Below are 64,170 nucleotides of genomic sequence, written 5' to 3' on the forward strand. Positions count from 1 at the left end.
TTCGAGATACACTTAATCAAATAGACACCCGGCCCAGCTCGGACCAGCCTTTTATACACTTTCAAAATACATACGATCAAATGGACACCTACTCACTGCGACCGGCCCGGGAAGGTGGTTGTACCATTCCTTGAATTATTTGTATGGAATTGAAAAAATAGTTTTTTCAACATTCATCATGAGATAATTGCATAGGAACCAGCTTTTGAAGTTGATTCAAAGACGTTTTAACAATTATTTTCGAAGTCTCACACGATCCTAATATAAAAAAAACTTGTATTAATCCTATCGCATGTGGCGCCATGATGGTGATGACGTAGCAAGGGCGGACCATCACCGGCCCAGGCCGGTCGCAGTGGATGGGTACATCTGAGATTGCACGGAGATAAACCGGAAAAGTCTGAGTGGGTCGGGCCGGAACTCCACGAGCATGTTGGCATACAGGAGCATATCAATTAAAATTCATATCAAACAGTTATCTATACTTCCTCTATTGAACAACAAAGTTCTGTTCGAAACTGCGTTGTATATGTTTATTAAATTTCAGCTTACGATTAATAAGGTTCCAATGATAAATTTTCCAACACAAGTAAATAAAACATTTATATATTAAAATAAAATTAGTAATAAATAAGATACTTGTACATTTTCAGAAAGGCTCAATTCTCTTGTGCGTTCATAACTAACCGCAACAGCCTGAGTTAATCGTATTCTCCAGCCATTATCGTCGTACATATGGGCCAAGGGATCTAAGCGTGCGGCCAAGGTTGTACTAGCCAATCACGTAACATTGACCTCGCCTAGGCGCTGTCATTCTGTGATTGATTTAATTGCACAGGGCTGTCGGAACCCCTTTTATTTCTATATAACCACAAGACAACGAAATAAATCAGTAAATATTCCAGTTCTTGCGTCTTGGGTCACGAGAAATGTCGAAGGATGGGCTCTAAGGGAAAGCTCCATGTTCTTGGAGAAGGCGTCCCTATCCCCCGCCCACCCATCAGGTGGCCTGCCGGCTCGCTTGCTCAGACCGCTTGGCTCATCTGTAAGGTATATTTCGCCTCCATATTTCTTCCCGTGCACCTTTGTCAATCTGTCATCGACCTCCGAGTGGAAAGTCAATCATCATCAAACTCAAAGCTCTTCTTCGACTTCTCGCCTCCCGACTAGAAGTTGACTCCACAATTTCTGTAGGCCTTGGGACAGTACTTGGCAGCCAGTATGCCATACGCCTGCCCCGATCCCACCCTTATCGTCCTTTGGCTACTCATCTTATTCCAGAGGTGAACCACATAGGTGTCGTTCAGCAAGTTGAGCACTCGCTTGGTCTGCTTCTCGTCGAAGAACAGCTGCCACTGGGTGTAGTAGATGGGATAGAACACCGGTATGGGGTAGTCGGTAAACTCGCGACATTTTCTACTGATTCGTTCCTGAAAATGAGAGGAAATTTAAAAGATTAGATTCAATCAATTAAACATATCATGAAGAATATACATAACCGATTACGAACATGTATCATCACACCCAAACTACTCTGGATAATACATTGTTGAAGCGAATAACGGCATCAGCCATGGTCAGTGCAGCTTGCTTCTACATGGCCTTTGAGGTATATGATTGGTGTAAAGTACGTACTTTATCTACGATTGTATACAGAATGTTTACAACCATATCCACCAAAACAAATAATTATTTTCAAGAATTTTGTTGATATGACTATTTTGTGTTAATCGAATGAAAAGGGAAAGATACTGAAATACCTAGTCTGCAACCTTTATAACACAATCTCTAGACGAAATATGCATTAAATACAGAATACCAGCGAAAACAATCGTTAAATATTATTACAATTCTTTAGACCTTGAGGTAATTTTAATACAGTACCTCATTTTTTTTATTCGTAAGGGTATAATAGTTAAATTTTTACTATAAAGACAAATTTGGATAAAAGTATTAGATGTATTTTAGACAAATTAGGGGTCAACCTATGTGATTGAGATTAGAAGCTGAGGAAAAATATTCTTGAAAACCTAACACGGAGAAGAAGTGTTACTCTGCAAACTTGTCTAATATTGCTCACAAAATATTCCTTTTTATTTAGTTTAATTTTAACTTGAATAATTGCAACAAATCTCTAATCTGTACTATTTGTAATTCAGCATATAAACAGATATTAGTTTTTAATTTTATTATATTCGAAGGTTTACATTTTATTTCCTTAATAACTTTAAAAAGAAGGACATTTATTTTGATATTTTAAATTTTTCTATTGCATAGAATATTTTTTTAATAGTCATTTTTCGGCTCATATACAAGCTGACAATTTTTATTATTGACGTTTGCATACACCTATAGCTTTGCTGCCTGAAGCCTATTAGCCTAGAGCTGACAATTAGAGAAGGCTAGGTTTGTTGTAAGAGTAGGTTAAGAAATAAATCTAATTATTGCTTTCGATTAACATCTGTGACTAAGAAACGAAACAAAATGCCTTATTACTCTAATAGTTAATTAAGACTTATTATCATTACATGATATGATTCCACGCTAAGTGATAGAGCTGTACGATAACATGTTTCGTAATGCATTGCAGAACAAAGCCAGTGAGCACTTTTTAGATGGTCCATCGGACCTATCGTAAAATAAAAGCACTAATGAACGAGCGATCTCTGCATTACTTCGCAAAGCATTAATATGATAAACTCGTGTAGGAGAGAGGACTCCATGAGTAAACGACATAAGAACAAATCCTTCGCTCAGGATACTTGATGGAGATGACATACATGTATGTGCGGGTTGGGTGACTAAGACGATGAGATCCTTTCAGATGATTCCAGATCCTGAGCTACTGCATAGACAAGACTTTTATACAGTCATATTCGAACACTTCTGATTGCATCATGAGAACGATATCAATAAGATTTAATTTAGATACAGAACAGCATTTACCTTGCCCATTGCTAGAACACGTAATTGTTTAATTTCTGTAGTACTGTTGGTATGGAATCTTTTTATTTACTTCACCCAAATGAACACCTAAGCTAATCTTAATTTCACGCTCTTAGGCATTTCGAACAATCAAACCTGTCGAGATGCGAAGCTACATTAACTGGAACAGGGAATTGAAGTAATACTTTACGAAATCACCTCTGAGTTATTATTGTCTCAATGTATTAGGGTGACTGATAAAATAGAACCGTAAGATATGGCCTGGTAAGCCACTACTCGAGCACAACCTTCTGCATCAGCCTACGTGGCCTTTAATTACAACGAAAATACTCCACAAACATGTTTACCCATTATTAGCAACCCCCAAAAAGAACCTGTATATGGTACACGCTAGAAAAATATTGTTCCCATCTGAGCCACGGAAACTTATTAATCTCTTGATCATCTAAAGGATTAAAGTCTAGCAGCTACGGAGAAAATGTTACATGAAATGCTATAAGTAGCAGATTATTACAATATTTTTTACTAACCCCTCCATAAGTGATTCCACATAGCCTCATGATTGTCTTGGTGATGAGAAGAGGTCCATTGGTTGACCACTCATGGGGCTCGAAGTTGTCCCGGAGATCGAACAAACATTCGGTCAGGATATGATGCCCGAAGCCGTTTGGTGCGAAGTTGAGGACTCCTGAAGCGATGGTAAACTCGTCCTGCCACCCGGCGTAGTTAGTGCCCAGTTCATCCAATGGCCTGTAGCAGAACTAGGTAAGGTCTCAGATTAAGGATAATTAAGGATTCGACTGGTGAGAAGTTGAGGACTCCTGAGGCGATGGTAAATTTGTCCAGTCAGCCGGCGTAGTTGGTGGCTAGTTCATCCAATGGCCTGTAGCAGAACCAAATAAGGACGCGGATTGAGGAAAGTTAATGGTTCGATTGGTGTGAAGTTGAGGATTCTTAAGCCCATGGTAAACTCGTCCTTCCAGCCGGCGGAGTTAGTGCCTAGTTCATCCAATGGCCTGTACCAGAACCAGATAAGGACGCGGATTAAGGAAAGTTAATGGTTCGATTGGTTTGAAGTTGAGAACTCCTGTGGCGATGGTAAACTCGTCCTGCCAGCCGGCGTGGTTAGTGCCCAGTTCATCCAATGGCCTGTAGCATAACCAGATAAGGACGCGGATTAAGGAAAGTTAATGGTTCGATTGGTTTGAAGTTGAGAACTCCTGAGGCGATGGTAAACTCGTCCTGCCAGTACGCGTAGTTCATGCCTAGTTCATCCAATGGCCTGTAGCAGAACTAGGTAACGTCTCGGATTAAGGAAAGTTAATGGTTCGATTAGTGTGAAGTTGAGGACTCCTGAGGCGTTGGTAAACTCGTTCTGCCAGGCGGCTTAGTTAGTGCCCAGTTCACCCAATGGCCTATAGCAGTACAAGTTAAGGTCATGTTCTGTCTTGGATTAGGGCAAATTAAGATTTGGATTGGTGTGAAGTTGAGCACACCTGATGCAATGTTAGTTCAACTTTTCATGTACACCTATTAATATAGTTGATATCCAGTTCTTCTGCAGTTTATAGCAAACCTAGATACGTCTATAAGCGTACTGTGATTTGGAGATATAACAAGCGCTCGGGTTGTAGATCAGGAGTGGAGAACCGATGTTAGCTGTTGCAAAATTGAAAACACAAGATGATGAACTCATTTTGGTTTATTTGGTTTCCAGTTTCTTCAGCCGCCTATTGCAAAAATAGATAAGGTCATGTTAGTGTTTGGAAATCCCATTGTAGGGTAGTCTCACCTGATGCTGACGACATCGATGTCCATGTAGGTGCCACCGAAACGCCAAAGGACAAGGAGCCTTATCACATCACTGACGTGCTCCACCGGATGTCGACTCTCCTCGAACCTCGAGTTGAAGTACAGTTCTTCCACGATGGACCTCATGAAAAGTTCCGCCAGATCTAGCATCACCACGTGGACGTTGTTGTATGTGAGGAGCTGTCGGACATACTCGGGTGACTTGGAAGGGAAGTTGTCGTCCAGTGGGCAGGTGTGCAGGAGGTATACTGGCCTTGATGGGTTTAGGCGAGCGGTGGATTCGATGGCACAGATTTGCCGAGCATTTAACACAACCTACAGAGAAATGGAAAACGGTTACATGCTTGTTTACAATGACGTACAAAGGGGTGAGACGAGATCTTTCAGAATTGACATGATTAATTGTACTCTAATATGGCTCCTGTCAAGAACATACAAAATAAAAAAAATCGAAATTATTTGCTCTCATAAATTCTAACTGTATTCTCTTCAAACATGTAGTTAAATTACACTGTTTCTTTAAATTTAATGCGTACAACAATTATTTGAATTGGGTTATCTAAGAACCACTATCACATTGGTTTTAAAATATTGTGTTTGAGAATTGTCAACATTAATGTACGTTGTTTGAATAAGTTTAAGAACTTTACAAAGCAACAAACAACTCAAAACACTATAAAAGAAATAATACTCTTAATTCTTAAGCGTACGCGGACAGTGTCATGCATGTGGTTATAACAGTTTTGCGGTTCAAATTACGAAAATTACAAAAAACTCGTACGTCAAAAGTTTCTAGCGTAACTTAAGTCTTAAAGAATTTGGCCTCGCTGTAGTGGTCTTCAACCAACAAGATTATACCAAAATATGTTGCCAAAGATGACTTTCCACAGCGAACCCGAAATTGTTCAAAATTCGTATTTGGTTGGAGGATGTTTCAACGCCGTTCGAGTCGTAAAATGATGTACTGAATACTGTTCCTACCATTAAAAAGACGTCATGAAATGTATCTGTTTGTGATTGTGATAGGTGAATGTTACCCCAGAGTCCACGGTGTATTTTTCCAACTCTTTGGCAGTTCCACAGCGAGTCTCTATGAAGAAGATATTCTCAGTGCTAGGTATAATCTCATCCAGCCTTGTGAGTCTACTCTTACTAGCACTTGGTTCATAGCTGAGCCGTACATCATACCTGTGCCAACAGTTCGGATTCAGCAGTTTCTTCTATAGACCATAATAATGCAAAATCTATTTATAATCACAGTTTGAATACCACTGATCAACGAAATTATTTTGTGCTACGCTTCAAATGTTATAATTTATAGCATCAGTAGCAAACAATAAAATTTAGAACTTTTAAATTAGTAAATTAAAACAATTTTTGAGCATGTTTAGAATTTGCCAAACAATACTTAAATATATTTTATGATTTGTAATTTTAAATTACACACGAGAAAGTTGTTTTCTATGCATAGCCTCTACCCAAATTCAACATTACCAATTTTTGAGCTACAAATTCGCTCAAATTATCGTATTGCCATTAAACAAATACAAAACTATGACATTTGTAATTAAGGTTTAATATTTCAAAAAGGCTCAAGTAACACCTCTTCTTGATTTAAGTTTATTCTATGGGAAACTATTTATTTCTCACTACTTTATAGTTACAGTCAACGGTTGTTCAATCTCTTTCACGTCAAAACACTCTTCTATACGTTCTCCTAACTATTTCTAAATTAGTCCAGATCTACTACTTTCCACTCATCTCAATATTCACTAATCCATTACCTTCCTCCATTTCATATATCACCTTCTTAATTTTCGCTTCTGCCCAGTGCCCACATCACACGTCAAACGTCAGTGCCATCTTGTTTGAAGCATTCATTATAGACCTCAAAAAAATTTATACTTCTCTTCATCCACGGCAGATGTATCTTCATTAATACCAGCATTATTGCCGGCCCACACACATCATATTTCTTACAGTCAATTTAGTTTGTAGCCCAGAACGTTGATTCTTGATTCTTGTTATCCATATCATACTCATCCAACCTCAACCATCAAACCAAATGACGCTCAATTCACAAGTCTTGCTTGTAGTGTGTCACTAGTGATCCTAATTAATCCCTAATTATCTTCACATCGCTCCGGCCAAAAGTCGTGTCTCCCTCCTTTTATCGGACTTAGTCCATCCCAACTCAGACACTCTGTAATATACTTCCTCCTAACATGGACCACAAACCTCCCCTCAATATCCTACTATACTACACCATTCCCTTTACTCTTACACCCTAAAAGATGTTCATTGCCACTTTTCACGCTGTGTTATGCAACATTCTAGTGTATCCCTCAAGTAAACGCTAAAATTTAATGTCTCCTTATATGGCTGCTTTGTTCTCATAAATCCGGTTACCCTTGAAAATCTCTTAAACTCTTCATCAAGATTTGTGTAATTTAAAACATTCCATTTAAATTCTGTCACTTCACTTCCTCTCCTCCTCTAAAACTAGCATTCCCCAAACACACTTTCGGAAGTTGTTATTGTTTAGCGTTTCCTTACACAGTAAACAGATTTGACCAACGATATCTTTATTATCCCTCTTCACACCAATTGAGAATCCTTCCTGCCATCAACATCACTATCCTCATGAAACCGTTTGAAACTACTATCACATCTTGATACCAGCACCAGTAAACCGTCCTTAAACACAAGCAACTCAGCGTCCTCATTTCGCAACTCCACAGAAAGGCACCCCCGATTTTTGCCTTTCCCATCCTGGATTTTATAAATTTTAACTCCACCTCTCGGTCTCTGAAATATGTCTTAACCATTTTGAAGGTGTTTCTGGATCACTGCCATTCCCTTGAATTTCTAACGTGAAAAATCTTAACTGTAGCCTATATGTAGTTTAGGTTATACTACAAGTACAGATGTATTGATTTTTATTATAAAAATTGTACATAGGTGTAACTTATGAATGTATTTATATTTTATACTATATAGACTGTTCCAAACCACAGAAATTTTGTGAACACACAACATACTCGTATATTTCTCCTCCTAGAAAAATACGTTCCTTCCTTTCGTCTACAATGCATTCAATAGCTCTAACAACCCTTTAAATATAAGCCGTTCCATTGTCTGCCAAATCACCGGGTCACGCCACCATCTTTTCCTCCACTGTCTCCATCGCATCCTTAAGGCCGGTATTGACAGTGCGAGGCTGCTCGCTTCGAATGCCTCGTGCCATCTGCCATCAGGGTGAGCTCTTCAGCTAGCAGCTAGTTTGTAACCACGAATGCTCGCTGCGAGCACGCGAACCACCCGCATTTAGTAGTGAAGACAGTCGGGTGGTTTTTTTTTTTAGAAATGCGCAAGTTGCTGCCGCTGCTTTTATTGTGATAGCGACGATTATTAGGAAAAAATCAACAGAAAAAGCGACGTAAACCCCGTTGGTGGGTCAAAAAATTAATCGAAATCGGTTATCATTGACTGCGATATTTCGCGCCACAAGCCTTCTCTCTTGTTTTTATTATAATATTCAGGGTGTTTTGAGTCCCACAGTAAACGTTTGGTTTCATAATACTTCACTAATTGTCTGATCATTTCATGATTATCCATGATGACAGTTTCGTTGTGGAGGTTTGTTGGTTTGCAGTGAAGAATTGTGTCTTGTACGGTGCGAGGCAGACAGCGCAGGTATCCAATTGACGCACAGCTCGGAGCGAGGCACCTTAATTTGAGCACTGCTCTAAAACCGACAAGCATATACTTCACATTGTGCGACGCAAACGCCTCATAGCGAGCAACTCCGTATCCACAGTCCGAGGCAAAGCCGAGCATTCGCCACGAGGCATTCGCAGCGAGCAGCCTCGCACTGTCGATACCGGCCTTTAATCATTTAACAACTCAGTCCCCCTATTAGAAAGGATATCCTGCGCTTGCAACCAACTGTAGCACCTTTATCTTAAAATTGTCCTCTTGAAGCTTTTTAAGAATCTCCCTTCTAACTTTGTACTGCTCCTTCGTGTCCTTATCCACAATATCTTTCGGCATTGAAGTTTTCAAATTCCCCCAAAGTCTCTTTTAATCCTTCCGAATATAACCACCCTCTTCATTCTTACTGATAATCTTTCTGTAAGCCCCAAGAAGCACTCCCAAGAGTTTGATCTTGACTATAGTAACAAGCCTGTCACTGTTGTACTTACATCTTGCAGTAATATCTGATTATCATTAAAGGACTATCCTGACGGCCCTTTTGTTTCTCTTTTGTTACTTCGTACATGCAATCCAAAACATACTATAAAACTGTCTTGTAATTTATTTGTCCATAGACAAGACACTGAGAAATTGCACTTAATCCTAATTGAACCTTTTACGCTGCTTCCGGAAGATGCATATTCTGGATGGGTAAGGTTATGGGTAGGGCCCACTTCCTGTCGAAATCCACGAGAAAGTATTTTGGGCCTGCTCCTGGACATCCATAAGGTTGCCCAGATTTAAATGACACACCGGTTTTTTAAGTACCCAGTCTAGGTTGAACTGGAAGGTATAAACCAGCCAGAAGTGAACCCTACAGGATAATTGGAAACCCTCCGATCGTTTACTTACCTTTCGCCGTCAGAGCGGACTATTCTGACAGGTCCTTTTGTCTTGTTTTCCAAAAGTTCTCTGACGGAGATCTCCACCCTCGTCTTCCCCTGGTCTAGTTCCTGAACCACGTTCATATCCGAGCCAACAGTGAGGCTGTATGGTCCGCTGTTGTCCAGGAATACACTGACATGGCTGGGACTGATTCCTATTGGTGAGTCGTTGTGCAAGCCCCAGTACAATAAGATAACTAGGATGACTATTGCGACCACGAGGACACACAACCGGGTAGGTCTCCAACGCCGGTCGATGGGAGGGCTCTCGTCTATCTGCATGTCCATGTCTTCACCGGGCATCTTCTCCACAGCCGGTAAATCTGTTAGGCATATTTGTGAAAAGTAGTAAAAGGACTCTAAATATTTATTTTAGCATAATTAACTTACTCAATTGATTATAGGTACAGGTTTAATAGAGACTCCTACATCCTCAAGTTCATATTTTAAACCTAATAGTTGGCTAAGTGAGCCGTTATCTCTGTGGTGCAACCTACGATCGCTTATTTCTAAGCAAGCGTTACTATTACAAGGTGCCTAGTTTAGGGGAGTCAGATATCTAAAACTACATCGTTTTAAAGAGTTCCTTTTCACTTCCTTCGACGTCAACTGTTTTGGATATCTTCAGGGGGGTTGTTAATTCGAGATTCCTACAAATAGCTGTTAAAAACTCAAAAATTAAGTACTCTAATATTTTAAACCCTAATTGTCTTTAAAAGTGGAAGTCCTCGTACACTATTCCGACCTTTAGAGTTAAAAATTCTGCTTACTTTCATTTAAGGGCTCTCTTGAAATCAGTATAAGAATACACCTGAAGAAATCGGTTTATTCGATAAAAAAGTATTTTCAAGTTTAAATCTATCTGGTTCTGAAAGTAAACATTGTTAAAGAAAACTTTTTTAACAGTGAATAGAACAGCACCTATACACTTTGATAGATAAAAACTCGCTAAACAAAACAATTCAAATTGAACAAATAATCTTTATCCAAATAAAATAAAACCAAATAATAATGTATTTTGATTACAGCCTCCCTGTATTTGGATAAGGTGTTTCTATACACATACTCATACCTCATAGTAAAACACTGTAATCACAGTAAAATTAAAACAAACTTACGCTATAACTGGAAGAAAAAACAAGCTGATGACTAAAGAAGACATACCCTGTTATAATTAATGTTTTACCTTTTAGAATTTACTTTTTAGAAATATTACAAGTTCTCTGAACCTATTCTATTGCGTCATATTCTGTAAAGCCCCATAACTGAGCACTGTAGCTAATAATAGATCTAGTAGTAGAATTGACACTCAGAGGGGCTATATTACAAACAATTAAATTACGCCAAATTGAATTGATTACAAATTTAGCCATGGTCGATTTTTCTTGAAAATGCAGTCCCCAAGGTAAGGAACTTGTTAAAAGCATACCCAAGTACGTCTCTTAAATTCCCACTTTCCTACTTAATGTAAACTACAATTAGTCAATCTGAACATTTCATATGTTAAAATTTTGTTTAAGTCCAATCTGAGCATTTAAGTCTTTAAAAATAATTAAATTACAAATTAAATGTGCTACTTCTTCTACTGTACGAAACATTGTTTCCTAAGTATTACAATTTAAATAAAGTGGAAGAATGTTTTTCTTAATATTTTTCTACCAGTATTGATTTATGCCAATTTATAGTTTTCTACTTGGATACATCACATCTAAATATCTAAATAAAATAATTAATCCACCATTATAACGACCAACATTAGCTACTCTTGTTACATGAAGAAAGTGAATTATATAATTTGTTAAATGGTTTGAAATAAAATATTTGTCATAAAAGATTCTAAAACATTAATTACATCGTAATTACTAATCATTTTATTAAATATAACGTCACTCACCTTACTTTTTATACCACATACATTAAAAGCCAACATTGTTCATTCTTCTGTCGCTCCACCGAATCCACAGTGGATTCCACCGGATCCTCTTAATGCTAATGTTGGCTTGCTGCTTCATCCGGGGTATGCAATTGCCGTGACCTCCTCACTGACCCCTGCTCACGTCGGTCGCACTCACGCCACCCTCCGGTATCGGCTAATGATTCCCTTGCTCTTTGTATTCCTGTCTCTGCTTCTGGTGCGAGTGTTCCAGCGCGATGCTGTCCCTCTTGCAGTCTTCTAGGAAGTCGGAGAAGTTACGACCCAGCAGTTCCTTGAGTCTTTGGCTACCGTCATCAATCTTCCCAGGCGAAACGCACCCTCTCAATGGTGTGAGTTGGTTAAATGTGAGAGGCATTCTGCGCTGTCCACTGACTCTCTCAATCTCACAGCAACTAACTTCTACCGTTGTTCACGAATTTCATGAGGAAACTCATTGTGAACGACGAATCCCGCGCCCTTTAGTGTCCTCACCTGCGACATTATGTACAGGACATTCTCGTCATTCGTGTATTAGGAATAATAGTGTTGCGGTTTCGGCCGAAATGTCTTCACCCACAATCGGCCACCAACGTCCAACGTGTCTACACCAAACTTCCTGTGTTTACAATCAGAGTACAGATCAAATTTTAGTCCTTTAAAAATTTAATTTTTCGCCTAGAAGTATACCAGCTTGTCCGACATAATCTTAATCTTCAACTTTAAAAAGATCACTTCTCCTCGAAGGGCTTCTCTTGCAGAGCAGTGACCTTAATTGATCAAATTTAAAGGTAATCCTTAATAGCTAGATAGCTTCAAGTAACTGTTTTTTAGTTAGATCACCTACACGACCGTTAGCCATGTCCGTACCTTGTAGACCTACTGTTACTTTCACTGCTCCAGGCGAGAGTTGTCGCTTGAATTAACGGCCAGGGATTTGAGAAAAGGATTCCTTGATTTTTTCCCAGCCGTAGAGCACAAGACGCAGTCATCGCACACAAGAGACTAGTTTACCACGACCTAACCGTTGTCTGCCCGCCCGCAAGGGTAACTGATAAAGGCGAAGTTTGGTTGTCGTTCGGCACTAATTACTACTGCGGTAAACAACAGATAACAGCATATAACTGATTTGGAAAGAATAATTACACTAGGGTTCCTATTAAATTATATAATTGCCAAATTTAACTGACCGATATGAAACTTGTCTAGACTATTGCAGACAGTGCTGTCAGCCCCATAACGGTTGCAATATCATATTTACGTCTGCCTAATGCTGACCATTAAAGTTATTTGGACTTGATAAGTTTAAAGCGATTCAAGTTAAAAAAAATGAAAAATAACACACTCAGTTTTTAATATAACGATTTGCTACATTTGTAACTACATATAATGTAAAACCATAAGGAATATGCTTCTCAATTTGAATGGTTGTTGATTAGGGGTACTTTTGTAAGTTGGAATATTTTCTAAAACATCGTAACTATAGATATTTACAGTCATTTTTGGATAGTTGTATTTTGATTCATACCTTCCTTTTTCAAATACTCATACATCTCAAAATTACATTGGATAGTGAAATCCAGAAAATATCTCATAATTTCCAAATCTATATATAAATGAATGTTTGTGTGTTTGTCCTTTATAGACTCAGAAACTATTTGACCGATCATTATGAAGATTTGTCTACGTCTACGGTCATATATGTATTTTTCTACCTAGAACGTTTATATGCTATGCCCATTGATGTAACTCACCACCAGGAGGCGCTGCAAAATATAATATATCAAAGCGCCTGCACATTGTAAACTACAATTAAGAGATAGTTGTGTATAATAACCACACACTATGTGAAGGCGCTAAGTTTTTATGGATATTTGTCTTTCAAATGAATTTCTGTTTGGCCTTATAGCTTGAATGTTAGACCACTTTATTATTAAGTACATGTACGTGTACAATGGCTATAAACATACACTTTTGGCAGATTTTCTTGATAGTGTCAACAAGGTAAACTCTACATCGGCGTTGACAATATAATTCTCTTGAACCAGAAGTGCTCATACACGAGCAAAGCTTACAAAAAGCGTGCGAAGCCGCGGGGAACAGCTAGTTTTTCATATTGTTTAGATTTGTCAACATAAGACTCGGGTTTTAAATAACACATCTTTATTTTTAACATTAATACAGTTAATACAAGCTTTTAACAATTTAATTTTTTCTAAGTAATTAACTTTATGGTCCACATTTAAAGAGTTGTATTTATGTAAGCTCAAAATAGTTTGATACATAATTTTAGAACCTTTATTTGTTTGAATATATCGTTCACGAATGTCATTTTATAGATTAAATTTGATATAAATTTATCAACATTCAATGTAATATTGGTCGCCTGTGACTAATTATTAATTAGTTTTAGTTCATATTCGCACTCGATTGATATTGAAACTTTAATATTTTTATTGTTTCTCTCAAAGAATATTCTTCGGGTGAACACGGTTTTAATACCTAATTTGTAACGAGTAAAGATAAATCGCATTTAGACCATTTTACAATTTTCTCAAACTGTTTAGGAAAGGTCAGGTTTCCCTGAGTAAACAATAAGTGACAGCTGCTGTTAGGAAACTCACACAGATACTCGCCACTGTGACCGCCTGGACCTCTGCGAGATTGGTGCACCATTATCCCGACCTGTCTGTATCTTCACATAAATCACTGTGATAGTCTACACTATCAGAGTGATTTATGTGGAGATAGTCTGCACTATCACATGAATATTACTGTTAACTGACAATTACTCTACTGATAGCCAACCTTTTATTGTCATTCGTCATAAAAATTACGGAAAACATTAGGTCACAGATCATAATCACAACAACGTTATTTACAACTAATGTCCTATTGTTTGTAAACCTTTTTGTCACACATACTGTTGACAATGCAAAAGTTTTTTTTTATGATTCCGAAGTAATATCCAATTTACGTTGCATAAGCAAACTGGTTTTTTGAGTCGGTAGATCAATTTCCCCTAAGAAAGACATCGTTCGTCAGCTGTGATAGTTCCGGTGGAGGTCGAAATGGGATGGTATCAAAAGGGTTAAAATTATGAAATGATCATTTTTTGTCAGATCATATTTCTCTCAGCTTGATACACTTACAACCAACCGTCAAACGCGTACTTACATGTTAAAACTGTCCCAGCTATCATACACAGAGCCTTATAGTTGAGCTAAACATACTTCATGTGACAATGTATGCATACAATAGAATGTAATTAGGGGTAGAGATCTGAACACACACAACACCCTCTGGGCTGTAGGTTTTATTCTACCTATACACAGAATGGTACTGTATTCAGAGATGTCATCATAGATGAAATCCAAGCTTTATAACGCCCTGTCTGAATGTCTCAAATCTCAGAACAGTTGTGATGCCATGTGAAGAGAGCTAAGAAGATGGTTTCTTCACCATTCTTTCCATACAAGTGATGAATTCTTAAATTGGAAGTATAAATGTAATCTTGACACTCATTACATCTAAATTCTACCACTGTTTTGACGCAATTGTAATTCACAAGAAATGTACTAATAAACCTTATTGTCTATTATCTATAGTCTATAATTGATGTAGCTTTTTTTAAGAATAAACACAGACCAGTGGAATTGTGTGCGCTCTGGAAAATAGAACGCACATGCCAACTTTAAAATTCAATGTTAACTCCAATTAAATCAATACAATGTAAATCCAAGTGTGTAAAAATAAAAGCTCGGTTTAGATATGTTGTAGCAGCAGCATTGAATGAACATGAGGTGAACTCTTGTAAATAGCATAAATAGTCAGGGAGCCTTCTTTTTAAACCTGTTCAACATGAACTGGGGAGCACATATTCCCGATTAACATGGCAGCTTTGTTATGTTCTAATAATTTTAGTTTTCTAGACAATTTTAAATAATTTAGTTTTTCTAGGTCCTCTGTAAAAGAATCTTCCAAAACTAAAGGAGGTATAATACCAAAGTACCACGCTTTTTAATAATGTAGATTGTTTAGGTTCCCTGTTAACAGTGGGCTCCGGAAAATACCAAAGTACCGAAAGATTAAGTGATATTTCTTTTTGAAGTGTGATAAGGTTATCTTAACCTTGATGTCTAAATGAGGTTAGTAAGTATTATCTGTCAACAGAATTCGATAGTGTTGCACTGAGTTCCATCAACGGTAGTACTAGTACTGGCCATCGGAATGCACAGTTCCACAGATTTGGATTTTGATTCTTCTCTCATAATAAACAACTAAAACAAATAAATAACAGTTACAATTAAACATTTAATTGTTACATTATTGTAAGGAAACAGCAAGAATCCAAAATTGTTACATTCGGAATTGTCTTATATAATGTTGACAGTCATTTTTTAAATATACTTACCAACTATAGATTAAAAAAAAAAAATTATGGTTGCCTGTAAAGTCGGTTTTATGGGCGAAGATTTTATGTGAAAACGTCTTTTTCTCGGTAGAATATTTATTGATATGAATATTATTAAATTGCACAATAGGAACAAGGAATTGAATGAAAATAAGAATTGCACAAATTTTAACTATAGAAATATATTTTGTTTACTAAAACATTGTACATAATTTGAAATTAATTAAAATTTGTTATTGTAAATGGTAAAGTTGAATAAAACATTTACTAAAATTGGAATTTGAAATTCTTGCTAAACACAGTTAAATTCTAACTTCGCGCGCGGTGATTGGTCGGTTTAGTTCGTTTGTTTGGTCGCACTGTTATGACAGGTTAGAGGTTATAATTTGTTATTTTAAATTTTTGACTAGCAATACGCGCTGTTTCTTCTCAATCGACTGAATTACGATTGATTGCAGAGTGATTTAAACTAATAATTTACTTAACACTATCAACATTTGTCAATAGTATGACATAACCTATAAACTCAGTTTCTCAACTTTTGTGTCAATCTAACAATTAATCAATCAATCATAGTTTACGATAATGAAATATCAGTGTACAATTATTTACCTTTATTGTTGTAGTTGTTGTAAATGACGAATCTAAGCACTCCACATTTTCACGAATAAACATAGTTATCTGCTTTATCCCGTGCGGCGGACCCACAGTTATCTGCTTTATCCCGTGCGGTGCGGCGGACCCACTGGACGGGCATCGTAACGTTACCGGGCGTTACACTTTTTCATGAGTGACTCCGAGCCGCAACCTAATTTAAGACGTTGTCACGTCAATAATAATAATGGATTGATTTTGGGGACAACATAGTATTATAACGAATGCCAAAGTAAACGTCAAGGTGACATTCATCACTCTAAAGTTGCTTAAGAATCACCTACATTCTTGTTTGATTACACTAATAAGCCATTTAATAAACCGATAGCACCGAAATGGGGCAAAAATCTTCTCTTCTTATTAAGTATACAGTGTATTTCACCATTAACGCATTTTAAAGTAGTTCAAATTTAGTCAGTTTAGGATTTTCTATTATTTCGAACAATAATAAATATAATACAACCTTACCACATATAAGGTTTGTATGGAGTATGTCACTCTTTCTATTGCAGTGTTGTCATTTTTTTATACATTTTATGACGCATGCACAAGCACACACGGACGAAACCTGTAAAACACTGTGATAGTAAGAAGAATATAAAACAATTATTCTAACAGAGAAAAAGTGCCCTTTGTAACAAAACAATATTTCTTTCACCATACCCTTTACTCAGTATAAGTAAAAAAACTGATTTCGTCTAAAATACGCTCTACTAGGGTTGAGCGACCAATACTCAATGTTCATTGACACAATTGAACAATCCGGAATTTAACCTTTAATTTCCGGATTTATATTTAATATTTTTCAGCCATACTACACCAACATTGCACAAGTTTTAGATTCATAAACATTTTGTAACAAAATTAAAATTATTAAATCTTTGATTCAGTTGTATTTTGTACCAGGTTATTTATGTTTGTAGGTAGAGTATTTAAATGGAGGAATGGATGTAATAATGGATCAGTTTGTTAAAAAGAAGCCATTACTTTGAAAACCAATGTCTTAATAACATCTTCAAAGTTCAGTTTTAGAACTCAAATAAAAAATATTGCAGAACAACAGCTGTTACACAAGAGTTAACTCACCCAATGCTATATATTAAGGAATCAAAAAGTGAGCGCTTGGACTGGTCTGCGTAGAGTTAAGAGACTCAAATAGCTTCGGTAGTGAGTATTTAATCGGTAACAACCAAAGTTACGTGCCTCAGCCCTAGCGTCGGACCTCTAACTGAAATTACTCCCCGGACCTCATACAAGTAGACAGTATGGTAAATCCAGCAAGGTGAGGTCCAACTCAAATCGGGTATATCCGTGATACCCGAACCGCCAGGAAAACGAATATACCTTCTTTCACATGAATGAATTGTTCCCTGTGCAATTAAGACAACCAAAGGTCTCACCCAATCAATGTTTAATTAATTATTATTTTCTTATGTTACAGAGTAATCAACCACTGTAGCTTGGAGGATGCTGGTGAAAAGGAACATGAGCAAGACATCCGTGCTGTACGTCGCTGTATTGTCAGTGTGTATTGTTTTCATATTTTGCGAGTTATACATTAGTTATATACTAACCAGTGTAGTACCCTTGCAGAATTTCGGCCATGCTTTGACCACAAAAAAACGAACTGTCAGACTTCAACCGAATCAATGAAAATTTCACTTTTGAGAATGGACGTTTTCAACCTGAGATTGGATCCTTCAATAGTGCAGAAGTAGAGGGACCTAACTTCAGCAACTCTTTTACTGCATACAAACCAAAGAGAATTCTGTTTGTAAACATGGAAGATATAACAAAGACTTTTAGGAACATTTTCTTCGTGGAAACCAGGTGTTCTACAGAGAAGACATTGGAGGGATACGTCCACAATAAGGGATTTGTGTTGTCCGCACGACAGAGCTGCGCCATAGAGTCCACAGCCCTCACCAACCCCGACCGCGACATATATGTCTTCCACTCCTGTCCTCTAGATGACGACTTCCTCCACCACTCCCCTCACTTCGTGGACCAGCTGTTCAGCTACCCTAACGTGCACTTGGTAAAGCTCAACAACACCCAATTGTTCAACGGCTCTCCTGTCCAGCAGCTGTACGAAAAGAAGTTGCTGGAGAGCTCTTCCTACCCTGTAGAACATTCCAGTGATGTTATCAGATTTACTTTGCTCTGGAAATTCGGAGGTACCTACTTTGACCTGGACATTGTTACACTGAGGTAATTTTATTTTATCCTGAATTTAGCTATTTAGCTAGGTTTGGTTCATAGATTTATATTTAACTGTAAGATTGAAAGATTGTAAAATTGTAAGATTAAATAATTATATTTAATTCACTTTATTATCTGTTGTGCAGATAGGCCAAGGGATCTGAGCGCGCGGCGGAGGCTCTACTAGCCATCCACAAAACATTTACGTCACGTACGCACTGCCATTCAGTGATTAGAAAGAACTGAACCATCGGAAAACTTTTTATTTGAATATAACCAGGAGAAAACTGAATAAATCAGTAAATATTCCAGTTCTTGCCTCTTGGATCACGAGAATACCGGAGCAAGGGCTCCTAGAGAAAGCCCAATCTTCTTGGAAAAGGCGCGCAGATCCCTTAGCCGATCTGCAAGATCTTACTGTGACAGAAGAACTGTAAGCTCTCTTCTGGTTGTTTGGAGGTACCAACTGTTATCTGGAAGTTTTAACTTGATCTTTATCTGATATGGTTATTTATTTTGTACGATAATTGACGATATATTTTAAAACAAAATCTTTATGTCACAGTCTGATCAAATATTGCATACAGATTCGTTTATATTTACACCATTACATCATCAGCAATGATTGAAAATACTTTCCTTAAATAAACAGACTTTGCCAAACAAATGACTGCTATTATCACAGGTTTCAGATCTCTCAAGAGACTGAGGAGCAACTGGGTTGGTGCAGAAAGTGAGTGGGTAATTGGTACCGGAGTGATGAACTTCAAGCACGTGGGTTCAGCTCACGGCATGTTGCAGAGAATACTTCACCACATTAACTACCACTACGATAAAGATGGATGGGCCAGCAATGGTCCACTGTTGCTTACATCATTTATCATCAGAGAATGTAAAGTGCTACAGGTAGGTACATTCTCGGGCTCACGAGACGTTGCAGAGAATACTTCACCACATTAACTACCACTACGATAAAGATGGATGGGCCAGCAATGGTCCACTGTTGCTTACATCATTTATCATCAGAGAATGTAAAATGCTACAGGTAGGTACATTCTCGGGCTCACGAGACGTTGCAGAGAATACTTCACCTCATTAACTACCACTACGATAAAAATGGATGGGCCAGCAATGGTCCACTGTTGCTTACATCATTTATCATCAGAGAATGTAAAGTACTACAGGTAGGTACATTCTCGGGCTCACAAGACGTTGCAGATAATACCTCACCACATTAACTACCACTACGAAAAGATGGATGGGCCAGCAATGGTCCACTGTTGCTTACATAATTTATCATCAGAGAATGTAAAGTACTACAGGTACGTGCATTCTCGGGCTCACGAGACGTTGCAGATAATACTTCACCACATTAACTACCACTACGATAAAGATGGATGGGCCAGCAATGGTCCACTGTTGCTTACATCATTTATCATCAGAGAATGTAAAATGCTACAGGTAGGTACATTCTCGGGCTCACGAAACGTTGCAGAGAATACTTCACCTCATTAACTACCACTACGATAAAAATGGATGGGCCAGCAATGGTCCACTGTTGCTTACATCATTTATCATCAGAGAATGTAAAGTACTACAGGTAGGTACATTCTCGGGCTCACAAGACGTTGCAGATAATACCTCACCACATTAACTACCACTACGAAAAGATGGATGGGCCAGCAATGGTCCACTGTTGCTTACATAATTTATCATCAGAGAATGTAAAGTACTACAGGTAGGTGCATTCTCGGGCTCACGAGACGTTGCAGATAATACTTCACCACATTAACTACCACTACGATAAAGATGGATGGGCCAGCAATGGTCCACTGTTGCTTACATCATTTATCATCAGAGAATGTAAAATGCTACAGGTAGGTACATTCTCGGGCTCACGAGACGTTGCAGATAATACCTTCACCACATTAACTACCACTACGAAAAGATGGATGGGCCAGCAATGGTCCACTGTTGCTTACATCATTTATCATCAGAGAATGTAAAATGCTACAGGTAGGTACATTCTCGGGCTCACGAGACGTTGCAGAGAATACTTCACCCCATTAACTACCACTACGAAAAGATGACCGGGCCAGCAATGGTCCGCTGTTGCTTACATCATTTATCATCAGAGAATGTAAAGTACTACAGGTAGGTACATTCTCGGGCTCACGAGACATTGCAGATAATACTTCATCACATTAACTACTACTACGATAAAGATGTATGGGCAAGTAATGGTCCGCTGCTGCTTACACACCATTTATCATCAGAGAATGAAAAGAACTACAGGTAGGTACATTCAAGGCTCACAAGACGTTGCAGACATTACTACACCACATTAATTACTACTACGATAAAGATAGATGGGCCAGTAATGGTCCGCTGCTGCTTACATCATTTATCATCAGAGAATGTAAAGTACTACAGGTAGGTACATTCTCGGGCTCACGAGACATTGCAGATAATACTTCATCACATTAACTACTACTACGATAAAGATGGATGGGCCAGAAATGGTCCGCTGTTGCTTACATCATTTATCATCAGAGAATGTAAAATGCTACAGGTAGGTACATTCTCGGGCTCACGAGACGTTGCAGAGAATACTTCACCACGTTAACTACCACTACGATAAAAATGGATGGGCCTGCAATGGTCCACTGTTGCTTACATCATTTATCATCAGAGAATGTAAAGTACTACTGGTAGGTACATTCTCGTGCTCACAAGACGTTGTAGATAATACTTCACCACATTAACTACCACTACGAAAAGATGGACGGGCCAGCAAATGGTCCACTGTTGCTTACATAATTTATCATCAGAGAATGTAAAGTACTACAGGTAGGTGCATTCTGGGGCTCACGAGACGTTGCAGAGTATACTTCACCACGTTAACTACCACTACGATAAAAATGGATGGGCCTGCAATGGTCCACTGTTGCTTACATCATTTATCATCAGAGAATGTAAAGTACTACTGGTAGGTACATTCTCGTGCTCACAAGACGTTGCAGATAATACTACACCACATTAACTACCACTACGATAAAGATGGATGGGCCAGAAATGGTCCGCTGTTGCTTACATCGTTTATCATCAGAGAATGTAAAGTACTACAGGTAGGTACATTGTTGGGCTCACGACACGTTGTACGCATTTAAGAGAGGGTTGAGCTCATCGACCTACACTACTAGTGAAGAGGTAGTAATGATTCTCAGTTTATAAAATGCTATATCATTTTCATTATGAGATATATTTAGTTAAACGAGGCTACATGCGATTACAGAGTACTAGTTGTTACCCGCGGTTTCGCTCGTAAATTCTTGAAAAACTAGATTACATTGGCACATTTATTGCCTTGCAATTTATTTGTTCAATACTTGATTTTGTCTTGTTCCCGACTTAAAAATATTTATACATAGGTACATAGCTCTGAGAAGCCTAACTTCTGCCAAAAAACAACTAATATGGATTTTATAACAGTCTTTAAATTTATTGAAAAAGTTATACAGTCTTGTCTTGTTTATATATCTTATTCTTCACACACAGCAACAACATTATACTTTTGTATATTAGTATAGATACGAGTATAGGGTTCCGAACTCTGATTACAAGCTCTAGGATATTGTTTCATGGACCATGACGAGCTAAAAACTAAATGCGACTAAATACTGCAGAGTATCGGTCTCTTTTTGTTTGTTTACCATTTGTCTAACTATCTTTTTTTAGTTATTTAAAGCTTTTATTTTTTAAATAATTTAATTACATACGAAATTTAATCGTTGATAACCGCCACATTGCTCCAAATTCAGCGCGGCTCAAGAGCAGTTCCTTTCTTAAAGGGAAATTTATCGTCTTTTCCACGTAAAACTAGGTTGTATCCTTACAAAGCGCAGATTGGATCTCACGTTCCGAGCTATAAAGCCGTGAGTCATAGTACAGGTGAGAGACGAACCTCTAAAATTGGACATTTTCGTTAGGTAAATTGTCAACAATATCGTAACGGGGGTTAGGGTATGACCTTCAATATGTAGTTTTATCAATACCATTATGAATTAGTGGCTATTTGTTAGGTACGATAAACCTATTAAGATGTTCTCAGTATAAAAGAATATAAAATGTTATGTTAATTTTTATGGGTTTTAACGTAACTATAGCTTTGTATATTTTTGTTTAGTTTGAAATATTTCAAACGTATTTGTTATGTTTAGTATAAAATAAACAATGAGGATAAGCACTAGTTTAGTTTATTTAAAACCAACAATTTACCTCACATAAACATTTCCATATACTCCAGACAGGTCGACGGGGATCTTAATCTTCTCTTTGGGCAGTTTCTAGGAAATAATCCCGATGACTGCAGGATAAATAGTGCTCCTACTTGACAGACAAGCTTATGTGCAGGTGAGGATGACTAACTACTCGAACATTTGCTTGGAGAAGGGAGTTCTATACAGAGCGTGGTCAGATAGATGGGCAGTCTTTGAGTCAGTATTACCTAAGTAGTGATGTTGCCTAGTGATGTTGGATTGGGAAACCCAAAGCTTGATTTGGCCCCACTCAGACTGTTCAGCCCCTGAGTAGAGCCCACGAGCTTGATCCTTGACGTAGTTGTGAACCCCGTGGTACGAAGTATCAGTACGTTCCTGTCGTACCATGGCGATCCGGTCAGGAAACGCAGTATGGATTTTTGGAAAGCTTCTAGCCTTTTCCTGGTCGAGGTTGTAGGCTACCAGGCAGGCATGGACGAATGATGACCCTATACAGCAGCAACTTAGTCTTCTCCGATAAAGGAAATGAAGACTTTAGCAGAGAGACCGTTACGGAAGACTTTCCCCAGGTTGATGCGTGCTGCTGTAGCGGCTGGTGTGGTGATTAGGGTGTGGTTTAATACTGTTCTCAAATATTTAGTTTTAGTGGTCCACCGTTGCCTTTCGCCCTGGAGGGCGGAAGGTCCTCACAAAGCACTGGTCCCCACTTCCTCGTAGCAAATAGCTTCACATTTGGCTTGGTTTCTCCACTTCTTGAGCCATTGTTCCAGGAGTTCGATTTGATGCTGCATAAACATATACGTTTAACAAAGATGCTCTGAGCGCATGAAGAATAACGCATTGTCGTGGTACAGTGCGAGGTCCATTCTGGGAGTCAGCTGGATGGCATTGGTGTACCACAAATATAAAATCGGTCTAAGGAATGTTATCTGTGGTACACCACCAAAGACTTTTCGAAGACTTGAGATGGTGGGACCAAACTGACACAGCGAAACGACGGTTTTGTATATATGACGCTAAGTATTTGTAATATACTTCAAGAGAGACGACTGTGTGCGAGCTTGAAGAGGAGTCTCTCGAGCCACACATGATCGATGCTTACGTGTTTTGTCACTGCCTTGGTAACCAAGCCCATGTTCATGTTGTCCGTCAGCTGAGTAACTAGCCTGGTTAGTTTATGGCTGCTGGAATGACCCTGGAGACATCCTCCTCAGTAATGCGGTAATGGGGGGGGCCTTCGCCCTCGTCGTCCACAGTCGGGAACTTCTTCCTGGAATGCCTCAACTCTCGTGGTCAACCACGTCTCGATGTGGTGACAACTGGTCTTGCATGTAGTCAGCGAAAACCTTTTCATTAGCAGAGTACACAAGGCCGTTTGTGTGGATCCCTAACTCTTATTTAGTAGGCATTTTTGAAGATGGGTTTGTTATATTAATATAACAAACCCATCTTCAGGTAATGAAATTTTTTATGCACTTGTTATTTTGTAACTTCTCTTATTACAGCTTTATGGACTGCTATTTCACCCACACAACCGCATTCTTCCGTCATCAATACTCATCTCAGTCAACTTTTCTCATTATTGAAAATTGATCTTATTAATATATTTATCTACTTCGCATTTCCCTAGGTTGAAGACGCTGCAAACCGTTGCTTTACAGATTTCACCGTATACCGAAGGCATGTCCTCTACCCCATCAGAACCTCTCAGCTTCACCTCCTGTTCAACTCCACCCTGGGTCTCCAGACCGTGAGGATGGTGAAGACCGTATCTTACAGCGTCCACGTTTGGAACAAGAAGAGCCGTAACCTGTCGGTGGATGTGGGATCTGCCCAGGGCTACGCCCTCTTGGCGGATCAGTTCTGCCCCAGGGTGTATCGGAATTGTGGTACTCGGTTTTAGAATTGAACGCGAAACTGTTGTGGATTTCCTTACCGATAGTGCAAATTGTATATAATACGAGTAGGAATGTAATTGTTATACTTTAATGACAACAGCATTTATAATCTACTCCAAGAGAGAGGATTGTGTGCAAGTTTGAAGAGGAGTCTCTCGAGCCACACATGATCGATGCTTACGTATTGTCATTGCCTTGGTAACCAAGCCCATGTTCATGTTGTCCATCAGCTGAGTAACTATTATTAAAGAGATGTTTACAGGTGATGAATTGGATGTTCCCGTATAAAAGGTGTCCTTTATAAGTGTTTGAAAGTGGTGAATGTTTAATAATCTTAAGCAACAAGGATTAGTAATTTGTCTTAACTATTGAAGGAGGAGCTCTTCCATATCGGTGATTACTGCTGTAGTGAAAAAAATCCACAAATTTGAAAATAATTTTAAATTTATTACACTATGCCTTTCAATCAGATTATAGACTCTATGACGTTGAAAGGCCTACTGCAATAAATTAAAAAACATTGACAATATGTAAAATCATTCAACTAAAAAATGCTCTATTTATGTTAGTATCAAATTGTAGCACACTTCTGTTTTGGCATATTTTGTATTGAACTTGTTAAACATGGCTAACAAAAAAAGATAAATTACAACTAAAGGTAAAACATTTTTAATGGATCTGAACTTATTAAATACCTCAGAATAGAATATTTTAATGATTGTAAGATTGTTAGTGTTTCTTAGTGGTGGGCATATGAGGTACAAGAGCTCTGGTGTTAAAATAATGATTCAATTGACATACTTGATGGAGGCGAACCATACGAAATATAACTAAGAACAAAACTGAAACAAATTTAAAAATAGTGAAATGTAAATATGAAGTTTGTAAACTCAATAGTTATGCTATAAACATATTACCAGTTATGTTTATTAAGCTAGACATCTTTTTGATAGCTTATCAAAATATTTTTGAACGAAAAATCGTATCATCTTTATGTTTGTTTAGCGTTGTAACAGTTTTTAATGACATTTATGTGTAATATGGAGTTTGTTTCTGACGATGGAAGGATTGTGAAGGAAACATGATTTGTCCGGACATTGCCACCGTTAAGTGATACAAAATAATCAGTAACACTACGTTTCGAGATCTGCAATCTGATCTTTTCTTCGGGTAAATAACGACTGTCGTAGGTGATTGGTCGGCGAATGCCAACCTATTATGACCTGTGTATTCTGTAGTTCAGTTTTAATAATTATTGTTGTGTTTAGTTTTTTTTTTTTTTTTTTTAAGTGCATTAAGTGCATATTCTCTACATTCACTGTTAGTGAAGTTTACACACAACATGGTGGTTCTGATTCCTGATTTACGCGTGTCACAACGCTCTGGTATGATTGGTTTATTTTAACCTAGTTTTTAATTATATGTTAGGTTAGTTATACCTGTATACCTGAGGAAGAGATCAGATAGCAGATCTCGAAACGTAGTGTTATTGATTTTTTTGTATGTCTGAACGGTGGCAAATGTACGGACAACTCCTGTTTCCTTCGTATAAGTGTAAGCTGAGTGGGGCCTGTCATGAAAGGTAGAATTACTAAGCCACTTTTCAAATGTATAAAAACCACTCACTTTTTTGTTTTGAAAAATATTAAAAACCTATTGTTTATGCTTTTTTTGCCTGGTATTTTAAATGAGCAAAATATCCCTTTAACAGTCCACATTCGTCAGAGATTATTGCAATGGCTGAACAAATATTGAATAAGTCTAAGCTCTTTTGATTTTCACCACGTATGTTCTTCACAAGTGTTAATTCGTTGCCTCGCTCAACGAATTAATTCCTTCATTTTTCAGGAATCTTTGAATCAGTTCCTATTATAAGCTGTAAACATTATTATAATTAAACACTGCACATACAGACATAAATTTATGTACATTTAGTTTTCAGTTAAAAATAACAGAAACGTAATCACTAGATATAAGGAACTAGTGATAATACAAAATTATTCCGAAACAGTTGTTACCCGAGGATTTGCACGTAATATCATCGTAGGCTTTGCACGTATATGAGTACTTCTGGTTCGAGTGGATATATTTCGACACCAATTTTACGATTATCTTGTTATCACGTTCAAGAAAATATGTCAAAATAGTATATTTATGGCCATTTTAATTTACTCCGGTCTTAGTATTTTGTGTTCCATAGTTAATTTTTATCTTGGTTTTCGATCAAGAATATATATATTTATATACACACACATACATAAGCAGGTCTGAAAAGCCTATTTATATCAAAAGAGAACTAAGATGGTCTTTAAATTTATAGTAAAATTTAGTGTAACTTTGTATTGTATAGATATACAATTGAGTAACAAGTTGGGTAACAGATGTTACTCAACTTTGTTAAAAATTTACTGTTAAAAGCATTTTTTGTATTAAAACTTTTAAATTGCTCGTCTAGTCATTTACTCTGCGCTCAACAACGGTTGCAGAAAAGTTCGAAATGAGAAATGTTGTTACTATCAAGCTTGCTCTCTGCTTTCACACTTTAAATATAAAAATTCTAAATAATAGCTAAATTAATAAATTATATTGTTGTGCTGTAATAAAACAGTGTTAACACAGAACAGTTGGTAACATTTAACAGGCTCTGTCAATTGATATTTCGCGACTTTAGAGACCCGGAGGGATTATTAAATAAAAATGGGATTATATTCATGCCAGGGACCCTAGTAGAGTCCATGTACAGTAGTACAATCGGTTAAATAGTTTACCGTGAAAGGAAAACAAACAAATAGAGTCACTTTTGCATTTTTAACATTACTAGCTGTTACCCGCGGCTTCGCACGCAATTTTTAGAACCGAAGTCCTTATAAAAAGCAATTATGATGTAATATGATGGGGGTTCTACAAACATTTTAAAACGTAAGTAGGCATACATCAGGTAGATATTATTTAAGTTCGTGGTAAATAGTATCAGAGTTTAACTTAATTATTATATCATGTTTGGCACGTGTAGGAGCATTTCTGGTACTAATTAATTATATACATAACGCCACAGCTGAATCTGCCTTGTAATCCAGATCAAGAAAACATAACTATCGGATCACACAGATCTAGGAAACTTACTTTGGTCAAAAAGCGTATATTTCCAGTCCTTGTCATATATTTAAGGTCTAAGACATTTCCAGTACCATAGTAGAGTTTGCCTTGTTGTTCTGACGAAGAAAAATATATATACTTACATAGGACCGAGATGCCTACTTCGGTTAAAAAGTGCCTACTTAAGACCGTTTATATTCACTTACCTACTATGTCACAGGTTAGCTTGCCATATTGCCTCGATTTAAATACTACATACGTTCGATTATATAGTTCTCGGAACTCTATTTTGGTCAAAATCTTGTTGGCATAGTTGAGTTTGCTAGGACTGAAAAGCCTATTACGACCTAGGGGGAAGTCCTACCTACTTCTTATGTACTTTCGGTATAAGGGGGAAATCCTTATTAAGGTTATGCAACATTCCAAAATAATCGTTATTAAAGTTTTGCGTTACACTTGTTTTTTTGGACTGTAGCCAGGGCAAGAATGAATCGTTAAGGTATGTTAGTATTCATTTCTCTGTTTTTCCGTAAGCCATTGTTAAAATGTAATATCATAATGTCAAGGAAGCCAGTTTAAAGTAACTTATGTGAAAACATTCATAACTTTGTTCATTAAGGTTAGTTTTATAACAGTATTTAATGCATTAGATGATTTTAATACGTCACTGGCGCAATCTGGAGTAAAATTCATATATTAATGTTTTATTTACTATCTGCATTACATTACCGATCAAGCACTGTTTACTATTGTTATTGATAAAATTTAAATGTAAACAGATGTTTCAGAAAGTTTGTTGAATTATAGCTGTCAACAGCTGTTTAGTGCCAGTTTAATTTGAATTAGGAAACTTTATTACGTTTCGTTCTTATCATAACATTCTAATGTAAACAAACTAATTTTTCAATTTGAATTCGACTTTATTTGGTGAAATGAATGTGTTATGAGTGGTAAAAAGCACTCTAAATGTTAATTCACATTTTCATAAATAAAAACAGTTGCTGCTTTTCTTCTCAACAAATTCTGGAAAACAAATTATTCAAAAACTGTACAATAGTAAAGGAATAACTACACACCCATCATGATGAAAAAATTTATTAAGGTGCTTTTCTTCGTTTAGTCTTTTTTATAGAAGGCAGAGATGATTACGCTTACACGGTCGGCAACAACAGACTGTCTAAGAGCGAGCTGGAAGTCATGCTATCTTGAGGTCAAGAATCCACTGATACCGTATCAGCTTGAGGGGTTTCCCTGGTCATAATCAATATGTAGAGCTAGGACCTTTCCAGACGCCCCCCCCCACCCCAATTATTATTTATATTCGTTCAACAGCGACAAACACACCAATTATATACAGTTTTAGTACAAGTAAACTGTTTAAGTGGAAAGTGGAGAAGGGGCTGATATCGTGTGTAGTTACAAACCAGCTTTTGAGTTTAGAAGGACTAAATCCACTAATTTTATGAGGAGGTGGTAGATAATTAACTTTTATAATATTATAATTTAGATATAGAACAACATGTGTGTGGAAAATGTGCATACTTCTAAAAATGGATAAAAATGTGGAGTTCAAAACTATAAAGGAACAAAGTAGCTTTTTCTACCATTATTTGTACTCGTCATCTACTTAATAATCGTCGTGAAGAATCTCTATTCGTATCTACTTTGTAGCGAAGTACAGTGTGAACTAACGAATATATTTAGTTTTCCTTATCAATGAGTCAATTCCGGAAATTAATACGAACTGGATTAAAATGTATACAATTAAATTAGTAAGCTTAACTCATACAACCAATCATACAATAAACGATGGCAGATTTAAAGAGATGTAGAATTTATTTCTACAGATGTCTATGCTATTCTTAAACATGTTCATATTGAAATTTTGGGGTCTATTTGAATAATCTAATGTAAGGTTATAAAACTGCTCAAATTGAGCTTTGAGGTATCATGATACAAAAAACATCGTCTACAGTGTGCGTCAGCGAGCTCGCTCAAGTGTGCTTCAGCGAGTTCGCTCACAGTGTGATTCAGCGAACTCGTCTACAGTGTACGAAAGCGAGCTCGCTCACAGTGTGCTTCAGCGAGTTCGCTCACAGTGTACGTCAGCGAGTTCGCTCACAGTGTACGTCAGCGAGTTCGCTCACAGTGTGCTTCAGCGAGTTCGCTCACAGTGTGCTTCAGCAAGTTCGCTCAACGAGCTGTGCATCTAGCCATTGTCGCACGGAAGAACATAATTTGGAGGAGCTTCATCTTGCTGAAAATAAATAAAATAATGTTTTACTTTCAACAACTCCTGCACATTATGCTCTTCCTGTGCGACAATGGCTATATGCACACTACCCGGATCACTGGATCGGTAAAAGAGGATCAATTGAGTGGCCGGCAAGGTTTATCAGTTTTTAAAACACGTCCCACTGGTGTCCAAGACTTCAAAAACAGGATCACTGCTGAGTGCAGACGCTTAACCAGAGAAACTTTTAGAAAGGTTAGGCAAGAATTTGAAAATAGGTTAATTTTTGCTTGAACAACAATGTCTAGCAATTTGAACGTTGGATTTGAAGTTCGCAAAGGATTTGCAACAGTATTAAGTGAGTAACTTTGTTGTTATTAGCAGTAGTACAGTAGTTTTTTAGACTAATAATTGTTGTGTAAGAAATTACATTATTGGCTTCTGATAGCAAACGTTTTTGCCGATTTCAATTTATTTTACCCAAATATAGCATTATATGAGCTTCAATTTGAGATGTCACAACGTATTAGTTGCCATTTCAAATTTTTGGCTTTGGGTACGAGGGGCATGGGGGTGAGCACCCCCATTTTGAAGCTTTTTTGTTCCCCCAATTAGTACTATACACTCCCGTTTACAGAATTTTTATACTTGGGCTATAAGTATTTTAATACGAGTTTGAAGTTTTCAAATGAATACCCTGTATATCAGTGAGTGACTAAGATACACATTCGGCTATATAAGTATTTAAATATTACAGTCATAGTTTAGTTAGCAACAAGCTGTGTCAACTGGCATGGCCTGTGTCAAAATGACCATTTCTGGTTTCGTTATCAGTAAGAGATAAATGCGTGTTTACATTGTGATAGTCCCTTCTACATATCGGCTGGACTGCGACAGTAGATTGCAGCTCGTACATTCTGGTGCAGTGCAGCCAACTTGGACACAGAGTGACCTCTCTACTCACAGGAGCTACTCTCACATTTCACGTAAGTAAAACGTATATTCACATGGTTTGCTAAACTTTACAATCATATTCTCTTCAACTCTCTACATAACCTTCAGGGACTCGCCTTACAACCTAAAGGCGAACTTTAAATAACGATATGGGATTAAATTAAACAAACATTTATAAAGAGTGTCCCGTAACTCTCTGGACAAAGATGATATACCTTATACGTTATTTCTCAGGTCTTTGACAAACATATTTCAACATAAGAACGTGCGTCTCTGATGCTTAGTTTCCCATCTGTCTGTCTGTATGGGTTTTATAAGAAATTTATTAATATTATATTATATTATTATGTATATTATATTATAATATAGTGTATATATATATATATATATAGAAATTTATTAATATTATATTATATTATTATGTATATTATAATATATTAATAATATTATATAATATTAATATTAATATAATATACTGGAATATAATATTAATAAAAAACCAGTAAATTACTTAAATCATACTAAATTTGGCTCAAATGTTTATGACAACAAAGCCAGTTACTGAAAAAAACATCATGCAATTATCTTTAGTGTTCTCAAAATGGCGGCTATAACAACGTTTAAACCTTGAGTATCTTAAAAACCAGTTGTTTTTTACAATAACTACAAGAATTTTGAGGAACTACAGTTTTTAAAGGATACTATCACAAATATAATGACACAAAAATTATTTAAATCGAATAATAAATCACTGATTTGCGCAAAGTTACTGTGACAAGACATAGCCCACATTGAGAGGTTCCGTTTATTTAGTTTTTGTATTGTTGACTATTCGCTGAGAACCTCAATGGGGGACATGACTTGTCACAGTAACTTTGCATAAATCAGTGATTAATTAATCGATTTAAATAATGTTGGTGGTAATGTGATAATGTCTTATAAAACTGTTATTCGTGCCTTGTTTTTTAAAGGGACCCTAAAAAACTACATTATTAGGAAGAATAAACTTTATTTAACCTACTGTAAAAATTAAATGTCATTATGGCGATGTAGTTTTCTGCCTCCCCGAAGAAAGCGATGTGAGCAAGAAGATGGCCACTCTGTCCCAATCTACTATTTGCCATTAGGCTATATAAGTAGGTAAATACGTACGAACGTGGTATAAATATAAAATGTTAATGAGCACTGCATGATCTGAGCTGGAATGTTCTTCGAGGAATGAACTATCTCGAGGGATGTCCTTTTATGCGTCGTCAGAATTGCAGAGTGGCGCCGAAGACGCTACTGAAGCCCGCACTGATACCAGAGGCAGTTCCGATCGGTACTTTCCTGTCCTCAGATCACATTACAGATCGTCCAATATCAGATCTTGTTGGACGATCTGTAATGTGATCTGAGGACAGGAAAGTACCGATCGGGAATGGCCCTTGCCTTAAGTACGAGCTTCGGGCGGAACATGAAAAACTACCCTTGAGATAGTACCAAATTTCAAGCTCAAATCACATGAGCGTAAGGGTTATCTTTTAACTTACTTTAACTTTTTACATGCGACCTAAAAAGACTATATAATTAGGAAGAACAGACTTTGACTAACTGTGAAAATTACATGTCATTACGACGATCGGTTCTTCTTCTCTGGCTTCCAAAAGGAAGCGATGTCGGCGAGGAGTTTACTCTGTCCTACTACTTGTTATTACACGATGTAATAATAAATGTTATTAATAGTACCAAAGTTAAAGAAACTCTCCCTAAAATAGTGGCTTCCGGAAAATTCCAAAGTACCGAAAGGTCAAGCGATGTTTCTTTTTGAAGTGTGATAAGACAATGTCAACCTAGACGCAAAATATTAATAATTGACTGAATTTTGGGATAATATGGTGTTATAACGAGTGCAAAAGTAGGCGTCAGAGTAACTTCTATAATTCTTAAGTACCTGAAACAATATTGGTTTACAGGTTTCTAGTACGATAATACTGTTTAGAATAAGGCTTTTAATAAATAGATAGGCGTAGAATTTAACATAAGGGAAAACAGCCTTGTTTTTGACAAAAAGAACAGCCCATTTTCAATGCACATTTATTCTTAAGTGTAAGTATAAATATACAAAAGAACCGTTTATTGGGGTAGGGTACGATAAGCGGACCCGGTTTTTTAAATCGAAGAATGTAATCATCGATACCTAATATTCGCATCTCAAATCCTAGACTATCAATCGATATAAAGTATCTATAGTTCTCAATAACAATCGTATGTGTTAAATTAAAATATGGATCTAATATTTACAGTGATCAAACAAATTATTATAACCAAAATTAGGAAAACTGAAGACGGCCATATTTGCTCCTCTCACAGTTACAGTTGTTTCTTTCCCACAAATTTCACATAATTGGTATTTCCGCATGAGTCCAACATGTTGAAGTCATGAAAAACATGTCTTATCATCTTCCAAAGCAATGTCGTGTAGTTTTCTAAAATTGACTGTCATTTTTAATAATCAAATGTTACTTATATACAATTGAAATATTACCTTATTTGTATTATTTTATAGTGCCTACAGCTGCTGATATAGATTATTTAAGTTAATTGTTCAAAATAATTAATCAGTATCGATTGATTGTATCGACGGTTATGATTAAGTAATATCGTTTGCCAATTTCGATATAAAAAACCGGCTCAGCGTATCGTACCCTACCCGTTTATTGTAGCTTCTACCAGTTTTTGGCCCTAATGGTGTATTTATAGTAAACATTTCAATTAAATTTAAAACTTGTTCATTTGTTGTTGGCATATGGAATTATTTCAGTTGAATTGTTATCAATTTGTTATACATTTAGAACGTATGCGCGCGCATATGATGCACCTTTCTTCCGCATGAATGATTTATCTCTGTGTAACTAATACAATCTGAGGTTATATTGTTTGTTGTTTCACCCAATCACTATTTAACTAATTGTTATTTCTCGTGTGTTACAGAGTAATCAACCACTGGAACCTGGAGTAATGCTTTTGGAGCGAACATTTCACATAAGTCATAAATGAAAATTGTCCATTGCGGTTGTTCTGAGTGACATTACGATCACATGTTATTTGTATAATTTTACACTAACCTAAAAATCAAAGTGGCTTTGGAGATGAAAAGGAACAGGAGCAAGACACTCGTGCTGTATGCCGCCTTGTTGTCAGTGTTTACGGTCTTCTTGTTGTGCGAGGTATACATTGGTAGTTATTCTATACTAACTACTGTATCCTTGCAGAGTTTCCGTAGATTATTTTCCACAAAGAATGGACGTTTCCAAACTCAGACGGGGTCCTTTAATAGGGGGGATTTAGCGGAATTAAAGAGATCTAACTTCAGCAACTCTTTTACTGAAGACACACTAAATAGAAGTCTGTTTGTAAGCATGGGGGATATAAAAAAGACTGCCATGAACATTTTCTTCGTGGAAACCAGATGTTCTACAGAGAAGACATTGGAGGGATACGTCCACAACAAGGGATTTGTGTTGTCCGCACGACAGAGCTGCGCCATAGAGTCCACAGCCCTCACCAACCCCGACCGCGAGATATATGTCTTCCACTCCTGTCCTCTAGATGACGACTTCCTCCACCACTCCCCTCACTTCGTGGCCCAGCTGTTCAGCTACCCTAATGTGCACGTGGTAAAGCTCAACAACACCCAAGTGTTCAACGGCTCTCCTGTCCAGCAGCTGTTCGAGAAGAGGTTGCTGGAGAGCTCTTCCTACCCTGTAGAACATTCCAGTGATGTTATCAGATTAGTTTTGCTCTGGAAGTTCGGAGGAACCTACTGTGATCTGGACGTGGTTACATTGAGGTAATTTTATATAGTTCTGAATTTAACTATTTATTTTTGGTTTATAGACCTATTTAGTGATAAGGCTTCGAGGAATCCACTATATAGATCAAGTATGTAAGATCTTACTCTGACAGAACAGCTTTGGCAGAACTAGGTCCCGGTGGTTTTGAGGTAGCAACTGCGACCTGGAAGTTTTACGTTCGTCTTTATCTCTATTTGAAATGGTTATTTATTTTGAGGAAAGGTGAAGATTTTAGAACAAAAACTTTAAGTCTGAATCAGTGGCGTAGCTACCTTGGGCGGCATCCGGTGCGGAAGTTGGTGGTGTCACCCCATCAAAAGTAAAAAGCAATAAATTGTATATGATAAAGGTCATGGATAATTTATTATTTATACTATTGAAGAAATAGAAAAACAATAATAACTAAGACAGAAAAGGAATTATTATAAAATTTCTTCTTTCTAGCTTTGACAGCTGCAAACTCAGCAATAACTTAATCGAAATTTATATTTTGCATTGCCTCGTGTTCGATGGCTAATATACCAAGATTGCTAAGCCGCGATTGGGTCATTGTTGCCCGCAATATTTTTTTATTAATTTTAATTTACTGAAACTCCTCTCACGTGAAGCTACGGACACGCAAACCGTCATGAACAATTTCATTGCAATCATAAGATTTGGAAGAGATTCTGTAAAATCCCATTCTACAATAAACTATAAAACATCTAGAGACACCCAATCAGTAACCGTAACAATAGCGGCTTGTAAGTGCCTTCACAGTCTTGGTATCTCCAAAAGTAATTCGGTCACGCCAACCAAACACAACACACTTCACGAAACAAATGAGAACTGTTGCAACTAAAACGTCAAAGATCGCGAGTATGGGACGGGGAACGACAGTGTCAGGCTCTTTTGCGGGAATCCCCAAATTATACGTATAGCTGAGCTAGTGCTAGTGGAGGAATCCCCGAAAAAGAAATGTTTGTGCTAGTGATTTATAATTATTTTTGTACATTGTTTTTTAAATATTGCATACAGTCCCTGAATATCTATACAATTACGTCTACTACAACGAATGAAAACATTTTACATGAATAAACAGACTTAGCCTACAAATGACTGTCATTATCACAGGTTACAGATCTCTTGAGGGGCTGAGGAGCAACTGGGCCGGTGCAGAAAGTGAGTGGGCGGTTGCTACCGGAGTGATGAACTTTGACCCCGAGGGTTCAGCTCACGGCATGTTGCAGAGAATCCTTCAACACATTAACTACCACTACGATAAAGATGGATGGTCCAGCAATGGTCCGCTTTTGCTTACATCATTTATCATCAGAGAATGTAACGTACATCAGGTAGGCATACACAGAGTGTAGATTTACTAGAGAAAATGTTTGTAAAAGAGTAGTAGTCCCAAATGTTTTTTAAATCTATATTTTTGAACAATAAGGGTCTACATGGACAAGTAGTTCTATCGCACGCGTAAACCAACCAACTGAGCCGAAACATGGAATATTTGGCTTGAAGTGTTATTACATTTATTAATGAAATAATTGAATTAAACAATAAAGGTCAAATTTGGTAAAATAAGTAAATAAGAATTAATTTGCAAGTTTGTGAACGCATTATTAATTGTTTAGAAACGATAAAGTTCTTTAAAAAGTAAATATATTATGATTTTATTAACTTGCAAGAGTACAAAGTTTATTGTGGTTATAGGTTTGAATGCAATTGCATAGGGATTGGCAATAAATACAAGGCAATACAGGACTCCACCACCGAGTGGGTATGTTTGGTCGTGGAAGGGGGAGGGGTACAAGGTTTCGCCCACCTACTTGGAAACGAGTGCATCAACCTCATCAGCAAAGACACCGAACATTATTTACTTCCTATTTAATCTTGGTGACGATTTAATGTTTTCTTTACCAAACTACCTAATAGCTTTGTACATTTTTATTTAATCAATTTGATTATTTTTCACGCATTTACTATGATTAGTATAAAAACAATACGGATAAGCACTAGTGTTTTTTAGACCAACTTCACCTCAACTAATGCGTACTTGAGTTAAATCATAAGCACATGAGTAGCAGAAGAAACGAAGATAATCAAAAGGTTTGTGTCCATTGTGCGTGCTACTTGTAAATACAATATCAAAAACATCACTTAAATTGGCCGGTTTCTCGGTCATTTAAGATAGTTTTGGTGTAATTGTTCTAAATGTAATACACAAATTAACATATACAATTCCTAACTGACTTTAGTGTATTTTCTGTAACGTAATGCCTAGATCTATGCTAGATTCCATTACGCACTGTTAATTATTTTAGAAGTAACCCACTTTCGCACCATTGCTTCACTCATCACGTCTTCCCCATAAACATCTCGAAATTAACGATGAATTTCAACCGGTTTCACATTCCTTGCGTTCAAGTATCTTATTACAGAATAATCTCACAATCGGTGAGAACATTAATTGTCATAAACATTTTAAACGGTCAGAGAAAACTGAAAACACAACGTACAACAACTAAAATGGCGACAGTCGTGGCCAGTGAACAAGGACTATTTATTAAGATGCGCGCGTTAATTAAGATGATTTTTTGAACTTAGGTAAAGAAATCAATTCTTTCGATCACTCATTCACTCTATTCAATTCATTCAATCACTCCGAAACTATCGGTCCCCAAACATCCTCGCCGTTGACGCTCGCGAAAATATTCTTCCAACGCTGTCATGAAACCTAAAAGGGAGTCTTTTGATCTGATGGATTCAGGGAGGGAGTCAACTAGTTTCTTTACCCATCTCAGTTAAGGATCTCCAGTATTGAAAATTGGTCTTATTAATATATTGATCTACTTCACACTTCCCTAGGTTGAAGACGCTGCAGACCGTTGCTTTATCGACTTCACCGTGTACAGAAGACATGTCCTCTACCCCATCCACTACTCCCAGGCTGACCTTCTGTTCGACTCCATCTTGGGTCCCCAGACCGCGAGGATGGTGAAGACCACCTCCTATAGCGTCCACCTGTGGAACAAGATAAGCTGCAATATGACGGTGGATGTGGGATCTACCCAGGGTTACGCCCTCTTGGCGGATAAGTTCTGCCCCAGGGTGTATTGGAATTGCGGTACTCTGTTTTAGAATTAAACACGAAACTGTTTTGGATTTCCTCAACAATAGTGTAAATTGTATATAATACGACTAGAAATGTAATTTTTTATACTTCACTGACTATTAAAGAAACTTTCACAAGTGACGTATTTAATGTGTCTGTATTTTGTCCCTTATTTAAGGTTTGAAAGTGGTGGAGGGTAAAATCTTTAGCAACAACGATAAATTGTCTTATTTATTGAAGAGGGGCTCTTCCATATCGGAGATTCCTTTTGTATTAGAAAAGTCAATTCAATCTGATAATAGACTTGAAAGGCCCAATGAAAGAATTATTCAAAATTTTGTGAAATTTTTGCTACTCAACATGTTCTATTAATTTGACATCAAATTGTAGCAAACTTTGCTTTGCAGTCTTTTGTTTTGAACTTGTTAGACATGATCGACAACAATAGATGGATACAATACATACATACTCGTAGATGACAACAAGATGTAAAACGGTTTGAATTAAGCTGAACTTATAAGACTCTCCAGAATTGAATATTTTAATGATTGTTAGAATGTTTCTTAGTGGTGAACCCAATAGGTCCAAGAGCTCTAACGTTAAAAATCCAGGAGTGATTATATTGACACACGATGGAAACGATTTATACGAAATATAACTAAGAAGAGAACGGAAACAGATTTACACAATAATATATATGAAGTTAGTTCACCAAATATGCTGTAAATATTTTAATGTATACTAGACATCTTTTTGATCACTTTTAAACCGATTTTTGAGTGAAACATAAATTCTATATTTTTAATCTAGTGTTTAAATTCTGTGCAGGAATTAAAAATCAACGGGGGGGGGGCAGCAACGGTTATTCTTGTCATGTCCTATAATTGCTGTCACAGCACTTATACATACCTTAAACATAACCTACATACCTACATATATAACCTTTGCGTAGTGAATGTGGAAAAGGATATGGTGTGTAAATTATGGCAACAAATCAGCAGAGATCTTTATACTTACAAGCACACCAAAAGGAAACATAGAAAAATTTAGTTTTGAAGGCTCTCACAATCTAAGGATGACTCTGTATCTTCAGGTGTTTTGCATAATGCTAGCAACATTTCACAGAACTATACAGGGAAACTTTGATAAAAGGTCAAACAAAAAATTATGAAAAAAACAATGATATTCATACGATTATTCGACTAAACAAAGCTCAGTCAGCCAAATATTTGAAGAGTTGGGTCGTTGTCTCTTGTTGTGTACGTCATTAGTTTGTTTCTCAATATTTGTCTGTTATTCTATCAGTGTGGTTATTTACTGATCTGTTACTACTGATTTTTATGAATTCAGTCTATGTGTATACGACTAATGCTTTCTTAATTCCGTAAAGAGTTTATAAAAGTTGCGTATTTTGAATAGCAGTTTAGATGTTAAATAAAACATTCAAAATCAAAATACTTATTGTTCAAAGACATATACATGCGTAGAACATAGTCATTAAACAGCTTTTATTATATAGAATCAGAACTGTATATTATATAGTAGTAGTATATGTTATAAACACCATAACCTACAATATTAATTGTTATTATACAAACATTGTCATTAAAGCTAAATGTGTTAGATAATCACGCATCTTTTAATGGTCCAGGCTAAGGAGTCCCGTCCAACAGCTCGTCCCTAGAGTAAAACGCATGTTTTAACAAGTACGTTGTACTCCTTTAAACTCTTTTTAAAGGATGCCTCAGTTGAAGAAGTTTTCACCCTATTCGGCATAGCATTGAATATTTTGGAACCAACATATGCCATGGATCTTCTGCAGATGTTGCTGTGGTGGTGCGGAATGATGAGTGTATCTCTGCTTCTAGTGGAATACAGATGCTTATATGTAGGGACATATTACTGGTTTTTGAATGTATACATAGAGACATAAAATTACAGTGAAGGCAAAGTCAAAAGTCATTGCAAATCTTTTTTTTTTTCATAGAAAAATTATTTATTTTAAACGTAATGTTTTATATGTTTCCTTAGCCTAACTCGTTAAGCAACTAGGTATAACACATTTAAGCTCGAAAGAAGTTTTGTTAATTGCATCGGTATGAAAGTGTAGGCTACACTTAAAGTATGCAACATGTAAAAGACTCCGTCAATTATGTGGTTTTACAAATACTGATACTTTTAATTTTTAGTTTTATTCCCATTATTGCTTTTCAGTATACATTGAAATGATTAAAAACAGCAACTCAAGAGTTCGAATGAAGCTAATACTCGTGATTATTTGTCTAAGATAGTGTACTTGTGCGTGAGTCCACTCCAGATTAGATTTTCTATAATATTTTATCTTATCACTGCTACGTATCGATAAGCCGCTTAATGTCTTCGCTGGAGCGATAAACAGCATTAGACTTTTATCGTCACACAACTCGTTATTCATCGTCAGTGAGCTCGTTACGATTATCGTGTAGTACAATGAGCTTGCTTAGTAATACTCCATACTCTTGTCATTTATGTACATCCAATTTTATATCTCTATTTTAAGAATCTGAATGTCCAAGACCAAGAGAAAATGTGTAATAACGGACACGATTTAATTTCATTGAGTGCGCTATTATTCTATAGTGGTACATTAAATTATTTATTCGCGTAAAGTTTGCGAAATAAAAAGTACAGAGGTAAAATTAAATTATGTACATGATTGGACAATTTTTAAACACGATTCTGGTAATATTATATTATGGTAATATACAGTATATGGTAATATTTTGATGCTCGATTGTTCATAATTTCTTAAATGATCTACTGTTGACTTTAGCGATTTAAACATATATTGACGAGAATTTCGCACTTCCAGATTTATGATTAATGCTTTATCTTCAGGGCAAACATTTCAAATTAATCAGTATTCACAAAAATTACGACATTATCAGATACTAGAAAAAACAATCTGTTGCGAGACGCATGGTTGTTGCCTGTCTCTAGTTTATATCGTGGCTGAAGAGTCTGATGTCCATATTGTTTACATCAGTAAGAAGAAAGCCCTTGTACTTTGATACTTCGACTTAGACCATGAGCATTGAATCATGAGTAATAAATAACTTCATTTGCAAACAAAATCAATCGAGTAGAGGTGTCAATTGTATTTCCGTAAACATTATGGAGAAATGAAATTGAACTAGAATTTAAATTAAAATACAAAATGAAAACAAAACGTAGAAAAGACTAGAAGCAGAACAGAGTGGCAAGAAAACTATTATTAAAATGTCAAAAACTCTTTAAAATGTAGTTACCTTTAACTGTGAAATTGAAAATAAAATGAAAAATGTATAAACTTGACTAGACGTTACAGAAATCAAGGAACTAAAAGATTATGAACACTGAAGTAGGTAACGAAATGTGTGTTACATGCGTGGGAAGTAATGAGATGGAAATAACGTTACTGACATTGGACGCAAAAATCAGGAATACAAAAGAATGTATGCATAAATTTAAAATATATTATCAGAGAGTTACGAAAACAAGAAACGCAGTAACGAACGTTGATTTTAAGGAATCGGTAGACAACGCGAAGAAGTGCAGCAAGATAGTGGCAACTATTAGGGGGGAAATAGTAAAGATCGGAGAACTGGAAAAAGAAATATTAAAGGAATATTGGGATCCTAATGTACAAAAAGAATAAGAAAGAGATGGAAATTGAGAGATATATATTTAATAAGAGGTGAATATTTAATCAACAGAGTACCTCTCATGACCAAAATAACATAAAAAAGGACGAAAGAGGAATCGTGTTATAATGAAAAAAAGTATAAAACGCAAAAGAATGTTCAAAACATCGTCACAATTTGTGGGATTCGAGCAACTGTTAGATAGGCAGGAGTAAGAAGGCAACATTAAAAAAGAACCTAGGAAAATATATAGAAAACCCTTAAAAGAAATGGAACAGCAACCAAATACATAATACAGAACCTACCTGTATAGTAGCTACAGAAACATTCCATACAGATAATTTCTCAGAAGGAATATCCTGGAAGTTTCATATTCAGGATAGTAGTTACCTTGCAACATGAAACCTCCAATAACGTTATGGCGTGTTCCCCCACGTGGACCCTTAAAAGTCAATCACTTAACCTAAATAAGCCATTCCAGGTAAGCTTATTTAGGAAGGATGTATGCATTAGGATAGGATATAAAATTTCACCTTAATACAGTGTATTGAAATCGCTTTGTGTTTAAATACCCACACAATTTTTTGGCACTATAAAGAATTTAAAATACGTGTGAGAGGAAACGATAGTAAATTTAACACACGCAAGAATTTTCTGCAGGTAAACCGCTATAATAGGAATATCTTCACAATTTATGGAATATAAAGGGTGCAATCCAATATACAGAGTGTTCCGTAACTCTGAGGACAAAGGTATACTACGTTATTGCTCAGGTCAAGACAAACATATTTTTTCACCATATGAACATGGGTCTCCGATGCTTAGTTTCCCATAATGTCTGTATGTATGTGTTTCTTATTAAAAATTAATATCTTAAAAAGGAATGAATTCAATTATACAAAATTTCACTCAAATGTTTATGATAACGATACCACTTTCTAAAAAGAATATAATAAAATTATCTTTTATATTTCCCCAATGGTCGCTATTAAAACTTTTAAACTTTGAATATCTTCTTTTCACAATAAATCTGCTCTAAATCAGTTATTTAATATTCGATCATTTAAATCATTTTGGTGTCATTACATTTGTGAAAAAATCCTCTATTTTATGCATTGATCTTGTTCTCATAAATAGTTGAGTCGATTTTTCTATAATTTAATTTATTGCTTTTTAAGATATTAATTTTCTTATAAAAACACATACAGACAGACAAATGGGAATCTAAGGATTAGAGGCCCATGTTCATGCGGTGAAATATGTTTGTCTTGACCTGAGCAATATCATGGCATCTTTGCCCAGAGAGTTACGGGACACCCTGTATATTAGCGTAAGCTTACAACCAGTAATTACATAGCTTTTTTATTCTGTTTTAAGCCTCAGCTCTTGGCTATGCTGGCTCACTTTGGCTATCATTCCTAGCATGATTGGACCTCCCCGGGATTTGAACCCGTGATCTCTCAGGTAGAGAGCCGTGACTGTATCCACCAGTCTACGGAGGAGGACAAAAGTTACATAGAAAGGTGTCAATAATTATAATACGTGAACCCTACCTTGTATTCCATTTTTATGACATACACAAACACTAACAGCTGTTACAACATTGCAATAATAGAGCAGATTACCATGTCACATAACGTAATATACATCTGGCAGGTACGCTATAATTAGATTTTGCTTTACATAACTTTAGATCTGTATATTATATAAACATCAATTTTATCATAAATAATTAAAATTGTTAATTGTTTCATAAAATAATTTATTTTCAAAGATCCACTAATGTAAAAGACAAGCAAACTTTCAGTTAGTGTTTACTTATTATTTTCTGAGTAGGTACTTCGAATAAATATGTACCTAGCCAAATGTAACCAAACTTATTTTAATAGACAAGCCATAACCAATGAAGATTCCAAAATGTTTTTATTGTACAGGCCTACCACACTTGTGACTATAACATTCTTTGCTGAAGCTTTCGTGAAATTCGAGATGGAATAGTGAAAAATGATAGAATACAAAAAGACAATAATTGTCAGTACATTATTATTAATGCACTAAACTTTAGTTTAAATACATGTATATAACAATTCTTAAATAATGTCAGGAATGAAGAATTTAATATATTGGCATAAGAATATTGTGTCATATTTTCAAAATAAAATAGCTAAGCCTAAATTTTGTACTTAAAAAGGTCGTATCCTTGTGCTGATAACCTATATATGCTTAGTCAGTTATGTGGATGAAAGGTTGGGATGACGGATGACAATAGTTAACGAGGTAAACGATATCATTGGCCTTGATGAATGTGCCATACGTCAGTCTTGAACATGTAAACTAAATATTCATTGAAGTTGTACAGATATTCAAAACTTTTTATACTGCGGATCTGATTGTCCAAAGTACGAGACAACAGATTGGCAGCTTTTATAAAGTCAGAAGACTTCCCCGGAGTTCCAGTACACGTGTGGACAGTACCGTTCAGCTAAGATACTGTACGCCTGAGTGCTTCCTACTTGCACCTTCATATTGTTGTTCAGCTTGTTCCACATATGGACTCCGTAAGAGATGTTTTCGGCGAATTCCACAATGATCTTTCCCGTTCGGTGGTTGAAAAGTTCCTCGACGAATCCATAGTGCACGGGATAGAATATGTGACGTTTGTACACCTTGAACTTCTCACATGTTTCGATAACTTCTTCTACCTGGAAAGCGGATCTATTATTATTATAGAATTCTCAAAGCAAAGTGTTAATCTAATAGTAGATTGTTACAGAAGATAAATATTTAAATTATAATTTAGTGTCTTCATTTTTGAGTCTCCGAAACTGAAAAGCAATTAAAAGAAAAGGTTAACTCCGTAATATTTCGTCAAACAATCACTAATGTATAGTTAGAGACTGTTATATTACTCTAAGGAGCTCACTTATGGGGTACTGAGGTGAACGGAGGCAGGATGTATTTGGGGAAATCCCTCAAACTAGTGATGCCAAAAATATGCCATTAGACTTTCACTAGACTAGTACAAAAGTATCAATACAATTAAGAATACCAAACAATGTTGAAATTGAATTAAAATATACTTAACGTAAGGTAGAGCAAAACTCAACATTGGCAACTTCAAATATTACAGTTACTAACTACTGGAAACAATGTAATAGGTAAAAATAAAACAAGAACAGCCGAAACATGTGATCAATAAACTATATAAACATACAATCGTTCTAACTGAAGATACAGTGCAGTAACATTATAGCAGTGTATTCAATTTACAGTTACTAACTACTGGAAACAATGTAATAGGTAAAAATAAAACAAGAACAGCCGAAACATGTGATCAATAAACTATATAAACATACAATCGTTCTAACTGAAGATACAGTGCAGTAACATTATAGCAGTGTATTCAATTTACAGTTACTAACTACTGGAAACAATGTAATAGGTAAAAATAAAACAAGAACAGCCGAAACATGTGATCAATAAACTATATAAACATACAATCGTTCTAACTGAAGATACAGTGCAGTAACATTATAGCAGTGTATTCAATTTACAGTTACTAACTACTGGAAACAATGTAATAGGTAAAAATAAAACAAGAACAGCCGAAACATGTGATCAATAAACTATATAAACATACAATCGTTCTAACTGAAGATACAGTGCAGTAACATTATAGCAGTGTATTCAATTTACAGTTACTAACTACTGGAAACAATGTAATAGGTAAAAATAAAACAAGAACAGCCGAAACATGTGATCAATAAACTATATAAACATACAATCGTTCTAACTGAAGATACAGTGCAGTAACATTATAGCAGTGTATTCAATTTACAGTTACTAACTACTGGAAACAATGTAATAGGTAAAAATAAAACAAGAACAGCCGAAACATGTGATCAATAAACTATATAAACATACAATCGTTCTAACTGAAGATACAGTGCAGTAACATTATAGCAGTGTATTCAATTTACAAATTAAATAAATGTTTTTAGAAACGCATGAAAAGTTATTGACAGACAGCCGTGATAAGCGGAGGGCGCATTCCTCCCGCTACAGTACTCGTCAGCTCCCTAAAGCACTCGTGAGCTTCCTACAGCACTCGTGCGCTTCCTACAGCTCCACTCGTGGGCTCCATAGAGTACGTGAGCTCCGTACAGTACTCGTGAGTTCCATTCAGTACTCGTGAGCACCCTGCAGCACTCGTGAGCTCCCTACAGTACTCGTTAGCTCCGTACATTACTCGTGAGCTCCCTACAGCACTCGTGAGCTTCCTACAGTACTCGTGAGCTCCCAACAGTACTCTTTAGTTTCGTACAGCACTCGCGAGCTCCATATAGCACTCGTGAGCTCCCTACAGCACTAGTGAGATCCCTACAGCACTCCTGAGCTTCCTACAGTACTCGTTACCTCCGTACAGTACTCTTTAGTTCCGTACAGCACTCGTGAGCTCCCTACAGCACTCGTCTGCTCCCTAAAGCACTCGTGAGCACCCTACACTACTCGTGAGTTGCCTACAGTACGACTTTAAAGTTTCGACGTGAAGACTTAGAAAGCAATACAAACTTTTCCAAAACTTGTAATATTGCATTTAAAAGTGTCATTTTTAAACATTAAATAAACATTTGAATAAAGACTAGAAAAATACAATATTAAACATGCCAGTATTCTAGAACCGTTATAGTGAGGGAATGTACATTCTACCCTAAGTATAACTCTGTTTTGTACCTTACCTTTTCGACCTGACAGAAGTACAAGATTGTATTAGTGAGGAGAGACGGCCCATTCCAGTCCCAATAATCTGGTCTGTACATGTACTTTAAAAGTTCCATCATTGTGTACATCAATTTGTGTCCAAAACCTTCGGGATTTATATTAAATATTGCACTATTGATTATACCGGTGTCTTGAGATGCCGCAAAGTCTGTCCCCAGGTCGTTCAGACACCTGAAAATATAAGGTTCTTTATCCTTGAGATTATAGTAAGTTACATTTATGTTGAGATGCTATAACTATCTTGGTCTTGTTAACTCTGGCGGCGTGTGCCTGAAATACAACATTGCCCGAACATAGTCGAATTTCAAGTTATTGATATTGAAAAAACAGAGATTATATTCTACATTTGGACATTTCCCCTGACAACAGCACTTATGTAACCTTCAAACTAGGGCTCTGTAACAATTAAGTTACCAAGAATTGTTTTGATTTTTTTTTCAAAGTTTTACAGCTCAAGTCCAAATAAACAACCTAGTTATTATAAACTACTCCGATACTTAGGAAAACTAACAAGAAACTTTTAAAACAAATTTGAATACTTATTAAGAATTAATAAACTAACAAACCAAGAATATTTTATGTTCATGATAAATTTAAACCTGCAAAATAAATATTTATTAAAACAATAAAATTAATTTTTCAGTCATTGTTTTGGTATCTATGTGGATTGATAAATTAGTTCGTACCGTACAGAGAACTTGAAGAAATCACGTAACGCCAGTTGAATGTTGCTTTAGGCACATTTTGAATCCGTTTACAAAATTAATAAATTTTTCATTTGAAACTGGAACCTCTCTATCTCTTGAAACAGCAAATAATGTTCTGTTTCAAAAATACTATCTTTGCAAGACTAGCAACTATCCAAAAATGTTTATTCTCTAGAGTTAAGAATGATTTTTGAAAAGGTTTTCCGTGGAAGCCAGCTTTTTCAAAAGCTATAGAATAATCTAAATCTTTAAAAATTTGGCTCGAGAAAACTTAATTAAGCTATCCATAAGCATAAATTATACTGATGGGTTAGCTACATGTGGCGTTTAAAGTATGTCGTACTTATCGGTTGCTTCTTCACTTAATGAACACAGGGAGATGCAGGGAGATTTAGAGTTATTTTTAAGGATTAAAACTACCCATGTTGTCCTCACTGTTCTATTGCTGAGCCAATTCTGTTTCCAGATAGAAATTAGTACTCCAGAATAGAAATATGATTCATTATATCAATGTTGATTTAAAAGAAACATCGGTGGCGTCTTTATAATCAATCAAGAATAAAGAAAATAGGAGCTTCTAATTGCTTTTCATTTCATTTTGTAGCCACGTTTAACCATTAAAATATCTAAAATTACAACTGTATCCAGTGTGACGTACGTTTTTTACAAGTTTACTCATTCTGTAGGTACTCTTAAACCAGACAAACCTCATTACGTCATATATCTCCTGTCAACTTTAATAACACTTTTTGACAGAATTATGAATTATACTTAAACATATTTCATTTCAGATAATTTATTTGGATTTGTATTTTATAATTGATCAAATGCATAGAGTAGTGAATAGAGTGAGACAAGACTTGGAATCTCAATGGTTAGTTCGTCATATGGTGTTTATGGAGATAGTGGACATTTGGGATTGTTGTTTAGAGAAATAACAACTTTCTACTACTAATTACATTAACTAAAAATAACATTTACATACTTTAATTCGTTTTAAATTAGTTTTTAAGTACATATTAGGCAAACTTTAAAAGGCATAACACATTTTGATTAGAACAGTTATTTATCAACCTGCATTATTTAGCAATATAAAATTCCCGCAGCAGAATGGCGCAAAATAGAGAGGAATTTCGTGTTGGTGGAAGGACTTGGCTCTCACACCTGCGAAACAAATAACTACAACTTAATAAAAATATTTAAAAAATTAATATCTTAACCGTTCGGAAAGAAAATTTTTTAAGCTGGAGATGAGTTTATTTAAAACAAGACCGTTTTGAAAACTTGTGTCTACCCGTAAAAACTAAACGTGGGACACTGCTCCAAAATCAAAACAATGCACCAAACAACGCTTCTTTTCCAAACTTCCTAACAATATTATTATTTACTAGTTAGTACGTTACAAAATGAATCGTAGAGATTTGTGACTGAAGGTAATTTTGACTAAGTGCAAACTAATTGGCACGACGTCCCTTCAACATAGGATATATCGAATGACACTCACTCATGTTACAGTTTTCGAAAGGTTACGAATTGATTCTTTGTTTGAAGTTTATTTTTGACGATGGAAGGTTTGTGAAGGAAACAGGATTCTTCCGGAAATTTACCATCGTTCAGTGAAACAAAAAATCAGTAACACTCTACGTTTCGAGATCCGAAATCTGCTCTCTTCTTCAGGTAAATAACTAACCTAACACATAATTACAAACTAGGTTAAAATAAACAAATCATACCAGAGCGTTTGTGACACGCCTATGTCAAGAATCACAACCACCATGTTGTGTTTCAACTTCACTAACTCTAAAACATGCACTTAATACGAAACTATACACAACAATATTATCATTAAAACTTAACTACAGAATACAGGTCACAATACGTCTGAATTCGTCGAGCTAGTTTGTAATTATGTGTTAGGTTAGTTATTTACCTGAAGAAGAGATCAGATTGCAGATCTCGAAACTTAGTGTTACTGACTTTTTGTTTCACTGAACGATGGCAACTGTCCGGAAAATCCTGTTTCCTTTACGAATTGATTTTGTAGATCAATTTGTAGCCATTGTTACAAAATCTTTCCTCATTAATTAATTTGCTATTGTCGTGTACTGTACAGTGTACATGCCTAAATCCAAACATCTGTAAAACTAAACGTTAAGCGGATCCCCTAATGCATATGTTTACATACATTTTTTCTGTTTCTGTTATATGAATACATGCGATATTTGAAGAAGCACGTTTAAAAAACTATGCTTTATTCTTTATCAAAAAGAACACACTGTTTCTCTCAAAATAAAAACAATGAAAACGTATATAACTTTTGATCACATAAGCTGTGTAGATCGGCTTACTGCGTCAGTCATTTTCGGTGCAGGCACCGATTAGCTCCAGGAAGTTCAAGAAAATCTCCACAATGTCCACATATATTTGAATAGCGCCCAAGATATACTCCTCCGGACTCAGGGATACTCTCCTGCCTCCAATTATCGCTTGAGTATCGAAGATCAGAAAGAGGGAGAAGAGAATGACGCATATGCCAGAGTAGATGAGGTTCACGATGCGGCTATGGGTGACGATGACTATGACTAGCGCGATCATAGAGAACGCGATGAGCACTATGAACACCACACACATGACCATCGTGCAACTGGTGAAGTCGAACGGGCAGAAGATGGCGAGTACAGTGATGGACAAGGTGACGACCACAGTCAGGAGGAAGGCGTAGAACACCACCTCGGTGTCCAGCTTGCCGGTCACAAACCCGCACACTCCGGCCATCCCTATGGTCATGATCACCAACAGGATTACGTTCGTTGGGAAGCTCCTACGAGTACTCTCGCAACACACGAGCATGAAGTAAGGCACCACGAACACGGACAACGCCACGAACACTATCCACGAATAGTCGTAGATGAACTCCTGGACATCGTCCATGTACAGGAATGGGATGTTGAAGGCCGTGGTGAACCCGAGTTGAACGGAGAGAATCAAGTATACTTTCCGCACGAACTTCGACCGTACGGCGGAGTCGGCGAAGCTGTTCGCCTTGTCTTCGGAAGGTGATTTTTCTTGATCTCCTTCTTCGGCTAGCTGGTATGGGCCTTGGGTTCTACCCGGGGGCAGGACAGGTGCAGACGTGTCGGTTTTTCCTGAAAAATACATTTTTACCTACAACTTTACAGCGATCAGTTTATACTACGGGCAGGCGTAAATATGAGTTCATTTCAGCGGTTGTAGAAAATAGTAAGTCCAATTTGGCAATAATTTAAAAATATCACAAACAAAATTATCTATAATGATACTGTTTATGTCAGTTGGACGAGAAAAGCTGCACGATATTTTGACATACAAACAATCGACAAGTATAACAACTGCTTGAACAAATGATTCAACTAACATATGCCGAGATTTACACGTCAGTGACAATGCTAAGTCGTTTTATGTATACTATTTTGGATGGAGATTTTAAACTCCATTCTGTATGGATTTGTTACGTCCCTTACCAATGTGAATAGTATTTTACCTGAGATAAAGTATCTTAAATTGTTGGTTCTTACTTCATAATGATGAAGTCCAAATCGCAATAGGTCCCACCAAACCTCCAAAGCGCTGCTACTCTGATCAAATCGCTGAAGTGTTCCAAGAAATAAGGCGAGGTCTCAATCACTCCGCTTTCATACACCATCTGGATGGGCGTACCACGGAACATCTCACTCACGTTCAGTCGTACAATTCGCACGTTTGGGAGGTAAAAGACCCCACGAACATAGTCTGGCACTTTCTCTGTGACATCCTCATCCATAGGGCAAGTATTCAATATGTACACTCTCCGGTTTGGGTTGGTCAGAGCCATCGATTCAACAGCACACCATTGCCTAGGACCCATGATAAAGGATATCCTTTTTTTGTAGTATGTTTCGTACACCATTCTAGCTGCACATGTGGTTTCAACAAAAAACACATTTGATACGGACGGTTCTATGTTCTTCATTTCTTCGAATATGTCACTACTGTCTGATTCACTAAAGTTGAACTCCGCTCTCTTTAAAACCTTAACATTGTTTGAGTCTTTGATCTCACATGGTTGAAAAACGTCTTTCGATTCCCAACGATCGTAATGACTTCCACCACTCCACAACGCTATTGAAAACTTGTGGCTTCCTTGCCATTCCAAAAAGATTATTTTATAGAACATCAGATTCGTAAATAACAATACGAGTAGAACTGTCATTATTGCCCACTTACACCTCGTTGATAACAACGACATATTCCAAAAAAATATGTGCTTTTTCAGGATTATTTTAAGCTTACTGTTAGACATATTTATTACATTAGCAAATTGGCCTTCATGACATATACACTCTCACCATATTCTACACTAGCCAATAAACACACTTTCTGTTCAGTGTGTTCCATTCCAGCCATTAAACTGAACTTGTTAACTGAGGCATGAGCGTATTTGTTGATGACACTGCCATCACAGATCTAAACACATGAAAGACTGTGTTGATGTCAAATGATCCGTATTAAATACTCGTATAGTGTGCGTCATCTTACCTGTACAATGCGAGTGCCTCATTAAAAAAAATTTATCGTGCAAAATACGATTCTTCTTTTACCTTCTTTAATTACTGACTTGCTACAATAATTTAATATCTTAACCTTTGTGATTATTAAAATAAACAATTTTTAGAAGTTCAGTCCCAAATGTTTAACAAATTAATATTAAGTATTGATTTATGTTTGTAGGTTTTATTTATTTTTTATTTTTATCCTACGGTTTCTATGCAATAAATATCAAATTAACATCTCTCTTGTCATATTTTTGTGAGGAGTAAAATATAAATTTAAGTAGTATCAGGTTGTTGTGTATTGTTTGTATTAAGTGTAAATAATAACCTTTTGTGTATGTTGGTAAGGATTTTCTATAAGTGTAAGTAAAATATAAATTTAGTTAAATTACATATAATGTAAGAAAATAACAAGTTTCAAATATTATTTTCCTGACGAAATTATATCTTGTTATAGATAAAACATGTGTAACTCCCAAATCTGTAACTCATGTACATGTTGCAAATATTTTAAATGTGTATCTTCAGCAGTTTTCTGTTAACCCTGATTACACAATTCCAAACGTTCTGCTGTAGTATTATGGGGTAGTATTTTTTCTGTATTTAGTTTGTGTCTTAGGGAGCTATGAAATTAACATGAACACACACGTTTACAGTATTTCCAAACCAGACAAAAATTGGACTAATTGGATTTTGGACATTTCCGACATTATCAAATTCCTAAAAATTCATGTTGTAGATAAATTTTATAATTATTTAATTTTTTTAGTGTAAACACAACTGTGCACTAAATTAAAATTATCATAATATATTATTATTAAATATCTCAATTGTTTTATCTTAAAGTTAAAATTTCAAAATGGAAACTTATCTTCAAATAGTAGTTATACTACCCTATATTGCACAATAAAGTATCGAAGAACAGTAAAGTTTACAGTTATTGCAAGCTTAACTAAAATTTATTATCAAAACTGTTACTTTAAAGGTTACGTCATTATTTCTCTTCAAAGTATGTTTATATTTTATAACATGTAAGTTGATAGACATATTGGAACATCGTTGGAAAAAGTAATTTAGATCACTTTTTTGTTATGAGCAACAAGGTTAGAGGTACAAAATTGTTCTTTAATAGAAATACTAATGCCACGCATGAAGCTTTACATTATAAATGTGTATACACAGATATTAACTTGTAGAAAAAAGTATGATCATTTTTTTAATAGATGTGATGTCATTACATAATTTAAAATCGACCACAGTTGATTTAAACGTGAAAAACGTCAGCAAGGATATACAAAATTAAGGAATTTTATTGTAGTCTATAAAAAGTAAATTTTAGGTTCACAAAAGCGAGAAAGCAGACTTTATAAAGTGAATTCTAAGGTTTTTATAAGTTAAGTTTTCAAAAGTTCATCAAAAGAATATTTTTATTGCTTTTAGATTTATCTATTAGAATTTAATTTTATATTGGAAGTTATACTGTAGGACAGTATTGTATTTTTTAGGTGCTGACTGACTTTTTATAAAGTCATCATGTATTTATTTTTCTGTGCTACGAAAAAATTAAGAAATAGTAACACAAATTAAATTTTATTTAACCAAATTCACAAACAATTTAGTCCCCTTTAAGGCCATGTCACACTGCCGTGGCGTCGCGTCCGTCCATCTGCGGATGGATTTTTAAAATAATCGCTAACCATGTTGTCAAATAGGACAAGTCACACTGACATAACCGACGTGGCGCAACGTTCGTCGCGTCGGCCACCGTCTGCTGCGCTATGCGGCTGGAGCGATCCTTGGCCGACGTCGGCGATGCTACGAAGGCTCGCGCATGCGCATAAAGCACCTCCCCAACCCCCTCACCGGGGCACCGCGCGCTCTTGCCTCTGCCTACTCCTTTTATTTTATATTTTTAATAATTTGTTTAAAAAACCCTTGCGCGAAGCTCTAAAACAGCCCGACACTCCAGGATGAAATGACCGCCAGTTCTAGGGTTAATGAATACTCTGGTGTCATGTTTATATTCAATCATTTTATTTGTTATTTTTCATATTATGTTTGATTATAACAAAATTAAATAGGCCTTATTTTAAAAACATAAAGACTTATTACAAAACTGAAAACACCAACACAAAAATTACAAAATAATCCTTTCAAGTGCATCTTATATATAACAACCAATAATTTTAAAGAGGTATATCAAAGTATTGAATGCCCTAATTACTAAGTTCATAATAGAAGTAGCATTACATGTAATAATGAAAATATAATTTTGATAATAATAATTATTAATGAATACGCTCCAGAACATTAAATTAATTTTGTAGAGCTATAACAAACTATTAATTCCACTATCAGTGTATAACTAAACAAATTCAAAGTAGTTAAAATGCATAAGCAACTCCTAGAAAGACGTGGCGTTGGCCGCGGACGCGGACGCGTGTCTGGTACAGTTCGAGGACTTTAGCTGTGCGCGTGACCTGGAGTGTGTGGGCGATGGGCGGGAGGGGTGGCGGGGTAGCATTATGCGCTGCGTCCCGAAAACATTTCCTTTGACTCATGGTTAAAAACCCTCCTTTCAGGAATCATATTGGCCCAAATTAACTCATCGCACTCGCCACAATCAGTCTGTTTTCTGACAGTGCTGAGTGTAGCTTGTGCTTCGCTTTTACCGATAATGTCTGTTGAGTTAAAGTCAAAAGCCTATTCATAGTCAGGCTCGCGAAATTGTGAGTAATGTTTATACATTTATGAAGGAAGAGACCAGACCATCAAACTGTTAAAATTCCGTTGTCAAAGGCTCGCCAAAGAACTGCTGCAGCAACTGAGTGTCAGAGCGAGTTGTGACTAAAATAAACAGTTAACTTAACAAGTTGAAGGTTAGTAACATGTGTGAGGCAAGTTTTACTACACCAAACAAAAACCGTCAACAACGTAGAATAGTTGAAAATTTCCATGTTGAAGAACATCGAATACCGACTGCAAAACTTTTGAGAGAGGCGCTAAGGGACTAAATATATTTCCAGGGTTGTGAGAAAAGTTTAGGTGGGTATTAAAGGACCTGGAATTTACTTGCAGAAGGACGGCAAACAATAGGAAATTATTAATTGAAAAGCCAGAAATCCGAGAGAAGAGGATAACATACTTGAGAGCGTTGAAAAATTACAGGGAGCAAGGACGCCCCATAATTTATTTAGACGAATCTTATATACTATCGTCTCACGTATCTAACCAAACTTGGTCAAATGGCTCAAATGAAGGGTTACACGTGCCGATTTCCAAGGGTGAGAGACTAATAATTATCCATGCGGATGGAGAGAAAGGGTTCTTGCCCAATGCTTTTACATGTTGGAAAAGCAAGCAACCATAGTGGAGACTACCACGACAATGTGTGAATGAGGACATTTTTATGAAGTGGATAAAGGAAAACGTGTTACCGAATTTAGAGCCAAATTCAGTACTGGTAGTCGATAATGCGCCCTACCATACCATACAAATTGATAAAGTTCCTACTTCAAAAAAGTAGGAAGCAAGATATGAAGGTGTGGCTTTCAAAAACGGAATAACCATTTCTGCGGACGATATCCTTTTATCCTGAACTCTACAAACTTGTCCAGCTAACCAAGGCATGTCCGGTACGCCTTGGACGAAACTGTTCAACTACAGGGTTATGACATCTTACGACTTCCGCTCTACCACCCAGACCTCTCAATCCCATTGAGTTAATTTGGGCCGAAGTCAACATCATGTGGTTATGAGAAATACATCTTTCACTTATGTATCAAGCTAAAGCTCTATGCGAAGACAAGATATCAAGTATGGGCGCAGAAGAGTGATCAGTAAAGTGCAAGCACATAGGGAAAATCGAAAGGGACTATGCAGTCGCAGAACCCCAGATTGACAATATTATTGAATCCCTTATTATATCAGTTGGTTCGGATACAGACAGCAGTGACAGTGACCCAGAAGAGGAGGACAACTTGAGTGGAATTGAAGAACTCTCAATGAAAAAAACAATCATTGTAAGTAACATTTGTTATTAGAAAATTATATTCTAGCATTTAAATTAATTAAATATTATTGAAGTGATTGTAAAGTAAATAATAAGAGAATACCAAATAATAACAATAATAGGACTTATCCTTGTTTTTCAGTTGTTATATTGTTGTTTAAACGTGTTTTTTGAAAATAACGTATGTGTGAATAATAATCGGCAAATCGAAATCGTGAGTTTAAAGTCGTTAAGAGATTCTTGCGCCTTCATCTCAGCGGCTAGCACGTAAACGCAAACCCGCCACACAGATAGCGTTCGTTTTTTGAAAGGGTAGTATTAGGGCTGCACGAGCACAGCTAAATTCCTCCAACTGTAGTTTGACGGGATTCGAGACCGTCGCGGCATACGCGGACGTTCATACTATGGATGGACGGACGCGACGCCACGGCAGTGTGACATGGCCATTACTAGTGTTGAGGTTGAAAGTCTGGGGATAGTGTGGGGGGCTAATGTAGCCCCCCGTTTCTACGCCGCTCCGACCAACGCGACGTAGTGTAGCGGTCATCCTATCTGTTTTGTCCATTCAATACCGCTCCCAGTGTCTTTAGTCGAACACGTAGCCCCACATTGCAGTATTCAGAGGCCGATTGTTTGCAGATGGTTCCAAAAATTGTTTGACAAGTTTTGACAATCTTGCTCCAAGACTCTACGGGGTGTTGTTTGTCTAGGAGTCGAAGTAAAGAAGAAGTATGTGACGAACCTCCCGCAGAGATAACTACCTCCAGACAGAAGTTAGTTGAAGTCCTTTTTAATGGTTCCTCTGGAAACGTTTAGAATTAAACTTTCAAAGATGGAACTGAAGAACTATAAGTTATTTTTCTGTTCTTCCTCCTGGTTGGATTTGAAAATCAGGCAGGAGCTGCGATGATTCTCCTTCTAGATTGTTTGGACTCTTTTCTGGAGTTAAACCAAAGAAGAAGTGTTTATGGTCTTCTTGAGCTCGAAACTTTCCTGTCTGTGTTACTAACCTCCTTTCAATAGAACAGGTACCGACCGGTAGTCTCTTCGCAGCTACTACTGAAGACCTAGGGACCCTCGAGTTTGCTACCTCCTCTTGATCAAAGGAACTTCCTGGTAGCCGGTGACTTTAGAGGTTTTTCTGGCTTTGTTACCACCCGAACTGGCAACTTCTTCCAAACAGAAGTTAGTTTGAAGACGCTTCCTCTGGACCTTTTGGACTTAAACTTTGTGGACTCTTTTCTGGAGTTGAACCAAAGAAAGAGTGTCTGATGCTTTCTTGAGCTGGAAACTTTCCTTTCTGTATTACTGTACTAACCTTCTTGTGATAGAAGAAGCGCTGACTAGTAGCTGGTTTTCTTCGCAGCTGCTAGTGAAGACCTAGGGAGCCTCTCGTCTGCTGCCTCCTCTTGTGCAAAAGAACTTCCTGGTAGCCGGTGGCTTTGGGTTCTTTTTCTGGCTTTGTTACCAAGAGAAGACGAATACCTCTTAAAACTGTCCTTCTGAAATTCCTTGAAATTCTTCGCTAAAGGTTACCTTTAAGTTTGCGCTTTGTTTTTAGAATAAGAATAGCTCTATAAAACTCGACCGACCAGCTCAAATCTTTTTGAATGAAGACACGTCTCCACGGAAATAGTGAACAATGGAAAATATTTCATTTAACGTTGTTGCTATGGATATAAATTTATTTCTATCGTCACTATTTTTCAACAGCATGTGTATCATTAATAGACATAGGCGTTTTAAGAATGAGTTCTTAAAATAGTTTTTAGAATTATATTATTATAGGAGCAGTATGTGTGTTATCTTTTTATAACGAACCGTGTAAAAATATTAATAGCCTACTGTTATCAAAGTTAGAATGAGTGAATCAATTAGATTAGATCAAGTTGCCAAAACCTCTCAATAGAGATGTCAAAACTTTTGCACTCCAATTAGTAAGCGTTAAAGGATTAAAAGTGCACTCATTCTGATTATAACGCCTCAAACTAGTCCTGTAGGGTGCTATTTTTTGTCACCACCTTGTGCCATGGTAGGTAATTTAGGCTCATGTTGCCTTTCTTCAAATTAAATCAAATCAAATTTATCTTTAGTCATAATTATTGTTACAGCCATGGTAGGTGAAGAATCTACGGTACTTTGGTATTATCCGGAGGTTGCGATTGTTTTAACAGTTTTTCTTACAGGGGACATACAAAACTACATTATTAGAAATAACAAACTTTATATCAATTAATATGAAAATTACATTTCATTAAGACGTAGCGTGGTATAACGGAGCGTAGCTGGTTTATTATCGGAGCGTGAAGAACAGAAGCGTGGTATAGCGGAGCGTAGCTGGTTTATTATCGGAGCGTGAAGAACAGAAGCGTGGTATAGTGGAGCGTAGCTGGTTTATTATCGGAGCGTGAAGAACAGAAGCGTGGTATAGCGGAGCGTAGCTGGTTTATTATCGGAGCGTGAAGAACAGAAGCGTGGCATCCCAGCGTCTTCGTGTCATTCACTGTGTTCAACCTATTTAATGTATACGTCGAGCTCATCATATGAAGACTTTTGAAAGAAAAATTATGACAGTGTTATCACAAGCTGTATACCAGCGGGTGGTTAAAGCTATTAATAACCCTCAATTTGTTTGCTATTACAAAAATGAAATGTTAACAGTACTTCTTGGGTCAAGGCTACACAAAACATTGCAAGAATCGTGTATACATTACATAATAAAATAACATTTGAATATTTTCATACCAATCGCCACAACACACACCAAGGTTATTAATTACAGAATAAACAAAAATAAACAAAAATCTGACACTGTATCTAGTTACACATTCTTAAAACACATGAGTTTAAGATATTATGTAAAATTAAATCAGTATACAAGGAAACCACTTAAATATCAGTTGTTTTGTTTTGAAAGCACGTTGATGCTTATTATTGTCCACATTAAAACAATAAACTGTCAAATATTCACCTTCTAAAAGAGGGCAAAGTGAAAATATTCATTGCGAGATATAAAGATAATTTATTGAAACTTATTTTTTGTTGTCGTTTCCTAGATCTATCACTTCATTGTGTGTTCTAACCTAAAATGTGTTTTCCATTGTCGCATAAAGAGACGCGGGGACCCGCTTGATTTGTGTGGCACGTGTTACATTTGTGTGCGCATTATAGTTTTGGTTTAAACTCGTTGTTGCCAAGCGTTCTACCGTGAGATGGATTACACTAGCGACTGTGAGTCTGTTAATCCTCGTCCAGCATCCGCCAAGAACCTCCAAAACTCCAGCGAACTCGTCGATTGCTTCGCCGAACAACAGCGGCCTACCAGCGCCATGTCGGAACATTCCGAGGCTTCATCTACACTAATACTGTTGTCATTGACCACGTTAAGCAGTCCTTCTTCATTAAGGAAAATCATTGCTATGCTGCAGTGCTATATAACATGACCAAAGGACACTTCCAGGCATGCAGGTACACAGTGAGTACCTAGTAAAAACTGCACCAGTCGAAAACTTCAGGCTCGTCCAAAGATACGTATCGGACAACAATGTTCCATTTTACACTAGAAGTTTTCCGGGTACAAAGGCCACGTAGAGTAGTTGTATCTGGTCTTCCGTTTGATACTTCAGATAATGAAATACAGGATGCTCTCACTGGGTACAACGGTTAACGCAAGATAACAGGATCAAGCAACGTCGAACATAGCTTCTACTTGGATAGGTGACGCTGAGCGATCCTGTCCTTGCAAGCAGCTTGCCTGCCCGGCCATTGGTGGTGGGTTCGGAAGTCACCTTAAGCCGTTAGTCCTCAGGTTAAGTGTTAGAGAGGGCTTCTTGTCCCTAACTTCGCCTGGTAAAATAAGACATATTTACTTTACTTTACTTACAGTGCGCGGTAGGTAAGTTTAAACTGAGAACTAGACGAGGCGAAACAAGGCTTTGGGTAGACTCCCTTCTGCCTGATACTGAACGTGATTTGTGACTATATCAAGAAAACCTAGTGAAATATACTCACTAACTCTATTTTTGTCAGTGGTAAAGTTAGGGCTTACAGGAAGCCATCAGGCCCCTGCCACTTATAGAATAGGTAAGTAGCTGCAGTGTAAAAAAATGGCGCGAGCGAAACATGGCCCCCACAGCTAACAAAACAGAGACGAGGAGATGATTGACCCACTCCCCACCACTGGAGAGGGGCCCCTCCTGCGCGTGACTGCTCAGATATTTGCTTCTGCGCAGGTTTCTTTGCGAGCGGTTTATTTCTCAAGCATTTCATGTGACCGAGGTCTTCAACATGAAGATGATGCTGAAAGCATTATTAAAGCAGTTAAACGTAGTCCCATTCCAAGTTCGAGGAGATTATCTGTGCAAATTAATATCCCAAAAATTCGAGTGTTGCGAACTTTACACCTACACGATGTAGGCCTATCCATTTTATATACAAAAAGTGCAACCTCTTCAGCCAGGAGACAATGTTGCGCGTCTTACTGAAGAAACTACATTTACTCGTGATGGTGTTAACAACACCAGGAATTTCCAACAGTGGTCAGAAGAGAATCCTCTTGCTACAATGGACTGTAAGTTTCAGCGCAGATTTTCGATCAATGTGTGGTGTGGTACTGTTGATGATTAATTAATTGGCCCTTTCATACTAGAGAACCAACTTGTAGCAGAAACATACATCGAGTTTTTCGTAGTGAATTGTTCACTTCTCTGGAAAATACACAACTTTTAACACGAATGAATATGTATTTTGAACATAACGGCGCTCCTCCACATATTGCTCGTCAGAGAATTTTTAAATGAGCACTTTGCAGACAAACTGATTGGAGCTGGAGGAGTTATTAACTGGCCGCCAAGGTCTCCATACCTTACTCCATTGGACTATTGAATTGAGGCTGGGTGAAAAGTGAAGTCTACAAAGTGAAAATTAATACACGAGATGAACTGATTACTCGAAGTTTTGATGCTGCTGCCATCATAAAGATGTTATTACAAACAGCGACACAAAATATTCGGAAGTGTGTTAAGAAGTTTATAAACTGTAATGGCGGAGTTTTCTAACCTTATTTGTGATGTAATGAAATTAATTATGTTTTGTTTAGAACGGTCTTATGATGGTAAATTAAATTTGTTTCAGCTTTGAGTTTTTTAAAAGTTTAATATGATAATACAGTATTGTTACTTTGTTGGAGTGTAATACTTACATTAAATTTGAATTTATTGGTTCAGAATTTGTTCTTAGGTCTACAATCACCCGTTGAAATGTTTTCCATTCCTCCCGGACAACTCTGTATATGTGCTGTTCTTCCCATGTATGTCAACCATGTTCTTACCTGAGTTCGCAGCTCATTTGGAAGTGTACCACTAAACAGTTTTCATAAAGTATAATTAGTGGTGTGAAGTTCGAAAATCTGACTGATCCGGCTCAGCAGTATCGTTCACTGCCGCGAACCGTTCACTGCAGAGTTACTGAACTTTCCGTTAAAGCCTTTTCCGATTATCGTTCAAACGAAAGGATTCAAACAAGTGAACGAATAGAGGAAGGAACAAGATATCGTACAGTGAACGATCCCTTTACATTCATATCTGCATTGCACTGCTGATTAATCACTTCTTAATATTTGCTACATTTTACTGTTCAAAGTTCATTGCTACCAAAACTTGCAATGTTATTGCCTGAATAGCCTCTGAGCTCAACAGAGATTAATGTTAATATAAGGAATGCTGTTACTTTTAAGCTTATAAAAATGCTTCAAGATTATAATAATGCAAATTTCAGGTTTCAGTTAATCTGTCTAGTGTATATCAAAGATAAAGTTCCATAATTATGAAATTGTAGAGAGAGAATAAAGTAATACAAATAGAAAGTAATACATAGTATTAATAAGTATAATAAAAGAAACATGCTCATAATTTGACTGATGTTCGTATAACCCCAAGCAAAACAATCTTTATGCATTTACGAACACGTGTTGAAAGATTACACATTTGAATAAAGTTAATGCATTGAGATCATATTTTAAAGGGTATAAAAATGAAAGAGAAATTCTTTCCGTATTCGGACAGTCATTCTACACATCCAATCCTTCTTCCAATATTTTAAAGACTACGAGAAACCAGAGAAGAATACGTTTTAGCTGTAAACAAAACTCATTTTTTCTTATAACTATCTATCGAATCAATTACAACTATTATCATAGGGAAAGTACTCGATAGAGTCCATTCGTATACCATACACAAGTATTAATCGGCATACAAAGGTTGAGGGTATTCAAAAAATACAATATAATGTGAAATGCAAAACCCAAGAATTGTAATTTAAAAAGTATAGACATTGCAAAAACCCATTTTCCATACTTTGCGATAAAATTACAGTAAAAATATGGGCCCTTTAAACAAAACTTAACTCATAATTATCACAAAACTCATAAAAACATTTTTTTTTAATAAGAGAGTAGTTCTGTGAAATAAACATTTACCGAACACTCATACGCAAGAATAAACTGGAACACAGAAAGTGAAGGAATATAACACATTTTAGTAATAACCATTTATAAAATAGTAATATAGTTTATGGTATTTCAAACATATTTGCAATCAATGATTATAGTAATATATAGCCTAACATAACAACCTAAAATTAAGAAGCAATGTCTTAAGGTATTTTTAAATGAGTAAACCAAATTAACCCTTTGAGTGCCAAGAGCCGATGTGAGCGGGTATTTCAGAAAATTACCAATGGCCGACTATATCGTCCGTTTTGATATTATTATTGTGTTACTAAATAACAGAGATATGAAGATATAACATTGTATTTAGTCTCATTTGATACATAATAAGTCAAATAAACATAGATTATCTGTTCTGATTTGATTTGTTACAGGTGGTAAAAGCTAGTTGCCAAAATATGAGATACAAATTTTATATAAATCCAACATTTTGTAATAATATATCAGAAAAGCCAAAACACAGTATAACAGATACTTACTTTTTTTAAACTTGCTAAGTTAGTTATACTTGCTCCTACTTACAATAGGAAACAATAAAAATGTGCATGCAAATGTATTAAAAACTATTATTTGTAAGCTTGTAGCTCGTTTGGACTAACAAGTCACAACATCGATTTTGTACTGTATTATAACTGTCAAATTTGTTAGTAAATTATATTTGTCTATTTAAAAAAAATAGTGTTAAAGCATTAGGGCCTACTGCATTATCGACTATGACCAGGTACTATAAATATGGTTAATTGTTTTGTACTTTGTACCGTATTTAGTTATTTTATTATCATATTATACCATGTGTATATATTAATTATGCTTTAAGCCGTATTTCAACCATCGTTAATTGAAACGAGAGTCACAAAAATATCAATGTTATATATAGTACAATTTTGTATGTATAGGGAGTTTATTAGCAGACCAACAATGGTAAACGTGTCAGCGAGGCAACACCAACGAACTATACTACTGGAACGCGCACTGCCCATAAGCCACATGTTGTGTTTTCCGGTCGCACACAGCTGTGCGTTTCGGGTGTATCCATGGACTTGCAGGCGCTTAAAGTGGGCAAGAACTCGCCGAGTTGCTAACTTCTAAAATAATAATTCTCACCAATATTAATTTCTGTATTGCCAAATTATTGACAGGGTTACCAAAATAACTAAAAGTACGGTAAGGCTGTTAATAATTAAATTAATAAGCTATCGTTTTTTGATCATGAACAATAATTATATAGTTGAGTAAAACATGCTTATCACTCAATTATTTCATCCACATTGATCCAAGATATCAATGTTGGTCGTTACAGCACTTATAAATGCATAAACTTATAAATCATTGCTAAAAACAATATCTACTGACCTACTCTACTGTATAATTATTGGATCTTTGTGATTTTCAGCTACCTGTATTTTATTATTTGTTTGTTTTAACTTTCTATTGAATGATGACGATTTATTAAAAAAAGTGGATTACTGTGACAAAAAGAACAAAATTTTAAGCCAACAAAACATGCTGTTTTATGCAGTAAACAATTTACTGAACTTGATTACCATTTAATTTGGCCTGACACACTAAGAAAATGTCTAAAAAATGAAGCAGTTCCAACAATGTTTTATTTTCAATCTCATATGTAACAGCCATTGGAGTTTGTACATTTTATGTAGTTTACTTTGAAATAAAATACTGTCATTAAAAAATTGTTTTTTCACCTGGTAAATATTTTAATGTCTGTAATCTTCGTTTGCGACTTTATAAGTAAAATACCAAGTCAAAATCTCAGTTATTTTCATATTGTACAAAAATCTGTTTTTTTTTTTAATTAAAAATAAAAATCCACGGCAAAAAGCAGTTATTTTGTAATAATAAATAAATTTTGGTATCTAACAATATTATTAAGTCTAGAAGGCGTTTTAAAGTGATGTTAGATCATTACTAGAATGCCAGACATATGGGCGGAATGAGT

General features: G+C 36.3%; 5 protein-coding genes across 5 annotated transcripts; 2 read left to right on the top strand and 3 right to left on the bottom strand.

Moving 5' to 3' along the window:
* Positions 1-590: 590 nt before the first annotated feature.
* Positions 591-14,094, bottom strand: LOC124360035 (lactosylceramide 4-alpha-galactosyltransferase-like). The gene is made up of 6 exons (XM_046813285.1): positions 13,935-14,094; positions 9,367-9,721; positions 5,796-5,946; positions 4,739-5,073; positions 3,477-3,696; positions 591-1,430 (listed from the first exon to the last, which is right to left on the bottom strand). The coding sequence occupies exons 1-6, from the start codon at positions 13,984-13,986 to the stop codon at positions 1,167-1,169; spliced, it is 1,377 nt and encodes a 458-aa protein (XP_046669241.1). The 5' UTR covers positions 13,987-14,094; the 3' UTR covers positions 591-1,166.
* Positions 14,095-17,830: 3,736 nt separating this feature from the next.
* LOC124360036 (lactosylceramide 4-alpha-galactosyltransferase-like) lies at positions 17,831-25,431 on the top strand. Its single transcript, XM_046813286.1, has 3 exons — positions 17,831-18,589; positions 19,273-19,486; positions 24,491-25,431. The coding sequence occupies exons 1-3, from the start codon at positions 18,159-18,161 to the stop codon at positions 24,761-24,763; spliced, it is 918 nt and encodes a 305-aa protein (XP_046669242.1). The 5' UTR covers positions 17,831-18,158; the 3' UTR covers positions 24,764-25,431.
* Positions 25,432-30,679: 5,248 nt separating this feature from the next.
* LOC124360037 (lactosylceramide 4-alpha-galactosyltransferase-like) lies at positions 30,680-38,122 on the top strand. The gene is made up of 4 exons (XM_046813287.1): positions 30,680-31,073; positions 34,015-34,873; positions 35,998-36,211; positions 37,731-38,122. The coding sequence occupies exons 2-4, from the start codon at positions 34,173-34,175 to the stop codon at positions 38,001-38,003; spliced, it is 1,188 nt and encodes a 395-aa protein (XP_046669243.1). The 5' UTR covers positions 30,680-31,073; positions 34,015-34,172; the 3' UTR covers positions 38,004-38,122.
* A 5,067-nt stretch (positions 38,123-43,189) lies between these two features.
* LOC124360040 (lactosylceramide 4-alpha-galactosyltransferase-like) lies at positions 43,190-51,597 on the bottom strand. The gene is made up of 3 exons (XM_046813288.1): positions 50,683-51,597; positions 46,379-46,592; positions 43,190-44,341 (listed from the first exon to the last, which is right to left on the bottom strand). The coding sequence occupies exons 1-3, from the start codon at positions 51,444-51,446 to the stop codon at positions 44,072-44,074; spliced, it is 1,248 nt and encodes a 415-aa protein (XP_046669244.1). The 5' UTR covers positions 51,447-51,597; the 3' UTR covers positions 43,190-44,071.
* On the bottom strand, positions 49,358-50,465 carry LOC124360041 (protein lifeguard 3-like). The gene has a single exon (XM_046813289.1). It carries the CDS (start codon positions 50,285-50,287, stop codon positions 49,481-49,483), a length of 807 nt encoding a protein of 268 aa, XP_046669245.1. The 5' UTR covers positions 50,288-50,465; the 3' UTR covers positions 49,358-49,480.
* Positions 51,598-64,170: the final 12,573 nt, after the last annotated feature.

This window comes from Homalodisca vitripennis, chromosome 4, assembly GCF_021130785.1.
Source record: "Homalodisca vitripennis isolate AUS2020 chromosome 4, UT_GWSS_2.1, whole genome shotgun sequence".
NCBI classification, from domain to species: domain Eukaryota; kingdom Metazoa; phylum Arthropoda; class Insecta; order Hemiptera; family Cicadellidae; genus Homalodisca; species Homalodisca vitripennis.

Excerpts from the sequence above, each read along its gene's own strand:
- LOC124360035 (XM_046813285.1), bottom strand. The coding sequence starts at position 13,986 with ATGGTGCACCAATCTCGCAGAGGTCCAGGCGGTCACAGTGGCGAGTAT. Across the intron at positions 9,722-13,934 it reads TCACAGTGGCGAGTATCTGT|ATTTACCGGCTGTGGAGAAG; the intron begins GTGAGTTTCCTA and ends TATGCCTAACAG. Across the intron at positions 3,697-4,738 it reads ATCGATGTCGTCAGCATCAG|GCCATTGGATGAACTGGGCA; the intron begins GTGAGACTACCC and ends GTTCTGCTACAG.
- LOC124360036 (XM_046813286.1), top strand. The coding sequence starts at position 18,159 with ATGGAAGATATAACAAAGACTTTTAGGAACATTTTCTTCGTGGAAACC. Across the intron at positions 18,590-19,272 it reads CTGGACATTGTTACACTGAG|ATCTCTCAAGAGACTGAGGA; the intron begins GTAATTTTATTT and ends CACAGGTTTCAG. Across the intron at positions 19,487-24,490 it reads GAGAATGTAAAGTGCTACAG|GTTGAAGACGCTGCAAACCG; the intron begins GTAGGTACATTC and ends GCATTTCCCTAG.
- LOC124360037 (XM_046813287.1), top strand. The coding sequence starts at position 34,173 with ATGAAAAGGAACAGGAGCAAGACACTCGTGCTGTATGCCGCCTTGTTG. Across the intron at positions 34,874-35,997 it reads CTGGACGTGGTTACATTGAG|ATCTCTTGAGGGGCTGAGGA; the intron begins GTAATTTTATAT and ends CACAGGTTACAG. Across the intron at positions 36,212-37,730 it reads GAGAATGTAACGTACATCAG|GTTGAAGACGCTGCAGACCG; the intron begins GTAGGCATACAC and ends ACACTTCCCTAG.
- LOC124360041 (XM_046813289.1), bottom strand. The coding sequence starts at position 50,287 with ATGTATTTTTCAGGAAAAACCGACACGTCTGCACCTGTCCTGCCCCCG.
- LOC124360040 (XM_046813288.1), bottom strand. The coding sequence starts at position 51,446 with ATGTCTAACAGTAAGCTTAAAATAATCCTGAAAAAGCACATATTTTTT. Across the intron at positions 46,593-50,682 it reads TTGGACTTCATCATTATGAA|GTGTCTGAACGACCTGGGGA; the intron begins GTAAGAACCAAC and ends TTATATTTTCAG. Across the intron at positions 44,342-46,378 it reads ACTTCTGTCAGGTCGAAAAG|GTAGAAGAAGTTATCGAAAC; the intron begins GTAAGGTACAAA and ends TCCGCTTTCCAG.